The sequence below is a fragment of the Nicotiana tomentosiformis genome, chromosome 11 (assembly GCF_000390325.3).
Source record: "Nicotiana tomentosiformis chromosome 11, ASM39032v3, whole genome shotgun sequence".
In the NCBI taxonomy this organism is placed as follows: Eukaryota; Viridiplantae; Streptophyta; class Magnoliopsida; order Solanales; family Solanaceae; genus Nicotiana; species Nicotiana tomentosiformis.
This window is the reverse complement of record NC_090822.1, coordinates 109,306,351-109,378,439: the sequence shown is the minus strand read 5'-3', so window position 1 is coordinate 109,378,439 and position 72,089 is coordinate 109,306,351. Positions and strand designations below refer to the sequence as shown.

At 37.9% G+C, this 72,089-nt stretch overlaps 2 protein-coding genes across 2 annotated transcripts; one reads left to right on the top strand and one right to left on the bottom strand.

Annotated features, from left to right (window-relative positions):
* Positions 1–1,668: 1,668 nt before the first annotated feature.
* Positions 1,669–4,809, bottom strand: LOC138900841 (syntaxin-71-like). The gene is made up of 9 exons (XM_070188475.1): positions 4,536–4,809; positions 4,325–4,450; positions 3,089–3,248; positions 2,918–3,003; positions 2,751–2,819; positions 2,612–2,656; positions 2,457–2,519; positions 2,265–2,341; positions 1,669–1,899 (listed from the first exon to the last, which is right to left on the bottom strand). Exons 1-9 carry the CDS (start codon positions 4,689–4,691, stop codon positions 1,887–1,889), a joined length of 795 nt encoding a protein of 264 aa, XP_070044576.1. The 5' UTR covers positions 4,692–4,809; the 3' UTR covers positions 1,669–1,886.
* A 28,561-nt stretch (positions 4,810–33,370) lies between these two features.
* LOC104100420 (syntaxin-71-like) lies at positions 33,371–36,510 on the top strand. The gene is made up of 9 exons (XM_070188488.1): positions 33,371–33,643; positions 33,729–33,854; positions 34,931–35,090; positions 35,176–35,261; positions 35,360–35,428; positions 35,523–35,567; positions 35,660–35,722; positions 35,838–35,914; positions 36,280–36,510. The coding sequence occupies exons 1-9, from the start codon at positions 33,488–33,490 to the stop codon at positions 36,290–36,292; spliced, it is 795 nt and encodes a 264-aa protein (XP_070044589.1). The 5' UTR covers positions 33,371–33,487; the 3' UTR covers positions 36,293–36,510.
* Positions 36,511–72,089: the final 35,579 nt, after the last annotated feature.

Below are 72,089 nucleotides of genomic sequence, written 5' to 3'. Positions count from 1 at the left end.
TTAAAACGCGTCATTTAGAGTCTAAGACTTGTCTACTTGTATACTCAACATCTCTCCCGTGTTTTGTCGATGTGAGATTTTCACCTAGGATGTCACATACACTCCCTTAGGGATTTTCCCCCACCACCGTTCAAGGTTGCACGCGGAGTGACTCTAATACCATATGTAACAGCCCAGCTCACTAATGATATTGTCCACTTTGGGCCTAGGCCCGTACGGCTTTAAAAAACATCACTAGAGTCTAAGATATATTTACATATATACCCAACATTTCTTCCGTATTTTGTCGATATTGGATTCGCCTAGGGTGTCACAAGACAACAGCACAATGAAAGCCAAAGAAATTTTTGTAAGTGATACCAACAAATTAGGGTTAAAGAGTCTTTCAACAGTTCTTTATGTTGATTATATACTTGTATGCATGTGTAGGAACAAATGAAAGATACGAATAACTGACTATGATAAGAATTTTGTTTTTAGTATTGTTCATGAGCATATGGACAGTAGAACTTCTCATAGAGAAAAAACTATAACATGCTTACAGCTGGACGATTGGGTACTATGCCGGATTCGACAAAAAGGCAACATATCAAAGAATACATGGAAGGTGCAGCCATGTCCTTCTAGTGATCACCTTTCAAATATTGAGGAGCTCCCGTCAGTTTACAGTGAACATACAATTCAAGAGATCTACTCTAACTATTTTCCTCCTAAGGATTGTCTGACCTTCAATTGAGGACATTCTTAAAGCAATTTCTCAAATCAGAAATGGAGGCAATACTTGTTTCTGCTCAGCTAAGGGAATACCTAATGAGGGGCACGAGAATCTTCATCAAGCAACCAAGATCACTGATGAGAAGGAGACCAACAATGTTTTACAAGGAAACATGGTAATGGAAAATGGAACTGGTTTCTATAATACGTCGTGATGGTGCCTATCTCGATACGCAAGCCGACACTCTCGATAAACTCCTGTATCTTTTAAGTTTAAAAACATAATGATTAAATTCAGAAGAAGAAAATTCTTATATAAAAAACTCCCAAAATCCGGTGTCACTGAGTACATGAACATCTAATATGAATACAAGTATGAAAAATACGATTATGAACGCTCAAGGTCTTAATGACTTAATGTAGCTACACTATCAGAGAAATTTCTGCAGTAACTGATGACATGTTCACAGCAGACAAACAAAGTCTTCAAGTAATGTGGTTAATAAGAAGCAAAAGGCACGTCATTCTCGGTACTGACTAGGCCATTTCAGTCTATTAGTTTTGAGGTATACATTGGTATGTTTGTTATGATTCTTATTTGTATTTCTTTTTTCTTGGTAACATAAACTCATGCATGCATGAGAAACTTCACATAGTACCAATTTCAAAATTTTCTTTCTATAATTTTTCAGTTCGGTTTAGTCAATCACGCTACGTAACAAACATCTGTAGTACGCTCCCCTCCCCTCCACCAGAAAAACAAAAACTCTCTTTGTTAATTTTATGGATTGGATTCTGTTCAATGGAGTATCTTTCTTTCACTTAAGTTTGCGGTAGGAAAAGTTTGACTGCTTGATAAAATTGGTTCTTTTCTATACAATCTTCTTAGCTCCTCAAGACACAGATATTGGATAATAGTATTATTGAAGGGAAGGGTTGGGGGGAAAAAGAATATGGAATACAATTACTAGTTAGATTTCTATACACAGGTGATTACAATTTAGAGCATCTCTAATCGTAAAAAGAAAGACAAAAGGTGAAGTAGCAAATTATACATCCTTAATTATAAATTCAGGATTTCCTGAGGCTAGTACAATAACAAGTGCTGGAGTAGATGAATCTTACATCAGACAGTGGGAGATTAATCAAGGTCAAATGAAGCTCCCATTACTTTACTTCAGTAAACTGCACCAATAATAAGTTTTTGTTTAGATATACATATTAGGTATGATAAATAAGCAAAAAGCTCGTTTACTCAGGCTCACTCCCCTATCCGAGGTCAGGGTAAAATGCTACTTAATATGTTCAACGTTCATTGATAAGCAGGTCTAGTTTATATATTTCAAACGAAATCAATCTAATGCCTTAGCCAGTTTGAACACTGAGTCCATTAGAATCTCTCGTGGTCTCATTTTTCTTTTTGGCAGGCTTAAGATGCCTGATGACTTTCTAAGCACAGAAAAGAGGTATCATAAAGTCTAAAATTAAGCATAAGTATCAGCTGAAAAAGAAGAAACAATGTAAAGTAATCTCCGAAGATAGATACTCACTTGTAAAGGTAGGCCACAATTCCTAGAAGAATACAAATAAGTATTATATCGATAAAGAAGTTACTGCTGGACCGTATCTGGAGAAAAAATTACAAATGCACATAGACCTCATAAATATTTGAGTTGGAAAAAAAACGTTCTGCATTTTAAACTGGGCAGAGGAGGAGGAATTCTAATAAACTTCAGGATTACCTTGTTAATATTTTCCTTGAGTCTGAGATTATTGCTTTTGATGTCCATGGTTGCCTTATCTACCTGTAAGACAACCGAATTAATTAAGTTGATTCATGAATAGTTGTTTGTGTTATAGTAATCCAATAAAAGGAGATTTAAGAAACCAATCTAACCTTTGTGTCAATTTCGTCAAGCAAAGGAACTTGCCTATCCAATTCCTGAAACAAAGTGGAATTAAATGATGATCAAGAAACAATTTTATTCCAGAGAACAAAATCATATTTGAGAGGCAAGTCGGGGGATGAGGGAAACCTCATTCATATCCCGAGCCAAATTTTTCAGTGTGTCCAGGCCTTCTGAAATAATATCTAACCCTTCATCCTGTGGAATTCAACATTCGGTTATATGATGGTTCCATGTAAACCAACAGAGCAAAAGGAATTAAGGAACTAAAGAATAAGAATTGGCAAGTTACAAGCCTGTTTCATTTTCCGCATCTCGTACTCTTCTCTAAAATGAGTGACCTCTGCAGTTTGCTGGTAGAAACTATCGTCGAACTGTCCATCTAATATGGGTTTTTGACATCATGAGAAACCCAAGAACCGATTGTAACGAAAGCTAAAACACATGATTTATGAATTGATTATTACCTGAGTCAAATTTTATATTTTTGTTGAATGATGAAGTCCCAAAACCTCCTGTTCTTTTGGTTGCATCAGTACTCCCATCAGGTATTGCCTGAATTCTATCTGACAGCATAAGTACCAAATCACCGCGAGTCTCTAGTTCCTCTTGCGATAGTCCTTTAACCTGTTGGTAATCTAGTTATAACTAACGTTTTCCAAATAGGAAAATTTTCAAACCTTGACCTAAAAGTCCAGTTATGGACCTAGCATCTTGAAATAATTTGACAATAAAATTCTGCAGTTAAACATTCTTTATACTAAATATGCCTATAAATTATAATATCACAAACAACTTGATACTCGGGAGTGTTGGAAGTAAGTATGTTCCTTTTTGACGAACTTCATTCCTGCAACCATTTTGCTCAACATACTACCTTGCAACTGAAGAAAAACATAGTTAACTACATTACTCGGGAAGTTTTAAAATCATCTCAAATGGTATTTTATGTTTTTGAAAATTATATATTTTAGAACCCCTAATTCCGGAATAAAATCTATTTTACGTCCTTTTCTTTTAATTAATATATATATATATATATATGAAAAGTTACAAAAAAGATTACAAAAAAGTTCCTAAGGAACGGTTCCTTAGGAACTTCATTCCTAAGGAACCATTTTGCTCAACATACTACCTTGCAACTGGAGAACCTATCAACCAATTTCGACCTTATTAAACATAAGAAGAAATGATGGATTAAAGTCCTCTCCAATTCAACCCATATGGCTCAAGATCACATATGGTATATATATTTCCTTCGATGGTTGCTCAGAGCTTGCTTTGACACAGGCTTTCTAAGGGATTATCCAAGAAACCTAGCACATGACTTGAAATAAAGCTCAAAGAACATTTAAAATTGCCCACATGTTCACATGTTCGAACCGTGTTACTGATCACATGTTCGAACCGTGTTACTGAACCCTGATATTCAAGTGGAGAAACGTATAGGGGCCAACCATTATCCACCGAGTTTCGAACTGTGCCTCATTGGCCTTCAAGAATTTCTTGGTTATCAAAAAAAGATATTTAAATTACTCAAATGATTAAATCTGCTAGCGATGCACATTTTGAAATTTAGATACATCAAAAAAAATTAATCGATATTTACAACTTAAGCACGAAAAACTCACAAAGAAAAAGATAATCCAATTATACATACATTTAAGCACGAAATGCACTAAATATGTAAAAAAAAAAAGTACCTTTTTCTGAGCAAGCTTTTGCAATTTTTGTATTTCATCCATTAAACGAGCCTTGGTTCGTCGTACCTCCGCTTTCATAGCCACCGCTTTAGCTCTATTTGTTTCTATAGAAACCATCTCTGCTTTCTGTAAAACCAAACAATAAAAAGAAATCAAACTACAAAATACTATTCAATTCAATTTAAGTCTAATATCGAGACACGAGAATTACCTGAGAAGTAGCATCAATTTGAGATTCAAAAGACGAATAAAGGCGAGCGAAGGCATCGCTTGAGGAATCATTAGTTGAACGCTGCTTATCGATGTCGTACTTTTCGTACTTCTTGCATATTGAATCTACTCGGAAGATAATGTCGATGACGCTCATTTTTGGTTCCGATTAACCTTTCCGATGACGGAGAATTTCGGAGAAGTAGAAAATGATGGTGGAAAGAGGGGGAGAGAGAATTGTTGATTGCTTTCTCTCTCTGTTTTCTCGGAAAAAAACAGATTTTACCGTTGAAATCGGCTCTACTTGTAAGAAGAATGAATGAACAGAGAGCTGCCATGCAGTTTCGCGGGAGTAATTAATTAGTAGTAATCCTTGGCGCTTAAATTTGATCCTATAGCTTATATCTCGGCTCCTCAAATGTAATTTCAGGATTAATTAAGAAAATTACAAATATGTAATTTTGGGCTGCCTTGATGTTAGTATTTATATTAAATTAAAATTATAATATATAGTTTATAAAGAATTATCTAATTTTTGTGATAAATCCATATTTTTATTAGAATTTATTTTACCTGTCAATAGCATATACTCTAGATTTGTATTTAGCGTCTATGACTTTTCTCAATCTCTCTTGGTTTGCTTAGGTTGGCAGTGGAATTTGAAGTTTTGTTCTTTTCTCCACCTTATGTTACTATCAAGGCTTAGATATAAGGCTATGCAAATAAATGGCCTTGTCTTTTTTTTGTTTCCATGAAATTTGAAACAAAAATTTACCCTTTTATCCAAAAATCATATGTTTATTTTTTTTGTTAGTCAATCGAAAATAACATCTTGAAGAGATAACGTCTACGTACACACTAGTCTTCCCATACCTTACTTGTGAAATTTTACTGGATTTGTAGTTGTTTTTTGAAACCGCAGAAAAATCCGCAGTCGCTACAGCCTCTGCCACAATCTCTACCCTTCGGGTGAGCACTCTCTGCGCACTGAGTAAACCCTCGCTGTATAGTAGCCTGCAAACCATACGAGGGATGTAAACTGCACTAGACAACCCCTGTGCGACAGGCTCGACCCAAAAGGCATTAAGGCTAAACCCCTCACGTTGTTGTTATTTACTCCAAAAATCATATGTTTGTTTTCTTTTGTTGGTCAACTCGTTTTTATTCTTTTAAACTTTCTTTTCTTTCCCATCCATCATTTCAACAGTGTAACGCCTCTGGCCTGAAGACTCAAAACTAGCTTTTTCATGATACATCATCAGTAGACAATTGTAGTGTATGAAAGTTCTCTTAAAGAGGAAAATGACGTAACCATAAAGCAGTGAAAATTTCCATAAATACAATTCAAAGAAATCATGTACAAAAATGAATTGATCTAACACTCTTCCTAGAACATATTCAAGATTTCATTCTGAACCTCATAATAGATTTGGATGGACAGAGGCTAGAATAGTTCGGCAATCATAAGCTAAATATCACTTGTCCTGCAAAAAGAAAAACGATACATTCATCTTAAACGGAAGAACGGATGAATTTTCTGATGATTATGGCATACATTGCTTATCATCCACCTTCACTTTCAATATAGTAATTTTTACATGTTTTCTTCTTCATTTCACTTAATTGATACATGAATAATTTTAACAACAGCACCCACAACATAATCATGTTATATTCCATAATTTTCTGCCATCAGAAATCATATTTATCACCTCAAAATATCCCAACTAAACAGTAGTTATATCTTAGGCTGTTTCACGGCTTCTTGTAGTGCTAGATAGCTTTTGCCCGTGCAAAGCACGGGCCAACATTTCATACTTTTAGGTAGTAGACTCTTTTTTTAAATCCTTGATTTGGTTTTAGTACTAATACATATTATTCAAAATATTGATGATTTTGTAAATGCATATTTTGATATGATTGGTCATTATTGCTTTCAACCGGTATACTCTCATAACATGGAAGTCAAGTAAACGTAACATGAGGTGATAACTAAGTATGAACCTTAGAATTTGAACTATAAAATTACTTCAAACATCTCAAACATCATTTATTTACAAGGTAATGTATCTTAAAAAATCTCAAACATAAAGATAAACAATTTAAACGTCTAATGCAGGCCATGTAAATCAAACGTCTCAAACTTTAAGATGCAAAAACTGAGAAAATGTAATGCTTAGGGAAACAACAAAAAAATTGAAGCATTATGCTACGCAATCATAGAAACGACGCAAAATTTAAAGAAGTCTAATGCTTATGAAAACAAAGAATGAATCATTTTACTTTTCAATCATAGACGTCAACCACCAAGCTATGTCACATACGCTTGAACTTAAGGAATCAATATGAATGAGTGAATAATGACATATCATATTTAGCTGAGACAATAAAGGTGTCACGATCCAAAATCTAACCATCCGTGATGACACCTAACCCAACGCGCTAGGTAAGCCATATATCAATAAAATAATTCAAATGAGATTCATTAAGAGAAAAAATGATAATACAACTGAACTTTATACCAAGAATTCCCAAGGACTGGTAGTACAAATCATGAGCTTCTAAGATTTAGAATTTACAAAGCTGGTATGAAATAAAATACATCATCTGTTTGAAATATACATGAATATATTAATAATTCTAAAGCTACCCAGAACAAGAGGCAGCTATGACCGGAACGCATGTATATCTTCAAATCCAGCTCCCGCCATACACATCAATATCAATATCCAACATCTGCACATAAGGTATAGAAGTGTAGTATGAGTACAATCGAGCCCATATACTCAATAAGTAACAAACTTAACCTTAGGTTGAAAGTAGTGACGAGTTGGGACAAAGGTCAGAGTCCAATACCAGTAGCCAACAACATCTCGTAACAATATAGTAAAAGTGGTACAAGAAATAACTCAGAGATATGATGCTCAACTAGTTCACAGTTGCGAAAAATAGTCATGCTTTTCAAGTATAATAGTAAAATCCAAAACTTTTACCAAAATTATCAAAATATGAGTAAGTTTGAAAAACTGTGATTTTTTCCAAAACTTTCAACAAGTAAATATTCCATTCTTAGATGGCATGATAAAAGTACATCTATATGCCTACATGTCAATGTGTATGAGAAGTCATGAATGACGTAATACCGTACAACATGAGGAAATGTGTCTCTTTGCCTGCATGTCAGGTGTGCATGTCAAATGCAATGCAACACAATGATAAAACCATATGCATACTCTCAGAGTATCAATTCACTCAGTCCTCACAGTACTCACAGTCACTCATTCCTCACAGTCACTCAGTCCTTACAGACACTCAGTCCTCCCAATCACTTGGTACTCGCACTCGGCACTTGCACTCTACAGGGCAGATCCAGCCCAAAGAACCAATAGCAACTGCGCCACTCTGGGTGTGCAGAATCCAGAGGGGAAGATCCATCCCAAGCGCTAATATAAGCCAATCATGGCATGAATCAATAATACGTGCTACGATGTGCAACCCGATACCATCATGAATCAATAATACCTGTTACGGTGTGTAGCCCGATCCCATCAATATCACTCACAAACAGGCCCTCGACCTCACTCACAATGTCATAAAAATTAGCCCAAAAATGATGATATGATGTATCAATAAATGGCAACAAAGACTGAGATATGATATGCAAATGAATGAGTATGACTGAGTATGTATTTGCAATTTAAACAAATAACTCAACATCAAATATGACCTCAATGGGTTCCAACAGAATAAGCATATAACCTAAATATGATTTCAATGGATCACAACTCAATCACTCTAGCACGTAGAGACCTCATGGATAAAACAAGATCAAGTAACTACACCGAACCACAGAAATAATCAGGTCAAAATTCAAATGGTGCACGCCTCACACGCCCGTCACCTAGCATATTCGTCACCTCACACCAAACATATAACATGTATGTTCATGGATTCCTACCTTCAGCACCAAGTTTAGAAGTATTACTTAACTCGAACAAGCCAAATTCAATACCGAGCAAGCCAAACGATGCTCCAAAAATACCATCTCACGCATACCAACTTCTGATTTGCGCAAAACTAGCCTAAAGAAACTCAAGAACATCAAATAATGCCAAACAAAACAAACCCAATCGATAAAGCTCGAATCTTTAATCAAAAGCCCAAAGTCAACCAAAAAGTCAAACTCGAGCCCCTACCTCGAAACTCGACAAAACTCAGAAAATCCGATAATCCATTCGATTACGAGTCCAACCATACAAGTTTCACTCAAATTCGACTCCGAATCGATGTTCAAAACGCAAAAATTCATTATATGAAACTTTAGACAAAACCCCCCAACTTCTCTTTTGAAATCATCAACCAATTGCCAAAATGAATATAGATTCATGAAATATAATCAACACCGAGTATATAATACTTACCCCAATCCATATGATGAAAATCGCCTAAAATATCGCCTCAATCCGAGCTCCAATGCTCTAAATATGCAAAAATGACCGAAACCCCCGAAATTAGAGTACTTATATTCACTGGACGAGTTATCGAAGTGCGATCGTGGAAATACCGTCGCGAACGCGAAGAAGAAAAATACATTGCCCCAGAAATCGCAACCGCGATTAAGAAACTGCACAACTCAAATCTTTGCTTTACACGATTGCATCTCCTAATCCGCGATTGCGAAGAACACTTTGGTGTACCACACTTCATCAGAAACCAACAATGCAATATGAGGAAGAAATGGTCCGAAATCGATCTGAAACCCGTCTGAGCTCCTCAGGACCATATCTGAACATTCCAATAAGTCCCATAACATAACACGAACCTACTCGAGACCTTAAATCACGCATAACAACATCAAAACCACAAATAGCGCCTCAAATCGAACTTAATGAACTTTGAATCTTTCAACTTCCAAAACGCATGCGGAAACATATCAAATCAACCCGAAATGAGCTCAAATTTTGCACACAAGTCCCAAATGACATAACGAAACTATTCAAATTCCCGAAACAACAATCCAAATCTGATATTCTTAGAGTCAAATCTTGGTCAAACTCATGAACTTTTCAAACTTTTAAATTTCTAACTTTTCGCCAATTAATGCCGAAACTTTATAGAAATATCCAAATGCAAATGCGAGCATATGCCCGAGTCCAAAATCACAATCCGAACCTAACAGAGCCATCAAAACACCAATCCAATGTCAAATATTAAAAAGTTAAACTTGATCAACTCTTCCAACTTAAAGCTTCAATCATGAAATTCATTCTTCCAGATCAATTCTAAATAATCTAAAAACCAAAACTGATGATTTACACCAGTCGTAATACATTATACGATGTTGCTCATGACTTCAAATATCTAAACAAAATGCAAATTTTCAAAACGACCGATCAGATCATTATATTTTCCCCCACTTAAATATGTGTTCGTCCTCGAACGTGCCCAAGGTCGTTCTAAAGCCATCAAACCACTATGTAACCTTACCATGTATATACCTGGGGGTGATCCCAGGTCACCCTGACAACACATTATAACCGAAGATCAGTACTTCAACCTTAGTCCATAAGCCTTAGATCCCAATTTCCAACATCCAAAATCCCGTACAAGACCCGAATCTCGCATTTACACACTGTATAAGTATGAACAAGATGCATCAAGCCATAACCATAACCCAAGACACAATCACATGATATACCACACAACTCAAATACAATAGCACTAAGTTTCAGACCACAATAACTGCTCAAAACAAACCCTGCCGATAATAAACCTCATATCAAACAAAACCTCATTCTAAAACCTTTGCACACTGCCGATGATGAAAGAAACATGCAAAAACTCATAACCACTTTATCATATCAACAAGTCATGGAGCCCCCTCTTGTCTGATAAGAACTTAAGCCAAATCCTAAGCCGACTTAATTATTCTCCCATACATACTATAATCACATACGATAGTAGCCATCCTAGGTCCAATGACCTCATCTCATTACACAACCACTCTAGTGACTCTCCACATCAATACAACCTAAAGCCACAACCCGTGCAATCCGTGCACCAATAAGCAACAACCCAAATGTACTCAATCATGGAAAATGACTCAAACGAAAGAACCATCCCGCAAGTTCAACAAGTACCACCACAATCGCAATGCTATGAACCTATCATACATACTAGAACCAAGACACATGAGTCTAACACAAAGGATCATATCCCGACATAACCCAGCTACAATGCGTGACCCCGTCCAAATACTGGTCCATATAAAATACCTCAAGCCACAATGCTCAAAATCAACAAACACACGCAATTCGACATCAAGTGCCCAAGGTGCATGACCGTAACCACGGAGAAGCAAATAACAAAATACCACAACCAAGGCGCAATCAACCATTGCACACCCCAATCACCAAATCACACGAAGTCCGCTATAAGGCCCAAACAGAACCACACCATGTGTACATATAACCAATAATTCACAATCCCTCGGAGCATAGATGAGTATTACATAGAACATATCAGATATGCATAAGATCAATTCCATCCGAATAATACACCTCTCTACAATAACGGTGCCGAGTCAACAAATCTGACCCGATATAGGATACACTTCCTAATTAGGTCGACCAATGAGCCCCCAAATCAACACTGGTTATCAACAAATAAATAAATAACCCTCCTAAAGTCCACAATGATCTAACCATAACATATACCATCATCTGGCTAGCTTTGGCCACATCTTCATAGCACACAACCACGAAACAATCTGCTTATGAGAACTCCAGTCTCAAAATTCATAGAGCACATGAATCACCATAGCTTATCCCAACTGAAGCACTTGAATGTCTAACACGTCTCTCATACACGATCATCCCATAAGGAATACTTCTATAATTCTTCTGTACCACATAGCAAAATCTGAACATCGACAGTCGATCAACCAGGCATGTACCGCAATACCAACGAAGCATCCGTAAGTCAAAACTTGGTGTGCCTTCTGAATGTACACTCTCCTCAGGCAATACCAAGTAGTAATATCATTCATCTAGTCATCTGAAACCGTCCATGTTGCCTAAGAATTCTTGACCTTCACTTCAAAACTAAACCGTGACCTTGAACATGCAAATCTCAATCCCACATAACACACCGCATCTATCATGCCATTATATGAAAAGTACGAGAATATCATAATCAACTCTGAGTCATAAGCATAATACATACTCGTTCAGTCAGAAACCTTTCATTTGATTTCACCCGGGAGAAAATCACAATACACAACGTGTTCCTCTTGCCAGTACGAAATATCCATCTCAAGCCATGGTAGAAATCATCGAGTACTCTCCAAAACCCGTTTGCACATAACCTAACCATCAGAACTGAATTTCTCTAACTCAATCAAGCCACGCAGGTCGCGAAACCCAAGAGTATTGCCATACAACACCTGTAGAGACTCACTACATCGTAAGTACCCAAAGAATCGATCATATCCATTACCGTGCTGATCCAACCTACTGCCAAGTTATCCTTTTTCTCCGAGTTCTTTTTGAATTACCCTTAAGTTGCCACTTACCCTTTCCATAACCCCACGATCCTTACTCGATGCTCACGACAGAAGATCCTGGCATAAAACCACACTGCTTTATGGCCCATAAGTCGTTGTGCTCCCTCTTAGCACCCCCAAAGTACCACAATCGAGACACTCACTCTGAAGAGACCTCATGTGAACCTAAATCTGTTTCCTTTACCTTTCTGATATTGAAATATAGAATCCATAGTGATACAGAAATACCGCGAGTCTCGACACCATCTAATGCAGATCCCAGATCTTGCCATATATACAGATTCGAATAAATTCTCATTGTTACCTATAAATCTTGAATCCATTAAAACCTTCTCGAGAGTCATCTACTCTGCTAAAATATTAATTGCACCACCCAAATGGGTCGAACAACTCGTGCCCCATTAGTATGACAACACCCAAAGAAGTAATCCACGTCATTAAGCAACTGGACAATAAAAGGCAATTTCTGGTCGACTCTATGATGCTGATCTGAAATATTATGATATCTTTTTCATGAGTAATTTCACAATGAAAAGGTTACATTACTTGTTATGTGTTAAATGTCGAATAGAGTGATCCCTGCCGGTTGTCGGCAATAAATTAAAGTAATACTTTTTTTGGTTATTTGTCTTCAAAATAAGAGTCCAATGGTGGGGCGCTGTGAATCTGTGATTATGTTATTGGCTAATGTAGCATCTGGATATAATGCCGACTGCACGTTAAGACTATTTTGGTAAACTATTGACTTCAATTTAAGATTCTTAAAGCTCAAAGCAAAAATAACTCATCACTTTATTGACTTACCAAATTAGAATGTCTTTGACTTAGATTCTTATGATAGACTTGGAAGCTTTGCTTTATGGTGCAAGAGTTGTCGTCATAAAAACTTGAAGAAGGTGTATTCCACTTATGTAATTTTTATACTTTCTGTATATTTATTTGATTATTAATCTTTTTCAATGGAATTCAATTTATTTGATATATTTTGGAACATATCAGTAGAACCTCTAATTTCCATTTCTATTTTCCCTTTTACAGTAACATTTATGATGCTTCTTAAATGGATTTTCTTTCAATACTTGCACCAAATCTCTTCTTTGAAGAAATTATAAGCTATTTCCCAATGAAGGATTAAAGTATTTAGCTTTTACCATTAGAAAATTTTCAAGATTTTAATTTTACTATGCCTTTAATATGCAGGACTTTGAATAAGTATACAAGTGATGGTACAAAATACTAAAGGAGATTAGATTTTATGAAAACAAAAGATTTTCGACTTCGATGCTAACCGATTTAAAGGACACAATTCCTCCCAAGCTTGGCAATTCTCCACCCATTGTGAAAATAAAGTGTACTTTAAGTGTCTCTTACTGTTATTGTCAATGTATGTGGATGTCCCTTTTGTAACGATCCGACTGGTCATTTTGAGCATTTGTAATCTGTTCATCCATTTGAAGTCTTGAGCAGTATCGTATGATGTCCCTTTAGTATTTGACCTTGGATTGGTATTTTGATGGCTCTGTTAGGTCTTGATGGTGATTTTGGACTCGGGCATATGCCTGGATTTGTATTTGAATATTTCTAGAAGGTTTCAGTACTAATTGGCGAAAAGTTGAAAATTTGAAGGTTTGGAAAGTTCATAAGTTTGACCGAAAGTAATCTTTGAGGATACCGGATTCGGATTGTGGTTATGGGAATTTTTATAGCTTTGTTATGTCATTCGGGACTTGTGTGTAAAATTTGAGCTCATTCCGAGTTGATTTGATATGTTTCGGCACACGTTTTGGAAGTTGAAAGATTCAAAATTCATTAAGTTCGATTTGAGGTGCGATTCGTGGTTTGGATGTTGTTATGCGTAATTTGAGGCCTCGAGTAGGTTCGTGTATGTTATGGGACTTGTTGGAATGTTCGGACATGGTCTCGAGGGGTTAGGACGTGTTTCAGATCGATTTCGGACCATTTCATCCTCATATTTCATTGTTGTTTTCTGCTGAAGTTTGGTAAACCAAAGTGTTCTTCGCGATCGCGGATTAGGGGATACGATCGCGTAAAGGAAATATTTGAGCTGGGCAGTTTCTTAATCGCGATCATGATTCGATGGTTGTGATTGCATAGATTGGTGTGGTTACTGTACGCGTTCGCAGAATGGAGGCCACGTTCACATAGTGTTGAGACTGGACAACTGGGAGCAGGAGAAACCTTCAACGCGATCGTGTTGTATAGGTCGCGTTCGCGGAGTTTTTATGTTTGTGGTCATCACGTTCGCGTGGCGAGTATCACAAATGCGTAGTGCATTTTTGGTGGCAGTAGCTTTTCTTCTTCGAGATCGCGAAGGTTTGTACGCGATCACATAGAGTATTTCTCGGGCAATGTATTTTTCTTCTTCGCGTTCGCGATGGTATTTTCGCAATCGCGCTTCGTTAATTCGTCTAGTGATTATAAGTACTCTAATTTCGGGGGTTTCAGTCATTTTTGCATATTTGGAGTTATGGAGCTCGGATTGAGGCGATTTTCACCATATGGATTAGGGTAAGTGTTCTCTACTCGATTTTGATTATATTTCATGAATCTATCTTATTTTTGGCAACTGGTTGATGATTTCAAAAGAGAAATTGGAAGTTTTTGTCTAAAGTTTCATAGAATGAATTTTTGAGTTTTGAACATAGATTCGGAGTCGGATTTGAGTTAAACTAGTATGGTTGTACTCGTAATCGAATGAGTTATCGGATTATGTTATATTTATCGAGTTCCGAGGTACGGGTCCGGGTTTGACTTTTTGGTTGACTTTGGGCTTTTGATTAAAGATTCGACCTTTATCGATTAGGTTTATTTTCTTTGGCATTATTCGATGTTCTTGAGTTTTTTTGGCTAGTTTCGAGCGTTCGGAGGTTGATACACGCGGGATGGAATTTTTGTAGCATTGTTGGCTTGCTCAGTATTGGATTTGGCTTGTTCGAGGTAGTAACACTTCTAAACTTGGTTCTTAGGGTATGGATCCCTGAACATACGTGTTATGTGTTTGGTGTGAGGTACACACATGCTAGGTGACGGGCGTGTGGGCGTGCACCGTGTGATTTTTTATTCGGTTATTTCTGTTGTACGGTGTAGTTACCTTATCTTGTTTTTATCCATGTGGTCTCTACGTGTTAGAGTGATTGAGTTGTGATCCATGTTAGAAATTGCAGAGTTATTTACTTAAATTATAGATACATACTCAGTCACACTCATTTATTTGCATATCATATCTCAGTCTTTGTTGCCATTTATTGATACATCATATCATCATTTTGGGGCTGATTTTCATGACATTGTGAGCCCGAGAGATTGGAGAGATTGATGACTGAGTGAGGCCGAGGGCCTGTTTTTGAGTGATATTGATGGGATCGGGCTGCACGCCGCAATAGGTATTATTTATTCATTAAGGGATCAGACAGCACGCCGCAACAAGTATTATTGATTCATGTCATGATTGGCTTATATTAGCGTTTGGGCTGGATCTGCCCCTCCGGAGTCTGCACACCCACAGTGAGTGTAGTTGTTATTGCTTATTTGGGTTGGATCTGTCCTATACAGTGCCGAGCGATTGGGAGGACTAAGTGACTGTGAGGAATGAGTGACTGTGAGGACTAAATGACTGGGAGGACTGAGTGAATTAATAATCTGAGAGTATGCATATGGTTTTATCACTGTATTCCTTTGCATTTGACATGTACACATGACATTCATGCATAGAAATGTATTTTACTCATGATGCATGGTAATACGTCATTCATGACTTCTCATACACATTGACATATAGGCATAAAGATATACTTTCCTCATGCCATCTGATAATGAAACATTTACCTGCTGAAAGTTTTGGGAAAAATCACAGTTTTTCAAATTTACTCATATTTTGGTGATTTCGGTAAAAGATTTGGGTTTTACTGTTATACTTGAAAAACATGACTATTTTCCGCAACTGTGAACTAGTTGAGCATCATATCTCTGAGTTATTTCTTGTACCACTTTTATTATATTGTTACGAGCTATTGTTGGCTACTGGTATTGGACTTTGACATTTGTCCCAGCTCATCACTATTTTTCAACCTAAGGTTAGGTTTGTTACTTATTGAGTACATGAGGTCAGTTGTACTCATACTACATTTCTACACCTTGCGTGCAGATATTTGATGCTGATGTTGTTGTGTATGGCGAGAGCTGGATTTGAAGATGTACTTGCGTTTTGGTCATAGATGCCTCTTGTTCTTGGTAGCTTTAGAAATATTAATCTGTTCATGTATATTTCAAACAGATGATGTATTTTATTTCATACCAGCTTTGTAAATTCTAAATCTTAAAAGTTCATGATTCGTACTACCAGTTCTTGGAAAATCTTGGTATAAAGTTCAGTTGTATTGTAATTTCTTCTCTTAATGAATCTCATTTGAATTATGTTATTGATATCTGGCTTACCTAGCGGGTTGGGTTAGGTGCCATCATGGCTGGTTGGATTTTGGGTCGTGACAAGTTGGTATCGGAGCTCAAGGTTCATAGGTTCTACAAGTCATGAGCAAATGTCTAGTAGAGTCTTGTGGATCGATATGATGACGTCCATACCTATCTTCGAGAGGCTACAGGGCATTTAGGATAAACTTTCCATCTTTCTTTACTTATCGTGAGATAGTGATTCAGCTTGAAGCGTATATCTTTGGATTTTCCTCCACTCACTCGTATGCGTATGTGAGCGCTCGGCGTCAATTGTGTATTGACGACTTATGATTCCAGGGATTATGTGCAAATATGGTCTCTCTGTGCTGATGATGGGCCAGCCTGGAGGACTCGAGGTCGGGTTTTGAATGTAGTTTGAGCACAGTGGTTTCAGTTGTGTGAGCACGTGCTTTTGGACTTATATGTCTAGTAGTGTCCCTATGATTGGAATTTGTGGCTCGATGAGTGGTTGGATGGCTATAAGATGAGTATAACGTGACTACGAGATGTGTTCAGATAGTTTTGAATGTGACGAAAAGAGTTTGCTTGGGATGTAAAAAGGACTACTAGGTGCTTGATTTTTGTCTTGATTTGACGTATAGTCTCGAGTTATGAGTGTGTTGAAGGATCTTTCACATTGTTTGATTGTAGGACGAATCAGATTCTCATGTCTTGTTGATGGGTTCATACTCAAAAAGGAATACGTGATTACGTAGTAATTGTCACCACAAAAAGGGTATATGAAGAAGTAATTTGAGGCTAAGCATGCGGGTTATCTCCTGCGGGGTGGTCTACAGATATGTGATCCTTATGATGTTGTATGGAGAGTTTCTATTCTACTAGTGGGTTATAGGTGTTGCGATTTGAGTTTGGATTGGTTGAGAGAGTTGACGTGACCATCACGAAGATGAATGCCAGCTTAGCGGATGATTTGAGGTATGTTATGGTTAGGGTTACATGAGCTTATGAAGGATTTAGTTGAATCTCATGGTGGTATTGTGGTAGTAATAGAGTATTGGCATTGTGAGTTATCGAGTATTTTGATCTATGGCTTTGAGCCAAGTGGGGAAGTCTACTATTGACGATTTGATTGCATGGTTACGTGTTGTATTAGTTTCGATCTGAGGCATACTTAAGGATCAGTTATGACTTGCAGAGACTGGTTTTGAGGATGATATAAGCAAGGAAATTCTGGATGCATGGTATACTACACACTATGGATATGTAGTAATCTTGGAATGATTCAGGTTTGTTGTTTGTGGTAGATGTGATGTACTAAGAAAAGGGATCCAATCGGTTGCTTAGAGGTGTGGATTGCTTCTTTGGGTGTTGTCATACTAATGGGGCACATGTCGTTCGGCCCATTTGGGTGGTGCAATTAAGATTTGAGCATAGTAGATGACTCTCGAGAAGGTTCAAATGGATTCAAGATTTATATGTAACAATTGAGAATTTATTCGGATTTGTATATGGTAAGATCTAGGATCTGCATTGGTTGGGGTCGAGACTCGCGGTATTTCTCTATAATTATGGATTCTAAATTTCAATATCAGGAAGGTAAAGGAAATAGTTTTAGGTTCACATGAGGTCTCTTTAGAGTAGGTGTCTCGATTGTGATACTTTGGGGGTGCTAAGAGGGAATAGAGTGCCTTATGGGCTTTAAGGTGGTGTGATTTTATTCCAGGATCTTTTGTGGTGAGCATCGACTAAGGATCGTGGTGTTCTCGTAAGAGAAAGTGGCAACTTGAGGGTAATTCGGAAAGAACTCGGAGAAATAGGACAACTTGGTAGTAGGTTAAATCAACACGGTAATTGATATGATCGGTTCTTCGGGTACTTACGATGTAGTGAGTCTCTACAGGTATTTTGTGGCAATACTCTTAGGTTTGGCGACCTGCGTGGCTTGATTGAGTTAGAGAGATTCAATTCTGATGGTTTGGTTATATGCAAACGGGTTTCAGAGAGTACTCGATGGTTTCTACCACGGTTTGAGATGGATATTTCCTACTGGCGAGGGGAGCATGTTGCGTATTGTGATTTTCTCCCGGGTGAAATCAAATGAAAGGTTTCTGACTGACCGGGTATGTATTCTGCTTGTGACTCAGAGTTGATTATGAGATTCTCGTACTTTTCATATAAAGGCATGATAGATGCGGTGTGTTGTGTGGAATTGAGATTTGAATGTTCAAGGTCACGGTTAAGTTTTGAAGGGAAGGTCAAGAATTCTTAGGCAACATGGACAATTTCAGATAACTAGATGAATGATATTACCACTTGGTATTGCCTGAGGAGAGTGTACATTTCGAAGGCGCACTGAGTTTTGACTTACGGATGCTTCTTTGGTATCACGGTGCACGCCTGGTTGATCGACCACCGATGTTCAGATTTTGCTATGTAGTACGGAAGAATTATAGAAGTATTCCTCATGGAATGATCATGTATGAGAGATGTGTTAGACATTCGAGTTCTTGAATTGGGATCAACTATGGTGATTCATGTGCTCTATGGATTTTGAGACTAGGAGTTCTCAGAAGCAGATTGTTTTGTGGTTGTGTGCTATGAAGATGTGACCAAAGCTAGCCAGATGATAGTATGTGTTATGGTTAGATCATTGTGGACTTTTGGAGGGTTATTTATCTATTTATGGATGACCAGGTTTGATTTGGGGACTCATTGGTAGGCCTAATGAGGATGTGTATCCTACATCGGATTTGATTTGTTGACTCGGCACCGTTATTGCAGAAAGGTGTGTTATTCGGTTAGAATTGATATTATGCTTATCTGATGTGTTCTATGTAATACTCTTCTTTGCTCTGAGGGATTGTGATTTGTTGGTTATATGCACACATAGTGCGGTTCTGTTTGGGCCTTAAAGCGGACTTCATGTGATTGGTGATTGGGGTGTGGAATGGTTGATTGTGACTTAGTAATGGTCCTTTTGGGTTATGGTATTGTGTTATTTGCTTCTCCGTGGTTACGGCCATGCACCTTGGGTACTTGATGTTGAATTGTGCATGGTTGTTGACTTTGAGCATTATGGCTTGAGGTATTTCATATGGACCAGTGTTTGGATGGGGTCACGCATTGCAGCTGGGTTATGTCGGGATATGATCCTTTGTGTTAGACTCGTGCGTCTTGGTTTTACTATGTATGATAGGTTCGTAGCACTACGGTTGTGGTGTTACTTGTTGAACTTGTGGGATGGTTCTATCGTTTGAGTCATTTTCCATGATTGAGTACATTAGGGTTGTTGCTTATTGGTGCACGGATTGCACGGGTTATAGCTTTAGGTTGTATTAATGTGGCATGCCACTAGAGTGGTTGTGTGATGAGATGAGGTCATTGGATATAGTATGGATACTATCGTATGTGATTACAACGTGTATGGAGGAATAATATCGGAAGTCGCCTTAAGATTTGGCTTAAGTTCTTGTCAGACGAGAGGTGTCTCCATGACTTGTTGATCTGATAAAGTGGTTATGAGTTTCTGTATGTTTCTTTCATCATCGGCAGTGTATGAAGGTTTTAGAACGAGGTTTTATTTGATATGAGGTTTATTATCGGTACCAGGTTTATTTTGAGTAGTTATTATGGTTGGAAATTTATCGCTATGGTATTTGAGTTGTATGGTATATCATGTGATTGTCTTGGGTTTATGGTTATGCTTGATGCAGCCTGTTCGGACTTATACAGTGTGTAGATGCGAGATTCAAGTCTTGTAGGGAATTTCGGATGTTGGAAATTGGGGTCTAAGGCTTACAAACTAAGGTTAAAGTAATGATCTTTGGTTATAATGTGTTGTTAGGCTTATATGGAGTAGGGTGATGTGGGATCACCCCTGGGTATGTACATGGTAAGGTTACACGGCGGTTTGATGGCTTTGGAATGACTCTAGGCACGTTCGAGGACGAACATATGTTTAAATGGGGGAGAATGTAATGACTCGACCGGTCGTTTTGAGCATTTGTATTCCGATCAGATATTTGAAGTTATGAGCACCATCGTGTGATATATTATGACTGGTGTGAATTGTCGTCGCTTTTGGTTTTCAGGTTATTCGAAATTGATTTGGAAGAATGAATTTCATGATTGAAGCTTTAAGTTGGAAGAGTTTGCCAAGTTTGACTTTTTAGTATTTGACCTCTGGTTGGAGTTTTGATGGCTACGTTAGGTTCGTATGGTAATTTTAGACTAGAACGTATGCCCGGATTTGCATTTGGATATTTCTAGAAGGTTTCGGTGCTAATTGGCGAAAAGTTAGAAATTTGAAGGTTTGGAAAGTTCATATGTTTGACTGAGAGTTGACTTTGAGGATATTGGATTTGGATTGTGGTTTCGGGAATTTGAATAGCTTCGTTATATCATTTGGGACTTGTGTGCAAAATTTAAGCTTATTCCGGGTTAATTTGATATGTTTCGGCATGCGTTTTGGAAGTTCATTAAGTTCGATTTGAGGTGCGATTCGTGGTTTTGATATTGTTATGCGTGTTCTCAGGCCTCGAGTAGGTTCGTATTATGTTATGAGACTTGTTGGAATGTTCGGATGTGGTCCCGAGGGGATCGGGCGGGTTTCGGATCGATTTCAGACCATTTCTTCCTCATATTGCATTGTTGGTTTCTGCAGAAGTCTGGTACACCAAAGTGTTCTTTGCGATCGCGGATTAGGAGATGCGATCCCTAAAAGGAAAGATTTGAGCTGGCCAGTTTCTTAATCGCGGTCGTGATTTGATGGTTATGATCACATAGATTGGTGTGGTTACTATACGCGTTCGCACAATGGAGGTCGCATTCGCATAGTGCTGAGACTGGCAGCTGGGAGCTGGAGAATCCTTCAATGCGATCGCGTTGTATAGGTGGCATTTGCGGAGCTTTGATGTCTGTGGTCATCGCGTTAACGTGGCGAGTATCACGAACACGTAGTGCATTTTTTGTGGCAGTGGCTTTTCTTCTTCGAGATTGCGAAAGTTTGTACGCGATCGCATAGAGTATTTCTAGGATAGTGTATTTTTCTTCTTCGTGTTCGTGATGGTATTTCCACGATCGCGCTTCGTTAATTCGTCTAGTGATTATAAGTACTCTAATTTTGGGGGTTTTGGCCATTTTTGCATATTTAGAGTTATGGAGCTCGGATTGAGACGCTTTGTGAGGCAATTTTTACCATATGGATTAGGGTAAGTGTTCTCTACTCAATTTTGATTATATTTCATGAATCTATCTTCATTTTTGGCAATTGGTTGATGATTTCAAAAGACAAATTAGGGGGTTTTGTCTAAAGTTTCATAGAGTGAAGTTTTGAGTTTTGAACATCGATTCGCAGCCGGATTTGAGTGAAACTAGTATGGTTGGACTCGTAATCGAATGGATGGTCGGATTTTATGAGTTTTGCCGGGTTTCAAGGTGCGGGCTCGGGTTTGATATTTTTGTTGACTTTGGGCTTTTAATTAAAGACTCGACCTTTATCGATTGGGTTTGTTTCTTTGGCATTATTTGACGTTCTTGAGTTACTTTTGGCTAGTTTCGAGCCGTTCGGAGGTCCGTACGAGCGGGGTGGCATTTTTTTAGCATCGTTTGGCTTGCTCAGTATTGAATTTAGCTTGTTTGAAGTAAGTAACACTTCTAAACTTGGTGATGAGGGTATGAATTCCTGAACATACGTGTTATGTGTTTGGTGTGAGGTGACACATATGTTTGGTGACAGGCGTGTGGCGTGCACCGTGTGAATTTTGACTCGGTTGTTTATGTGGTACGATGTAGATACCTGATCTTGTTTTTATCCATGAGGTCTCTACGTGCTAGAGTGATTGAGCTGTGATCCATATTAGAAATCATGTTTAGACTATATGCTTATTCTGTTGGGACCCATAGAGGTCACATCTACTATTGAATTATTTGCTTAAATTGCAGATACGTACGTTGTCATACTCATTCATTTGAATAATCGTATCTTAGTATCTGTTGCCATTTATTGATACATCATATCATCATTTTTGGGCTGATTTTCATGACATTGTAAGCCCGAGAGACAGGAGAGATTGATGGCTGAGTGAGGTTGAGAGCCTATTTGTGAGAGATATTGATGGGATCGGGATGCACGCCGCAACATGTATTATTGATTCATGCCATGATTGGTTTATATTAGTGCTTGGACTGGATCTGCCCCTCCGGAGTCTGCACACCCAGAGAGTCACAGTTGTTATTGATTCTTTGGGCTGGATCTGCCTTGTACAGTGCCGAGAGCGAGTGTCGAGTGATTGGGAGGACTGAGTGACTGTGGGGACTAAGTGATTGTGAGGAATGAGTGACTGTGAGGACTGAGTGAATTGATACTATGAGAGTATGCATATGATTTTATTATTCTGTTGCATTGCATTTGAAAGGCACACCTGACATGCATGCATAGAGATGCATTTTCCTTATGCCGTACGGTATTATGTCATTTATGACTTCTCATACACATTGACATGTAGGATCGAGATGTACTTTCCTCATGCCATAATGAAACATTTACGTGTTGAAAGTTTTGGGAAAAATCATAATTTTTCAAACTTACTCATATTTTGGTGATTTTGGTAAAAGTTTTGGGTTTTACTGTTATACTTGAAAGCATGACTATTTTCCGCAACTGTGAACTAGTTGAGCATCATATCTCTGAGTTATTTCTTATATCACTTTTACTATATTGTTACGAGCTGTTGTTAGCTACTGGTATTAGACTCTGACCTTTGTCCTAGCTCGTCACTACTTTCAACCTAAGGTTCGATTTGTTACTTATTGAGTACATGGGATCGGGTATACACATACTATACTTCTGCACCTTGCGTGCAGATGTTAGATGTTGATGTTGTTGTGTATAGTGAGAGCTGGATTTGAAAATGTACCTGCGTTTCGGTCATAACTTTGTAAATTTTAAATCTTAGAAGCTCATGATTTGTACTACTAGCCCTTGAAAATTCTTGGTATAAAATTCATTTGTATTATCATTTTTTATCTTAATTAATCTCATTTGAATTATTTTATTGATATCTGGCTTACCTAGCGGGTTGGGTTAGGTGCCATCACGGTTGGTTGAATTTTGGATCGTGACACCTTTATTGTCCCAGTTAAATATGATTTGTCATTATTCACTAATTCAGATTGATTCCTTAAGTTCAAGTGTATGTGACATAGCTTGGTGGTTAACTTCTATGATTGAGAAGTAAAATGATTAATTCTTTGTTTTTATAAGCATTAGACTTCTTCAAATTTTGCGTCGTTTCTATGATTGTGTAGCATAATGCTTCAATTATTTTGTTGTTTCCCTAAGCATTACATTTTCTCAGTTTTTACATCTTGAAGTTTGAGACGTTTGATTTACATGGCCTGCATTAGACGTTTTAAGTTTTTTATCTTCGTGTTTGAAACTTTTTAAAAATACATTACCTTGTAAATAAATGATGTTTGAGACATTTGAAGTCATTTTACGGTCCAAGTTCTAAGGTACATGCTTACTTACATTATCACCTCAGGTTACGTTTACTTGACTTCCATGTTATGGGAGTATACTGGTTGAAAGCAATGGCCAATCATATCAAAATATGTATTTACAAAATCATCAATATTTTGAATAATATGTATTAGTACTTTAACCAAATCAGGGATTTAAAAAAAGAGTCTACTACCTAAAAGTATGAAAAGTTATCTAGCACAACATGAAGCAGTGAAACAGCCTAAGATATAACTACTGTTTAGTTGGGCTATTTTGAGGTGATAAATATGGTTTGTGATGGCTGGAAATTATTGAATATAACATGATTATGTTGTGGGTGTTGTTGTTAAAATTATTCATGTATCAATTAAGTGAAATGAAGAAGAAAACATATAAAAATTACTATATTGAAAGTGAAGGTGGATGATAAGCAGTTTATGCCATAATCATCAGAAAATTCATCTTTGTACATGATTTCTTTGAATTGTATTTATGGCAATATTCACTGCTTTATGGTTATGTCCTTTTCCTCTTTAAGAGAACTTTCATACACTACAATTGTCTACTGATGATATATCATGAGAAAGCTAGTTTTGAGTCTTCGGGCCAGAGGCGTTAGACTGTTGAAATAATGGATGGGAAAGATAAGAAAGTTTAAAAGAATAAAAACGAGTTGACCAACAAAAGAAAACAAACATATGATTTTTGGAGTAGATAACAACAACGTGGGGGTTTAGCCTATATGTCGTCTGGGTCGAGCCTGTCGCACAGAGATTGTCTAGTGCAGTTTACATCCCTTGTATGGTTTGCAGGCTACTATACAGTGGGGGTTTACTCAGTGCGCACAGATTCCTCACCCGAAGGATAGAGATTGTGGCAAAGGCTATAGTGGTTGCGGGTTTTCCTGGGGTTTCAAAAACAATGACTACAAATCCAGTAGAATTTTACAAGTAAGGTATGGGGAGACTAGTATATACGCAGACGTTATCTCTTCAAGATTATTTCCGATTGACTAACAAAACAATAAACATATGATTTTTGGATAAAAAGGTAAATTTTTGTTTCAAATTTCATGGAAACAAAAAAAAGACAAGGCCATTTATTTGCATAGACTTATATATAAGCCTTGATAGTAACATAAGATGGAGAAAAGAACAAAACTCCAAATTCCACTGCCAACCTAAGCAAACCAAGAGAGATTGAGAAAAGTCACAGACGCTAAGTACAAATCTAGAGTATATGACATTGACAGGTAAAATAATTTCCAATAAAAATATGCCTTCGCTCAAGTAGATTCAATATACAAGAAGTACGAAAAGTACGACATCGATAAGCAGCGTTCAACTAATGATTCCTCAAGCGATGCCTTCGCTCGCCTTTATTCGTCTTTTGAATCTCAAATTGATGCTACTTCTCAGGTAATTCTAGTGTATCGATATTACTTTAATTTATTGCCGACAACCGGCAGGGATCACTCTATTCGACATTTAACACATAACAAGTAATGTAACCTTTTCATTGTGAAATTACTCATGAAAAAGATATCATAATATTTCAGATCAGCATCATAGAGTCGACCAGAAATTGCCTTTTATTGTCCAGTTGCTTAATGACGTGGATTACTTCTTTGGGTGTTGTCATACTAATGGGGCACGAGTTGTTCGACCCATTTGGGTGGTGCAATTAATATTTTAGCAGAGTAGATGACTCTCGAGAAGGTTTTAATGGATTCAAGATTTATAGGTAACAATGAGAATTTATTCGAATCTGTATATATGGCAAGATCTGGGATCTGCATTGGATGGTGTCGAGACTCGCGGTATTTCTGTATCACTATGGATTCTACATTTCAATATCAGAAAGGTAAAGGAAACAGATTTAGGTTCACATGAGGTCTCTTCAGAGTGAGTGTCTCGATTGTGGTACTTTGGGGGTGCTAAGAGGGAGCACAACGACTTATGGGCCATAAAGCAGTGTGGTTTTATGCCAGGATCTTCTGTCGTGAGCATCGAGTAAGGATCATGGGGTTATGGAAAGGGTAAGTGGCAACTTGAGGGTAATTCAAAAAGAACTCGGAGAAAAAGGATAACTTGGCAGTAGGTTGGATCAGCACGGTAATGGATATGATCGATTCTTTGGGTACTTACGATGTAGTGAGTCTCTACAGGTGTTGTATGGCAATACTCTTGGGTTTCGCGACCTGCGTGGCTTGATTGAGTTAGAGAAATTCAGTTCTGATGGTTAGGTTATGTGCAAACGGGTTTTGGAGAGTACTCGATGGTTTCTACCATGGCTTGAGATGGATATTTCGTACTGGCAAGAGGAACACGTTGTGTATTGTGATTTTCTCCCGGGTGAAATCAAATGAAAGGTTTCTGACTGAATGAGTATGTATTATGCTTATGACTCAGAGTTGATTATGATATTCTCGTACTTTTCATATAATGGCATGATAGATGCAGTGTGTTATGTGGGATTGAGATTTGCATGTTCAAGGTCACGGTTTAGTTTTGAAGTGAAGGTCAAGAATTCTTAGGCAACATGGACGGTTTCAGATGACTAGATGAATGATATTACTACTTGGTATTGCCTGAGGAGAGTGTACATTCAGAAGGCACACCAAGTTTTGACTTACGGATGCTTCGTTGGTATTGCGGTACACGCCTGGTTGATCGACTGTCGATGTTCAGATTTTGCTATGTGGTACAGAAGAATTATAGAAGTATTCCTTATGGGATGATCGTGTATGAGAGACGTGTTAGACATTCAAGTGCTTCAGTTGGGATAAGCTATGGTGATTCATGTGCTCTATGAATTTTGAGACTGGAGTTCTCATAAGCAGATTGTTTCGTGGTTGTGTGCTATGAAGATGTGGCCAAAGCTAGCCAGATGATAGTATATGTTATGGTTAGATCATTGTGGACTTTAGGAGGGTTATTTATTTATTTGTTGATGACCAGTGTTGATTTGGGGGCTCATTGGTCGACCTAATTAGGAAGTGTATCCTATATCGGGTCAGATTTGTTGACTCGGCACCGTTATTGTAGAGAGGTGTATTATTCGGATGGAATTGATCTTATGCATATCTGATGTGTTCTATGTAATACTCATCTATGCTCCGAGGGATTGTGAATTGTTGGTTATATGTACACATGGTGTGGTTCTGTTTGGGCCTTATAGCGGACTTCGTGTGATTTGGTGATTGGGGTGTGCAATGGTTGATTGCGCCTTGGTTGTGGTATTTTGTTATTTGCTTCTCCGTGGTTACGGTCATGCACCTTGGGCACTTGATGTCGAATTGCGTGTGTTTGTTGATTTTGAGCATTGTGGCTTGAGGTATTTTATATGGACCAGTATTTGGACGGGGTCACGCATTGTAGCTGGGTTATGTCGGGATATGATCCTTTGTGTTAGACTCATGTGTCTTGGTTCTACTATGTATGATAGGTTCATAGCATTGCGATTGTGGTGGTACTTGTTGAACTTGCGGGATGGTTCTTTCGTTTGAGTCATTTTCCATGATTGAGTACATTTGGGTTGTTGCTTATTGGTGCACGGATTGCACGGGTTGTGGCTTTAGGTTGTATTGATGTGGAGAGTCACTAGAGTGGTTGTGTAATGAGATGAGGTCATTGGACCTAGGATGGCTACTATTGTATGTGATTATAGTATGTATGGGAGAATAATTAAGTCGGCTTAGGATTTGGCTTAAGTTCTTATCAGACAAGAGGGGGCTCCATGACTTGTTGATCTGATAAAGTGGTTATGAGTTTTTGCATGTTTCTTTCATCATCGGCAGTGTGCAAAGGTTTTAGAATGAGGTTTTGTTTGATATGAGGTTTATTATCGGCAGGGTTTGTTTTGAGCAGTTATTGTGGTCTGAAACTTAGTGCTATTGTATTTGAGTTGTGTGGTATATCATGTGATTGTGTCTTGGGTTATGGTTATGGCTTGATGCATCTTGTTCATACTTATACAGTGTGTAAATGCGAGATTCGGGTCTTGTACGGGATTTTGGATGTTGGAAATTGGGATCTAAGGCTTATGGACTAAGGTTGAAGTACTGATCTTCGGTTATAATGTGTTGTCAGGGTGACCTGGGATCACCCCCAGGTATATACATGGTAAGGTTACATAGTGGTTTGATGGCTTTAGAACGACCTTGGGCACGTTCGAGGACGAACACATGTTTAAGTGGGGGAAAATATAATGATCTGATCGGTCGTTTTGAAAATTTGCATTTTGTTTAGATATTTGAAGTCATGAGCAACATCGTATAATGTATTACGACTGGTGTAAATCATCAGTTTTGGTTTTTAGATTATTTAGAATTGATCTGGAAGAATGAATTTCATGATTGAAGCTTTAAGTTGGAAGAGTTGATCAAGTTTAACTTTTTAATATTTGACATTGGATTGGTGTTTTGATGGCTTTGTTAGGTTCGGATTGTGATTTTGGACTCGGGCATATGCTCGCATTTGCATTTGGATATTTCTATAAAGTTTCGGCATTAATTGGCGAAAAGTTAGAAATTTAAAAGTTTGAAAAGTTCATGAGTTTGACCAAGATTTGACTCTAAGAATATCAGATTTGGATTGTTGTTTCGGGAATTTGAATAGTTTCGTTATGTCATTTGGGACTTGTGTGCAAAATTTGAGCTCATTTCGGGTTGATTTGATATGTTTCCGCATGCGTTTTGGAAGTTGAAAGATTCAAAGTTCATTAAGTTCGATTTGAGGCGCTATTTGTGGTTTTGATGTTGTTATGCGTGATTTAAGGTCTCGAGTAGGTTCGTGTTATGTTATGGGACTTATTGGAATGTTCAGATATGGTCCTGAGGAGCTCAGACGGGTTTCAGATCGATTTCGGACCATTTCTTCCTCATATTGCATTGTTGGTTTCTGATGAAGTGTGGTACACCAAAGTGTTCTTCGCAATCGCGGATTAGGAGATGCAATCGTGTAAAGCAAAGATTTGAGTTGTGCAGTTTCTTAATCGCGGTTGCGATTTCTGGGGCAATGTATTTTTCTTCTTCGCGTTCGCGACGGTATTTCCGCGATCGCACTTCGATAACTCGTCCAGTGAATATAAGTACTCTAATTTCGGGGGTTTCGGTCATTTTTGCATATTTAGAGCATTGGAGCTCGGATTGAGGCGATATTTTAGGCGATTTTCATCATATGGATTGGGGTAAGTATTATATACTCGGTGTTGATTATATTTCATGAATCTATATTCATTTTGGCAATTGGTTGATGATTTCAAAAGAGAAGTTGGGGGGTTTTGTCTAAAGTTTCATATAATGAATTTTTGCGTTTTGAACATCGATTCGGAGTCGAATTTGAGTGAAACTTGTATGGTTGGACTCGTAATCGAATGGATTATCGGATTTTCTGAGTTTTGTCGAGTTTTGAGGTAGGGGCTCGAGTTTGACTTTTTGGTTGACTTTGGGCTTTTGATTAAAGATTCGAGCTTTATCGATTGGGTTTGTTTTGTTTGGCATTATTTGATGTTCTTGAGTTTCTTTAGGCTAGTTTTGCGCAAATCAGAAGTTGGTATGCGTGAGATGGTATTTTTGGAGCATCGTTTGGCTTGCTCGGTATTGAATTTGGCTTGTTCGAGTTAAGTAATACTTCTAAACTTGGTGCTGAAGGTAGGAATCCATGAACATACATGTTATATGTTTGGTGTGAGGTGACGAATATGCTAGGTGACGGGCGTGTGAGGCGTGCACCATTTGAATTTTGACCTGATTATTTCTGTGGTTCGGTGTAGTTACTTGATCTTGTTTTATCCATGAGGTCTCTACGTGCTAGAGTGATTGAGTTGTGATCCATTGAAATCATATTTAGGTTATATGCTTATTCTGTTGGAACCCATTGAGGTCATATCTGATGTTGAGTTATTTGTTTAAATTGCAAATACATACTCAGTCATACTCATTCATTTGCATATCATATCTCAGTCTTTGTTGCCATTTATTGATACATCATATCATCATTTTTGGGCTGATTTTTATGACATTGTGAGTGAGGTCGAGGGCCTGTTTGTGAGTGATATTGATGGGATCGGGCTACACACCGTAACAGGTATTATTGATTCATGATGGTATCGGGTTGCACATCGTAGCACGTATTATTGATTCATGCCATGATTGGCTTATATTAGCGCTTGGGATGGATCTTCCCCTCTGGATTCTGCACACCCAGAGTGGCGCAGTTGCTATTGGTTCTTTGGGCTGGATCTGCCCTGTAGAGTGCAAGTGCCGAGTGCGAGTACCAAGTGATTGGGAGGACTGAGTGTCTGTAAGGACTGAGTGACTGTGAGGAATGAGTGACTGTGAGTACTGTGAGGACTGAGTGAATTGATACTCTGAGAGTATGCATATGGTTTTATCATTGTGTTGCATTGCATTTGACATGCACACCTGACATGCAGGCAAAGAGACACATTTCCTCATGTTGTACGGTATTACGTCATTCATGACTTCTCATACACATTGACATGTAGGCATATAGATGTACTTTTATCATGCCATCTAAGAATGGAATATTTACTTGTTGAAAGTTTTGGAAAAAATCACAGTTTTTCAAACTTACTCATATTTTGATAATTTTGGTAAAAGTTTTGGATTTTACTATTATACTTGAAAAGCATGACTATTTTTCGCAACTGTGAACTAGTTGAGCATCATATCTCTGAGTTATTTCTTGTACCACTTTTACTATATTGTTACGAGATGTTGTTGGCTACTGGTATTGGACTCTGACCTTTGTCCCAACTCGTCACTACTTTCAACCTAAGGTTAAGTTTGTTACTTATTGAGTATATGGGCTCGATTGTACTCATACTACACTTCTACACCTTATGTGCAGATGTTGGATATTGATATTGATGTGTATGGCGGGAGCTGGATTTGAAGATATACATGCGTTCCGGTCATAGCTGCCTCTTGTTCTGGGTAGCTTTAGAATTATTAATATATTCATGTATATTTCAAACAGATGATGTATTTTATTTCATACCAGCTTTGTAAATTCTAAATCTTAGAAGCTCATGATTTGTACTACCAGTCCTTGGGAATTCTTGGTATAAAGTTCAGTTGTATTATCATTTTTTCTCTTAATGAATCTCATTTGAATTATTTTATTGATATATGGCTTACCTAGCGCGTTGGGTTAGGTGTCATCACGGCTGGTTAGATTTTGGATCGTGACACCTTTATTGTCTCAGCTAAATATGATATGTCATTATTCACTCATTCATATTGATTCCTTAAGTTCAAGCATATGTGACATAGCTTGGTGGTTGACGTCTATGATTGAAAAGTAAAATGATTCATTCTTTGTTTTCATAAGCATTAGACTTCTTCAAATTTTGCGTCGTTTCTATGATTGCGTAGCATAATGCTTCAATTTTTTTGTTGTTTTCCTAAGCATTACATTTTCTCAGTTTTTGCATCTTAAAGTTTGAGACGTTTGATTTACATGGCCTGCATTAGACGTTTAAATTGTTTATCTTTATGTTTGAGATTTTTTAAGATACATTACCTTGTAAATAAATGATGTTTGAGATGTTTGAAGTAATTTTATAGTTCAAATTCTAAGGTTCATACTTAGTTATCACCTCATGTTACGTTTACTTGACTTCCATGTTATGAGAGTATACCGGTTGAAAGCAATAATGGCCAATCATATCAAAATATGCATTTACAAAATCATCAATATTTTGAATAATATGTATTAGTACTAAAACCAAATCAAGGATTTAAAAAAAGAGTCTATTACTTAAAAGTATGAAATGTTGGCCCGTGCTTTGCACGGGCAAAAGCTATCTAGCACTACAAGAAGCCGTGAAACAGCCTAAGATATAACTACTGTTTAGTTGGGATATTTTGAGGTGATAAATATGATTTGTGATGGTAGAAAATTATGGAATATAACATGATTATGTTGTGGGTGCTGTTGTTAAAATTATTCATGTATCAATTAAGTGAAATGAAGAAGAAAACATGTAAAAATTACTATATTGAAAGTGAAGGTGGATGATAAGCAATGTATGCCATAATCATCAGAAAATTCATCCGTTCTTCCGTTTAAGATGAATGTATCGTTTTTCTTTTTGCAGGACAAGTGATATTTAGCTTATGATTGCCGAACTATTCTAGCCTCTGTCCATCCAAATCTATTATGAGGTTCAGAATGAAATCTTGAATATGTTCTAGGAAGAGTGTTAGATCAATTCATTTTTGTACATGATTTCTTTGAATTGTATTTATGGAAATTTTCACTGCTTTATGGTTACGTCATTTTCCTCTTTAAGAGAACTTTCATACACTACAATTGTCTACTGATGATGTATCATGAAAAAGCTAGTTTTGAGTCTTCAGGCCAGAGGCGTTACACTGTTGAAATGATGGATGGGAAAGAAAAGAAAGTTTAAAAGAATAAAAACGAGTTGACCAACAAAAGAAAACAAACATATGATTTTTGGAGTAAATAACAACAACGTGAGGGGTTTAGCCTTAATGCCTTTTGGGTCGAGCCTGTCGCACAGGGGTTGTCTAGTGCAGTTTACATCCCTCGTATGGTTTGCAGGCTACTATACAGCGAGGGTTTACTCAGTGCGCAGAGAGTGCTCACCCGAAGGGTAGAGATTGTGGCAGAGGCTGTAGCGACTGCGGATTTTTCTGCGGTTTCAAAAAACAACTACAAATCCAGTAAAATTTCACAAGTAAGGTATGGGAAGACTAGTGTGTACGTAGACGTTATCTCTTCAAGATGTTATTTTCGATTGACTAACAAAAAAAATAAACATATGATTTTTGGATAAAAGGGTAAATTTTTGTTTCAAATTTCATGGAAACAAAAAAAAGACAAGGCCATTTATTTGCATAGCCTTATATCTAAGCCTTGATAGTAACATAAGGTGGAGAAAAGAACAAAACTTCAAATTCCACTGCCAACCTAAGCAAACCAAGAGAGATTGAGAAAAGTCATAGACGCTAAATACAAATCTAGAGTATATGCTATTGACAGGTAAAATAAATTCTAATAAAAATATGGATTTATCACAAAAATTAGATAATTCTTTATAAACTATATATTATAATTTTAATTTAATATAAATACTAACATCAAGGCAGCCCAAAATTACATATTTGTAATTTTCTTAATTAATCCTGAAATTACATTTGAGGAGCCGAGATATAAGCTATAGGATCAAATTTAAGCGCCAAGGATTACTACTAATTAATTACTCCCGCGAAACTGCATGGCAGCTCTCTGTTCATTCATTCTTCTTACAAGTAGAGCCGATTTCAACGGTAAAATCTGTGTTTTTCCGAGAAAACAGAGAGAGAAAGCAATCAACAATTCTCTCTCCCCCTCTTTCCACCATCATTTTCTACTTCTCCGAAATTCTCCGTCATCGGAAAGGTTAATCGGAACCAAAAATGAGCGTCATCGACATTATCTTCCGAGTAGATTCAATATGCAAGAAGTACGAAAAGTACGACATCGATAAGCAGCGTTCAACTAATGATTCCTCAAGCGATGCCTTCGCTCGCCTTTATTCGTCTTTTGAATCTCAAATTGATGCTACTTCTCAGGTAATTCTCGTGTCTCGATATTAGACTTAAATTGAATTGAATAGTATTTTGTAGTTTGATTTCTTTTTATTGTTTGGTTTTACAGAAAGCAGAGATGGTTTCTATAGAAACAAATAGAGCTAAAGCGGTGGCTATGAAAGCGGAGGTACGACGAACCAAGGCTCGTTTAATGGATGAAATACAAAAATTGCAAAAGCTTGCTCAGAAAAAGGTACTTTTTTTTTTTACATATTTAGTGCATTTCGTGCTTAAATGTATGTATAATTGGATTATCTTTTTCTTTGTGAGTTTTTCGTGCTTAAGTTGTAAATATCGATTAATTTTTTTTGATGTATCTAAATTTCAAAATGTGCATCGCTAGCAGATTTAATCATTTGAGTAATTTAAATATCTTTTTTTGATAACCAAGAAATTCTTGAAGGCCAATGAGGCACAGTTCGAAACTCGGTGGATAATGGTTGGCCCCTATACGTTTCTCCACTTGAATATCAGGGTTCAGTAACACGGTTCGAACATGTGATCAGTAACACGGTTCGAACATGTGAACATGTGGGCAATTTTAAATGTTCTTTGAGCTTTATTTCAAGTCATGTGCTAGGTTTCTTGGATAATCCCTTAGAAAGCCTGTGTCAAAGCAAGCTCTGAGCAACCATCGAAGGAAATATATATACCATATGTGATCTTGAGCCATATGGGTTGAATTGGAGAGGACTTTAATCCATCATTTCTTCTTATGTTTAATAAGGTCGAAATTGGTTGATAGGTTCTCCAGTTGCAAGGTAGTATGTTGAGCAAAATGGTTCCTTAGGAATGAAGTTCCTAAGGAACCGTTCCTTAGGAACTTTTTTGTAATCTTTTTTGTAACTTTTCATATATATATATATATATATTAATTAAAAGAAAAGGACGTAAAATAGATTTTATTCCGGAATTAGGGGTTCTAAAATATATAATTTTCAAAAACATAAAATACCATTTGAGATGATTTTAAAACTTCCCGAGTAATGTAGTTAACTATGTTTTTCTTCAGTTGCAAGGTAGTATGTTGAGCAAAATGGTTGCAGGAATGAAGTTCGTCAAAAAGGAACATACTTACTTCCAACACTCCCGAGTATCAAGTTGTTTGTGATATTATAATTTATAGGCATATTTAGTATAAAGAATGTTTAACTGCAGAATTTTATTGTCAAATTATTTCAAGATGCTAGGTCCATAACTGGACTTTTAGGTCAAGGTTTGAAAATTTTCCTATTTGGAAAACGTTAGTTATAACTAGATTACCAACAGGTTAAAGGACTATCGCAAGAGGAACTAGAGACTCGCGGTGATTTGGTACTTATGCTGTCAGATAGAATTCAGGCAATACCTGATGGGAGTACTGATGCAACCAAAAGAACAGGAGGTTTTGGGACTTCATCATTCAACAAAAATATAAAATTTGACTCAGGTAATAATCAATTCATAAATCATGTGTTTTAGCTTTCGTTACAATCGGTTCTTGGGTTTCTCATGATGTCAAAAACCCATATTAGATGGACAGTTCGACGATAGTTTCTACCAGCAAACTGCAGAGGTCACTCATTTTAGAGAAGAGTACGAGATGCGGAAAATGAAACAGGCTTGTAACTTGCCAATTCTTATTCTTTAGTTCCTTAATTCCTTTTGCTCTGTTGGTTTACATGGAACCATCATATAACCGAATGTTGAATTCCACAGGATGAAGGGTTAGATATTATTTCAGAAGGCCTGGACACACTGAAAAATTTGGCTCGGGATATGAATGAGGTTTCCCTCATCCCCCGACTTGCCTCTCAAATATGATTTTGTTCTCTGGAATAAAATTGTTTCTTGATCATCATTTAATTCCACTTTGTTTCAGGAATTGGATAGGCAAGTTCCTTTGCTTGACGAAATTGACACAAAGGTTAGATTGGTTTCTTAAATCTCCTTTTATTGGATTACTATAACACAAACAACTATTCATGAATCAACTTAATTAATTCGGTTGTCTTACAGGTAGATAAGGCAACCATGGACATCAAAAGCAATAATCTCAGACTCAAGGAAAATATTAACAAGGTAATCCTGAAGTTTATTAGAATTCCTCCTCCTCTGCCCAGTTTAAAATGCAGAACGTTTTTTTTCCAACTCAAATATTTATGAGGTCTATGTGCATTTGTAATTTTTTCTCCAGATACGGTCCAGCAGTAACTTCTTTATCGATATAATACTTATTTGTATTCTTCTAGGAATTGTGGCCTACCTTTACAAGTGAGTATCTATCTTCGGAGATTACTTTACATTGTTTCTTCTTTTTCAGCTGATACTTATGCTTAATTTTAGACTTTATGATACCTCTTTTCTGTGCTTAGAAAGTCATCAGGCATCTTAAGCCTGCCAAAAAGAAAAATGAGACCACGAGAGATTCTAATGGACTCAGTGTTCAAACTGGCTAAGGCATTAGATTGATTTCGTTTGAAATATATAAACTAGACCTGCTTATCAATGAACGTTGAACATATTAAGTAGCATTTTACCCTGACCTCGGATAGGGGAGTGAGCCTGAGTAAACGAGCTTTTTGCTTATTTATCATACCTAATATGTATATCTAAACAAAAACTTATTATTGGTGCAGTTTACTGAAGTAAAGTAATGGGAGCTTCATTTGACCTTGATTAATCTCCCACTGTCTGATGTAAGATTCATCTACTCCAGCACTTGTTATTGTACTAGCCTCAGGAAATCCTGAATTTATAATTAAGGATGTATAATTTGCTACTTCACCTTTTGTCTTTCTTTTTACGATTAGAGATGCTCTAAATTGTAATCACCTGTGTATAGAAATCTAACTAGTAATTGTATTCCATATTCTTTTTCCCCCCAACCCTTCCCTTCAATAATACTATTATCCAATATCTGTGTCTTGAGGAGCTAAGAAGATTGTATAGAAAAGAACCAATTTTATCAAGCAGTCAAACTTTTCCTACCGCAAACTTAAGTGAAAGAAAGATACTCCATTGAACAGAATCCAATCCATAAAATTAACAAAGAGAGTTTTTGTTTTTCTGGTGGAGGGGAGGGGAGCGTACTACAGATGTTTGTTACGTAGCGTGATTGACTAAACCGAACTGAAAAATTATAGAAAGAAAATTTTGAAATTGGTACTATGTGAAGTTTCTCATGCATGCATGAGTTTATGTTACCAAGAAAAAAGAAATACAAATAAGAATCATAACAAACATACCAATGTATACCTCAAAACTAATAGACTGAAATGGCCTAGTCAGTACCGAGAATGACGTGCCTTTTGCTTCTTATTAACCACATTACTTGAAGACTTTGTTTGTCTGCTGTGAACATGTCATCAGTTACTGCAGAAATTTCTCTGATAGTGTAGCTACATTAAGTCATTAAGACCTTGAGCGTTCATAATCGTATTTTCCATACTTGTATTCATATTAGATGTTCATGTACTCAGTGACACCGGATTTTGGGAGTTTTTTATATAAGAATTTTCTTCTTCTGAATTTAATCATTATGTTTTTAAACTTAAAAGATACAGGAGTTTATCGAGAGTGTCGGCTTGCGTATCGAGATAGGCACCATCACGACGTATTATAGAAACCAGTTCCATTTTCCATTACCATGTTTCCTTGTAAAACATTGTTGGTCTCCTTCTCATCAGTGATCTTGGTTGCTTGATGAAGATTCTCGTGCCCCTCATTAGGTATTCCCTTAGCTGAGCAGAAACAAGTATTGCCTCCATTTCTGATTTGAGAAATTGCTTTAAGAATGTCCTCAATTGAAGGTCAGACAATCCTTAGGAGGAAAATAGTTAGAGTAGATCTCTTGAATTGTATGTTCACTGTAAACTGACGGGAGCTCCTCAATATTTGAAAGGTGATCACTAGAAGGACATGGCTGCACCTTCCATGTATTCTTTGATATGTTGCCTTTTTGTCGAATCCGGCATAGTACCCAATCGTCCAGCTGTAAGCATGTTATAGTTTTTTCTCTATGAGAAGTTCTACTGTCCATATGCTCATGAACAATACTAAAAACAAAATTCTTATCATAGTCAGTTATTCGTATCTTTCATTTGTTCCTACACATGCATACAAGTATATAATCAACATAAAGAACTGTTGAAAGACTCTTTAACCCTAATTTGTTGGTATCACTTACAAAAATTTCTTTGGCTTTCATTGTGCTGTTGTCTTGTGACACCCTAGGCGAATCCAATATCGACAAAATACGGAAGAAATGTTGGGTATATATGTAAATATATCTTAGACTCTAGTGATGTTTTTTAAAGCCGTACGGGCCTAGGCCCAAAGTGGACAATATCATTAGTGAGCTGGGCTGTTACATATGGTATTAGAGTCACTCCGCGTGCAACCTTGAACGGTGGTGGGGGAAAATCCCTAAGGGAGTGTATGTGACATCCTAGGTGAAAATCTCACATCGACAAAACACGGGAGAGATGTTGAGTATACAAGTAGACAAGTCTTAGACTCTAAATGACGCGTTTTAAAGCCGTGCGGGTCTAGGCCCAAAGCGGATAACATCATTAGTGGATTGGGCAGTTACATATAAGGTTAAAGCCCATATCAGGGAGGCCGCTCATATAATTATGATCTTACATATCTATTTGATCTTCGTGGGTCAACAAGTCTTCATCCCATTATGGTGGTTAATCCACTACATTGAATTGCAAAGAATGGGTTAGACCTCTTGGTTTAATCGAGGCACAAGATTGGAGAGCACCTAATTATGTGGAGTAAATACTTGCACTAGATTAGTCTTTTCTTTATATCCTTTAGTCGAAGACTACAACAACAACCGTCCAGTATAATCTCACAAGTGGGGTCTAGGTATGGTAGTGTGTACGTAGACCTTATCCCTACCCTGGGGTAGGGAGGCTGTCTCCGATAGACCTTCGGCACAAGAAGATGAAATGAGACAATATAATAATGACAACAACATAACCAGAAAGATAGTACCAGCGAGCTAAGAATCAGAAAATATACTTGGGAAAGCAATATCAATAATCACTGCAGTGACGAGGTCCTAGAAAATAGTACGAGCATGCCATGTACCACTAGCATACTAAAACACGACACTAACCGACTAGACTTACACACAGAACGGAGTAGAAAAACGCTCAGTTATCTACTAACCTTCAACCTTAATGCTCTCCCTCCATACCTTCCTATCAAATGCCATATCCTCGGTGAGCTGGAGTCGCGCCATGTCCTGCCTGATCACCTCTCCTCAATACTTCTTTGGCCGCCCTCTACCTTTTCTCATACCCGTATGAGCCAACCGCTCGCACCTCCTAACCGGAGCATCTAGGCTTCTCCTCTGCACGTGCCCGAACCATCTAAGCCTAAGTTCCCACATTTTGTCTTCTATGGGAGCCACGCCCACCCTGGCTCGAATATCTTCATTCTTAATCATATCCAACCTTGTGTGCCCGCACATCCATCTTAATATCATCATTTCTTCTACTTTCATCTTTTGAATATGGGCAATCTTAACTGGCCAACATTCTGCCACATACAACATGGCCGGTCTAACCACCGCTCTGTAAAAAATGCCTTTAAGTTTCGGGGGCACCTTTTTGTAACACAAAACGCCAGATGCTAACCTCCATTTCATCCAACCTTCCCCTATACAGTGCGTGACATCCTCGTCGATCTCCCCGTTCCCTTGGATAATCGACCCAGGGTAATTAAAACTGTCGTTCTTGGGGATGACTTGTGAATCAAGTCTCACGTCGATGTCCACTCCCCCCGTGACATCGCTGAACTTGCACTCCAAGTACTCAATCTTAGTCATGCTCAACTTGAAACCTTTAGATACGAGTTTTTATCTCCAAACCTCCAGTATCTCGTCAACACCTCCTCGCATCTCTTCAATCGGAACTATATCATCAGCAAATAACATACACTATGGCACCTCCCCTTGAATATAGTGCGTCAGTGCGTCTATCGACAGTGCAAATAAGAAAGGGTTGAGCATAGATCATTGGTGAAGCCCCATAACCACTGAAAAATGCTCCGAGTCTTTTCCTACTGTCCTAACTCGAGTCTTGGCTTTATCATACATGTCCTTAATCACACTAATGTATGATACCGGAATACCTTTTACCTCCAAATATCTCCAAAGAACGTCCCTCGGGACCTTGTTGTACGCTTTCTCTAGGTCAATAAACACCATGTGCAAATCCTTCCTCATATCCCTGTACTATTCCACCAACCTCCGGATAAGATGGATAGCTTCCGTAGTTGAACGACCCGGCATGAATCAAAATTGGTTCTCAGATATAGACAGCGACCTCATCACCCTCGCTTCCACCACCCTCTCCTACACTTTCATAGTATGACTAATCAACTTGATACCCCTATAGTTGTTACAATTCTGGATATCGCCTTTATTCTTGTACAACGGGATCATCAAACTCTATCTTCATTCCTCTGGCATCTTCTTCGTCTTAAAAATAACATTGAACAGCCCAGTCAGCCACTCCAGACCCTCTCTACTGACATACCTCCAAAATTCAACTGGGATCTCGTTCGGCCCAGTCGCTCTGCCTCTGTTCATCTTATGCATAGCGCCCACGATCTCCTCAACCTTAATGCGCCTACAGTACCTAAAATCATGGCTTCTCTCAGAGTGCTCCAAATCACCCAACACAATGTCTCTGTCCCCCTCTTCATTAAGAAATTTATGAAAGTAAGTCTGCCATCTCCTCTTAATCATAGCCTCACCCATTAAAACTCTGCCTTCCTCGTCTTTGATGCACCTCACTTGATCTAGATCACGAGCTTTTCTCTCTCTCGCCTTGGCCAACCGAAATAACTTCTTGTCACCACCTTTGTCCCCTAACTCTTCATACAAACGACTAAATGCTGCATTGTTACCGCCTTTGTCCCCCAACTATATATTAGTCGAAGTATATATATATATATATATATATATATATATATATATATATATATATATATATATATATATGTTTTAACTTGGAATTAGTGCTATTAATGCAAGTATATTTATGTTTTAATCTAACGACGGCTCTAAGCTCAAATCTTGGTTAGTTTCCTTAGCCGTGAAGCCTATTGGTTTCATATGAAAGAATTTAAATATATTGTAGCATTAATAACAGAGCTCTATCTTTGAACGCCCCTAATCGTCTGCGCAAGTCTTGATAGATAAGTTATTTGATATTTGTTGCAGATGAGAGGTAGCAGATAACCCGTGAAATTAACCGACGTATGTGCAAGCTAGCCCGGACACCACGGTTCTAAAAAAAATATCTCATTTCAAATGAACATTTGAGATTTTATTTTAAGTCTTAACACTAGAAATTGTAAGGATGTAGGTGGAAATTTGTTTTGGTCAAAAGAGTAAGTGTTCTCATCACTCATCTTATGAGTAATAAGTCGCACGTGAGACGATCTTGATATTTGGAAATTCTTTCTTCAATTTCTTTACCAAACACGAGTACCAAACAAAGATACCAAATGATCTGAAACCTAGCCAACATGTTTCAATTTTATAATCGAAGTGTGAGAGGGAATGTTTTGGTATTCTTTGTGAAGGAATGTCAAGTTTGCCGTGCTTTCCGGGAATATTGTAAGACATTAATTCTTAATAGTAAGGTTTGAAGGAAAAAAATCTTAATTCCTCGTACTATTTGTTTTTGCTTTTCCAAGAGAATTAGGGTTAATAAAAGAAGTATTCAAAGAGTAGGAGATTAGTTGAAGTTGTTGGGTTTCTCCCCATCATTTTCTTCAAGAATCCATAGAGAATTAAATAAAAACAATCTCTGTCTTTCAAATAGTAAACTCCGAGAGCTTAATTCCAAAAGTGGTTGAGTAAAATATGTTCCCCCTTCTTTTCCAGCATATTTAATTGAGCAAGAGAGATAGAGACACCTTACAGTTTTTACATTATATTTATTTTCTTTATTAAGTTTTTTACACCCCTTAAGATAGATTTATTGAATAGCTTTAATCATAAAACTGTTTGTCTAAACTATTAGTATTTATCGCTTTTTAAATGTCTTTACTTAATTATCACTTCACTAATTAGAACAATAAAGACAAAATGTGATTCAAAATCAGAACTCAGTAAGCAAAAACAATTATGATGTAGAACTCATAAATTAAAAAACAAAAGGAATGTAGATATTGAAAGTTCCAATTTAGGCAGATATCATATGGAAGTAAAGAAAATAGTGACATTTATATCTCCTTAGGGTTTTAGCATGAATAAGTATTATGTAAAATCTTCTACAAAATGATCCACCAAAGAGTTATGCGTATAAGTAATTATATATGCTGTCTGTTAAATCCATCTGCTGGCAAAAGCCAAGATCCATCGCTCAACCATTAATCTCACACATGCATTGCCTCTAGGATCTTTAATATATATATATATTGTAAAAATACTTATGCGATATGATTGGTAATAGAAAATTATTATTACTTCATTTATCAGGTACCTTATTAGGCTTGTTATTGTGACAACACATTTTATTGTAAGTCAACTAAAATTGGTGGTTAAAAATCTATCCAAATAAGAAAGCAACAATACAAACATCACACGGGAGATTAGATTTTATAGTCCATTATAAATTTTATTTTTATTATATGATTTTTTTTTCACCGACGATATTAGTGACAACAACATAGAAGATCTTAGTAAGGACATTTTATTCTATTTAAATTGTAAGTGAGTATGAAAGATAGTATTGTGCATATCCATTACAGGAGCAGAGCAAACTATCCTCTTTCCCCAGCCTAATCCAGTTGCAAAAGTTGGTCAGATACGAAATTTAAAGGTTTAAAGCAATAACAATCCAATATAATCTCAATAGTAGAGTATGGGGAGTGTAGTTTGTACGCAGACCTTACCCCTACCATAGGGTAGGGAGACTGTTTCCGATAGACTCTCGGCTCCCTCACTCCAAGAACTTTCCACCTTGCTCTTGAGGTGACTCGAACTCACAACTTCTTGGTTGAAAGTGGAGGGTGCTCACTACTAAAGCAACCCAGTTTTGTCGAAGGTTTAAAGCAAACAATGGAAAGGAATGAGTAGAAAATAAAAAGAGGAACAGAAAGAAATGAGAATACAGGAAATTAATTAGAGTACATTTTTTTTTTTGGGGGGGGGGGATAAATGTTATCCATTACGACAATAATAAACAGCAGTCACTCCTAGTAGGGGACCTTTAATTAACGAAAGCGAAAGAGAGAGCAAAAAAGGTGACTGAGTCAGCTCAGAAAAAGATTCTCATTTATTAGGACTAAAATTTTCAAAGGGAAATCCTATTAGCTCGACATCACCATCACAATCTGTTCAATCAATCTCTGTTTGTAGAAGAAAAACTTGGGTGTGTTTGAGGGAGACTCTGCATTATTAATGGGGATTAGAGGGGAGAACGAATTTCTGGAAAAACGTGTTTATTGTAGTTGGATACTCGTCTGCCTCGTTAGCTACTCCACAACCTTGTAACAACTGTAAAGTTATCTCTATACGACTTATATTACAGTTACAGGTTTGAGCCGTGGGATCAGTCATTGATGTTTGCGTCCAGATAGACTGCCTACATTATATCCCTTCGGATACGATCCTTCCCCGAACCCTGCATGAATACAGAATACTTTGTGCACCGAACTATCCTTTATTAGCTACTTGATATTCTCATAACTGGATTTGTATTATTATTCCCTCTTGTTTTATTTATGCGAACATATTTCATATTTAGTTCATTTCAAAAAGAATTATTTTAAAATTATAAATAACTTAAATTAAATTTTCATCTCATGTATATATAGTAAGAAACTTTTATAAACATATTATTTTCTAAAAAAAATTGAAAACTGCTTTAAATTTTGTAACACTAAAAGTTTCTGGTATTACAATATACTCTCACACTTGTTATCTAGCCCTAATAGATCCACAATGAAAAATAGGAAGAGTGCCTCTAGGAATCTCTTCTTTTGGATTTCATCATTGGACTGAATTGTTCAAAGATTTATGTTCAGCTAATAAATAGTCAGTCAGAACTTAAGATTGAGTAGTTCAACACTATATTTAAGTAATGCACTTTGAAAATAAAATTTAAATATTCCAGAAGTTGTCAATTTTTAAGACGACGAGACGATTTTAACCATTGGAATCTACTTATCAAAATAATTTGTCCCAATTCGAATTTGAGAGTCAAAAATTGCTTTTTATGTCTCCTACATTGGAACTAAAAATATACACGTGTTTAGTAGTTAGTAATAGTATTTAGATTATGTAACTAAAACTTCTCTCTAAAATTCAAGTTCATAACTAAAGACATATGCATTTAATTTGAGACCAATAGAATTGTATAGATTAGGCATATCTAAGATTTAATTACACGGCCCTATACATACATGAGATTGCAGATTTGAGCTATATATTATAATGAAAGTGAATATTTATTTCTAATATTAGTATGTAAATTATTCAATTGTAATAGGCTATTACTTTTTTTATGAGTTACCAACTCACGCTTGTTACAAATATTGCTCACAGTTAACTCTTAAATAACTTAATAGTCTATAATAATTCATATTGCAGTGCAAATATTATCACTGCAGTGAGCTATTACATTCAATTAAAGAAATAATTTAATTTTTACATAGAGATACCTATATCATCCCTTTAAGAAAAATTGGAAAATAAATTAGAGGACCTTTACACAAAGGGAAAAGGGCCAAATATACCCCTCTACTTTTCAGTTTTTACCCCTCTAAGAAAAATTTAAAAATTTATTCGAATTTGTATATGGCAAGATCTGGGATCTGCATTAGATGGTGTCGAGACTCGCGGTATATCTGTATCACTATGGATCTACATTTCAATATCAGAAAGGTAAAGGAAACAGATTTAGGTTCACATGAGGTCTCTTCAGAGTGGGTGTCTCGATTGTGGTACTTTGGGGTGCTAAGAGGGAACACAACGACTTATGGGCCATAGAGCGGTGTGGTTTTATGCCAGGATCTTCTATGGTGAGCATCGAGTAAGGATCGTGGGGTTATGGCAAGGGGAAGTGGCAACTTGAGGGTAATTCGGAAAGAACTCGGAGAAAAAAGATAACTTGGTAGTATGTTGGATCAGCACGGTAATGGATATGATCGATTCTTTGGGTACTTACAATGTAGTGAGTCTCTACAGGTGTTTTGTGGCAATATTCTTGGGTTTCGCGACCTGCGTGGCTTGATTGAGTTAGAGAGATTCAGTTCTGATGGTTAGGTTATGTGCAAACGGGTTTTGGAGAGTACTCGATGGTTTCTACCCTGGCTTGAGATAGATATTTCGTACTGGCAAGAGGAACACATTGTGTATTGTGATTTTCTCCCGGGTGAAATCAAATGAAAGGTTTCTGACAGAATGAGTATGTATTCTGCTTATGACTCAGAGTTGATTATGAGATTCTCGTACTTTTCATATAAAGGCATGATATATGCGATGTGTTATGTGGGATTGAGATTTGCATGTTCAAGGTCACGGTTCAGTTTTGAAGGGAAGGTCAAGAATTCTTAGGCAACATGGACGGTTTCAGATGACTAGATGAATGATATTACTACTTGGTATTGCCTGAGGAGAGTGTACATTCAGAAGGCACACCAAGTTTTGACTTACGGATGCTTCGTTGGTATTGCGGTACACGCTTGATTGATCGACTGTCGATGTTCAGATTTTGCTATGTGGTACAGAAGAATTATAAAAGTATTCCTCATGGGATGATCGTGTATGAGAGACGTGTTAGACATTCAAGTGCTTCAGTTGGGATCCGCTATGGTGATTCATGTGCTCTATGGATTTTGAGACTGGAGTTCTCATAAGCAGATTGTTTCGTGGCTGTGTGCTATGAAGATTTGGCCAAAGCTAGCCAGATGATAGTATATGTTATGGTTAGATCATTGTGGACTTTAGGAGGGTTATTTATTTATTTGTTGATGACCAATGTTGATTTGGGGGATCATTGGTCGACCTAATGAGGAAGTGTATCCTACATCGGGTCAGATTTGTTGACTCGACACCGTTATTGTAGAGAGGTGTATTATTCGGATGGAATTGATCTTATGCATATCTGATTTGTTCTATGTAATACTCTTTATGCTCCGAGGGATTGTGAATTGTTGGTTATATTCAGACATGGTGTGGTTCTGTTTGGGCCTTATAGCGGACTTCGTGTGATTTGGTGATTGGGGTGTGGAATGGTTGATTGCGCCTTGGTTGTGGTATTTTGTTATTTGCTTCTCCGTGGTTACGGTCATGCACCTTGGGTACTTGATGTCGAATTGTGTGTGGTTGTTGATTTTGAGCATTGTGGCTTGAGGTATTTTATATGGACCAGTGTTTGGACGGGGTCATACATTGCAGCTGGGTTATGTCGGGATATGATCCTTTGTGTTAGACTCATGTGTCTTGGTTCTACTATGTATGGTAGGTTCGTAGCATTGCGGTTGTGGTGGTACTTGTTGAACTTGCGGGATGGTTCTCTCGTTTGAGTCATTTTCTATGATTGAGTACATTTAGGTTGTTGCTTAATGGTGCACGGATTGCACGGCTTGTGGCTTTAGGTAGTATTGATGTGGAGAGTCACTAGAGTGGTTGTGTGATGAGATGAGGTCATTGGACCTAGGATGGATACTATCGGATGTGATTACAGTATGTATGGAGGAATAATGAAGTTGGCTTAGGATTTGGCTAAAGTTCTTGTCAGACGAGAGGGGGCTCCATGACTTGTTGATCTGATAAAGTGGTTATGAGTTTCTGCATATTTCTTTCATCACCGGCAGTGTGCAAAGGTTTTAGAACGAGGTTTTATTTGATATGAGGTTTATTACCGGCCGGGTTTGTTTTGAGCAGTTATTGTGATCGGAAATTTATTGCTATGGTATTTGAGTTGTGTGGTATATCATGTGATTGTGTCTTGGGTTATGGTTATGGCTTGATGCAGCTTGTTCATACTTATACAGTGTGTAAATGCGAGATTCGGCTCTTGTACGGAATTTCGGATGTTGGAAATTGGGGTCTAAGTCTTACGGACTACGGTTGAAGTACCGATCTTTGGTTATAATGTGTTGTCGGGCTTATATTGAATAGAGGGACGTGGGATCACCCCCAAGTATATACATGGTAAGGTTACACGGTGGTTTGATGGCTTCGGAACGGTCCTGGGCACGTTCGAGGACGACGCATGTTTAAGTGGGGGAGAATGTAATGATCCGACCGGTTGTTTTGAGCATTTGCATTCCGTTCAGATATTTGAAGTCATGAGCAGCATCGTATGATGTATTATGACTGGTGTAAATCGTCGGTTTTGGTTTTTAGGTTATTCAGAATTGATCTAGAAGAATGAATTTCTTGATTGAAGCTTTAAGTTGGAAGAGTTGAACAAGTTTAACTTTTTAGTATTTGACCTTGGATTGGTATTTTGATGGCTCTGTTAGGTTCGGATGGTGATTTTGGACTCGAGCGTATGCTCGGATTTGCATTTGGATATTTCTATAAGGTTTCGGCGTTAATTGGCGAAAAGTTAAAAATTTAAAAGTTTGGAAAGTTCATGAGTTTGACCAAGAGTTGACTCTGAGGATATCGGATTCGGATTGTTTGTCCGGGAATTTGAATAGCTTCGTTATATCATTTGGGACTTGTGTGCAAAATTTAAGCTCATTTCGGGTTGATTTGATATGTTTCGGCACGCGTTTTGGAAGCTGAAAGATTCAAAGTTCATTAAGTTCGATTTGAGGTGCTATTCGTGGTTTTGATATTGTTATGCGTGATTTGAGGTCTCGAGTAGGTTTGTGTTATGTTATGGGAGTTGTTGGAATGTTTGTATGTGGTCCCGAGGGGCTCAGACGGGTTTCAGATCGATTTCGGACCATTTCTTCCTCATATTAGCATTGCTGGTTTTTGATGAAGTCTGGTACACCAAAGTGTTCTTCACGATCGCGGATTAGGAGATGCGATCGTGTAAAGGAAAGATTTGAGTTGTGCAGTTTCTTAAACGCGGTCGCGATTTGATGGTTGTGATCGCATAGATTGTTGTGGTTACTGTATGCGTCCGCACTATGGAGGCCACATTCGCATAGTGTTGAGACTGGGCAACTGGGAGCTGGAGAATCCTTCAACGTGATCGTGTTGTATAGGTCGCGTTCGCGAAGCTTTGATGTTTGTGGTCATCGCGTTCGCGTGGCGAGTATCCTGAACGTGTAGTGCATTTTTTGTGGCAGTGGCTTTTCTTCTTGGGGCAATGTATTTTTATTCTTCGCCTTCGCGACAGTATTTCTGCGATCGCACTTCGTTAATTCGTCCAGTGAATATAATTACTCTAATTTCGGGGGTTTCAGTCATTTTTGCATATTTAGAGCATTGGAGCTCGGATTGAGTCGATATTTTAGGAGATTTTCACCATATGGATTGGGATAAGTGTTCTCTACTCGGTTTTGATTATATTTCATGAATCTATGTTCATTTTAGCAATTGGTTGATGATTTCAAAAGAGAAATTGGGGGATTTTGTCTAAAGTTTCATATAATGAATTTTTGAGTTTTGAACATCGATTCAGAGTCGGATTTGAGTGAAACTAGTATGGTTGGACTCGTAATCGAATGAATTATCGAATTTTGTGAGTTGTGCGGAGTTTCGAGGTGCGAGCTCGAGTTTGACTTTTTGGTTGACTTTGGGCTTTTTGATTAAAGATTCTATCTTTATCGATTGGGTTTGTTTACTTTGGCATTATTTGATGTTCTTGAGTTTCTTTAGGCTAGTTTAACGCAAATCAAAGGTCGGTACACGCGGGATGGCATTTTTGGAGCATCGTTTGACTTGCTCGGTATTAGATTTGGCTTGATCGAGTTAAGTAACACTTCTAAACTTGGTGCTGAGGGTATGAATCCATGAACATATGTGTTATGTGTTTGGTGTGAGGTGACGCATATGCTAGGTGACGGTCGTGTGGGGCGTGCACCATTTGAATTTTGACTCGGTTGTTTCTGTGGTTTGGTATAGTTACTTGATCTTGTTTTAACCATGAGGTCTCTATGTACTAGAGTGATTGAGTTGTGATCCATTGAAATCATGTTTAGGTTATATGCTTATTTTGTGAGGACTCATTGAGGTCATATCTGCTGTTGAGTTATTTGTTTAAATTGCAGATACATACTTAGTCATACTCATTCATTTGCATATCATATCTCAGTCTCTGTTGCCATTTATTGATACATCATATCATCATTTTTTGGTTTATTTTCATGACATTGTGAGTGAGGTCGAGGGCCTGTTTGTGAGTGATATTGATGGGATCGGGTTGCATGCTGCAACCGGTATTATTGATTCATGATGGCATTGGGTTGCACGCCATAGCAGGTATTATTGATTCATGCAATGATTGGCTTATATCAGCGCTTGGGCTGGATCTGCCCCTCTGGATTCTGCACACCGAGAGTGGCGCAGTTGCTATTGGTTCTTTGGGCTGGATCTGTCCTGTAGAGTGCGAGTGCCGAACGCGAGTACCGAGAGCGAGTACCGAGTGATTGGGAGGATTGAGTGACTGTGATGAATGAGTGACTGTGAGGCAAAGAGATACATTTCCTCATATTGTACGGTATTATGTCATTCAGGACTTCTCATACACATTAACATGCAGGCATATCGATGTACTTTTCTCATGCCATCTGAGAATTAAATATTTACCTGTTGAAAGTTTTGGAAAAAATCACAGTTTTTCAAACTTACTCATATTTTGGTTATTTCGGTAAAAATTTTGGGTTTTACTATTATACTTGAAAAGCATGACTATTTTTCGCAACTGTGAACTAGTTGAGCATCATATCTCTGAGTTATTTCTTGTACAACTTTTACTATATTGTTACGAGCTGTTGTTGGCTACTGGTATTTGACTTTGACCTTTGTCCCAACTCGTCACTACTTTCAACCTAAGGTTAGGTTTGTTACTTATTAAGTATATGGGCTCGGTTATACTCATACTAAACTTCTGCACCTTGCATGCAGATGTTGGATGTTGATGTTGATGTGTATGGCGGGAGCTGGATTTAAAGATATACCTGTGTTCCGGTCATAACTGCTTCTTGTTCTGGGTAGCTTTAGAATTATTAATATGTTCGTGTATATTTCAAACAGATGATGTATTTTATTTCATAGCAGCTTTGTAAATTCTAAATCTTAGAAGCTCATGATTTATACTACTAGTCCTTGGGAATTCTTAGTATAAAGTTCAGTTGTATTATCATTTCTTCTCTTAATGAATTTCATTTGAATTATTTTATTGATATATGGCTTACCTAGCGCATTGGGTTAGGTGTCATCGCGGCTGGTTAGATTTTGGGTCGTGACACCTTTATTGTCTCAACTAAATATGATTTTTTATAATCATTGATTCAGATTGATTCCTTAAGTTCAAGCGTATGTGACATAGCTTGGTGGTTGACTTTTATGATTGAGAAGTAAAATGATTCGTTCTTTGTTTTCAAAAGCATTAAACTTCTTCAAATTTTGCGTCGTTTCTATGATTGCATACCATAATGCTTCAATTTTTTTGTTGTTTTCCTAAGCATTACATTTCCTCAGTTTTTGCATCTTAAAGTTTGAGACGTTTGATTTACATGGCCTGCATTAGACATTTAAATTTTTATCTTCGTGTTTGAGACTTTTTAAGATGCATTACCTTATAAATAAATGATGTTTGAGACGTTTAAAGTCATTTTACAGTTTAAGTTCTAAGGTTCATACTTAGTTGTCACCTCAAGTTACGTTTACTTGACTTTCATGTTATGGGAGTATACCGGTTGAAAGCAATAATGGCCAATCATATCAAAATATGTATTTATAAAATCATCAATATTTTGAATAACATGTATTAGTACTAAAACAAAATCAAGGATTTAAAAAAAGAGTCTACTACCTAAAAGTATGAAATATTGGCCCGTGCTTTGCACGGGCAAAAGCTATCTAACACTACAAGAAGCCGTGAAACAACCTAAGATATAACTACTGTTTAGTTGGGATATTTTGAGGTGATAAATATGATTTGTGATGGCAGGAAATTATGGAATATAACATGATTATGTTGTGGGTGCTGTTGTTAAAATTATTCATGTATCAGTTAAGTGAAATGAAGAAGAAAACATGTAAAAATTACTATATTGAAAGTGAAGGTTGATGATAAGCAGTGTATGCATTAATCATCAGAAAATTCATCCATTCTTCCGTTTAAGATGGATGTATCATTTTTCTTTTTGCAGGACACATGCTCTTTAGCTTATGATTGCTGAACTATTCTAGCCTCTGTCCATCCAAAGTCTATTAGGAGGTTCAGAATGAAATCCTGTGTATGTTCTAGGAAGAGTGTTAGATCAATTTATTTTTGTACATGATTTCTTTGAATGCTTACAATTGGTGTGTTTCAGAGTGTTTCAAGTTGAGACTTCTTTAAACTATTCAGAAAGCATCTATATTTCTATATCTCACTGATCTCAAACTGATGGATAAATCAAATGTTAAGATCAAAATGATGCAATGAATGCAATCATCTTGAAAAATCTCCGTCAAGTAATAATAATAGAAGGACTCAACAACATAATAAGTAACGAAAAGATAAACAGATAAATTTTCTCAATTAACAAAACCAAACTTTTTGTATCTAGTGTTTTTGGTGAATCTTGCTTTAAAGATGAAGTTGTAACTATACTATTTCCCTCTCGTTGCTACCATATTGAAAGCAACAAGAATTTTTAAGAAGAAACTAAAAATAGGGAAGAGTGCCCATTTAAACTTACTTTCAAGTAGACATATAACTGAAACATTACTTTGCAAAAAACTATTTGCTAGCTCTTTATATCTCCATTACTTGAACACATTAATGGTGGCCATATTGTCCCATTTTCTTCCTTATATCATATTGCTGAACACTTAAATATCATGTCAAAGATAACCAAACAACAAAAAAGCTAATTTTCAATTAAGTGACGAATTAGTATAGAATATCAACTCTGTATATAATAGAACGTAAGAGATGAATGTGATGGACAAAGTATAATAATTAGCATAGAAAAAAAAATAAAAATAAAAATAAAACCATGATACGGCTATTGGCGAAATCATAACCTGTTCTGAGAGTAGCAAGTTTAAGCCAACATCAACTCTTAACATGCACAGGCTAAGATGGGAAAATGTTCAGAGTTGGCGGTGTTATTACAAATTTCTTTGCAACTTCTCAAGAACGAAAGCTTCCATATTTCTGACAGGTCAGGTATTTTAGCTCTTTGGAAAAAAGCTGCAGCGAAAAGATGGGAAAAATAAATATATGTCCCCAATGCTACATCCATCAACTTAAATAAAAAAAGGAAACAACCTCATATCGATTACTATACACTGTATAACAATCTAATACCCGACAACACAATTGTACACTATGACTATAACGGTTATGCCAATCAATCTTTGGTAACTCTAGCATTCTAGAGGACCTTATATTGTTTCCTCTATGCTTGTCAAGTTTAGCACTTGCGAAATTCAACTTGAGCTCTAAAGGTGTACCTGCTAGTTTTGTTTGATACTAACAATTTAATCTATAATCTCGTTGTTCTAATCTCAGCTTTGAGATCTATGATAGCATACATATGTTGATACATCCGATTTCTTGTAATAACCCAGCAAATTCAATTTCAAGGAAGTATTTCGACTTTCCTAGATCTTTTATCTTGAATTTTTGGTGTAGTACCTCTTAGCTTCTTCAACCATCCAGTCATCGTTCGTGTGATCAATAAGTTATTGACATATAATAGGATCACAAGTTCACAACCATATTATTGCCATGCCTAGTGAACAAAAAGCAATATAAGAAATAAATCTCTAAAAAATTACAAAAGTGGCAATACTATATTATTTCCATAACTTAGATGACCATTTAATTAAATCAATTCAAAGAGTATAACTTTATTTATTTATTAACAAAGGATTAATTAAACTTTGGCATATTAAAATTGAGCAAAAAATAAACTTCCACTTGAAATTCACATCATAAAGCAGTACAGTGAAAAGTGCCAATCACTGCTTACGAAAATAAAGAATGTTATGTCACCGTAGAATAACAACAACCAAGGAAATTCACCCATGAAGTAGAAAATTATTAAGAGATATGAAACGAAAAAAAGAAGAAGAAGAGAGAAGACAGAGAAAGAAAGAAGAAGATTTGAGCAAAAACTGAGAGAGAATCATACCTGAAATGATATTCTTCAAATTCTGAAGAAGAAGAAGAAGAAGAAGAACTCAAAGGGCGCACCTAAGTTATGATGGAATAGAGGAGAGTTATTTCTAGACCCTCATTTTATCGAAATAGCGAGCATCGTTAAAATTAAAAGTAGGGAAAAAATAAAATGGCAAGGTAAAATGGTAATTTTGTCCTTGGTCGACCAACTTCTCTTTTCTATATAATAGAAATTTTATTTCAAACAACCTCACCAACACTTGTAAAAACTAAAGCACAAGAAAGGAGCTAATATACTTACCTTATACAACAACAAAAACTCGAAATTCTAGTCCTCTTAGCTCACAACAACTCTTAGTGTCATCATAACATCATAGAAGCGCTTTCCGCTACCTTTACGGGGTTCTTGATGTTAGATATAGGTGGTTTACCTTAGAAATCACCCTTAAACATTTGAGAGCTCTTAGAGAGCCTTTTGAGAGATATGGGTCATGCTCTGGTCGGAAAATGAGAGAGATAAGGGCTTCCTCAATTTTTATAACAAAAAGATAAACTTCCACTGCTTAGGTGGGTCCCATTGGGATTGCCTGCGCAGTTCTGCGAAAACGCGAATATCTCTCTATTCTGATATCGTATCGACGAACGGTTTAATGCGTTGGAAACTAGACTCACAGTGTCACGACCCAAAATCTACTATAGGCCGGGATGGCGCCCAACATCGCCGTTAGGCAAGCCAATACTTAATTATTTATTTTATCATTTTTAAAATCATGAATCTTTCTTAGATAATGAGGTTAGTGCATTAAAATAAGTCGTAGTTACGTACAGTTTCGTTAACAATAATAAGTGAAAGTGAATCAGTGTAAAACAATCCATAACAAATTCTAGAACACCCCCAAAACCCGGTATCACAAGTGCATGAACATTTACTATGGAGTACAATAATAACACAATCTCTGTACGGAATGTAAATAAGACATGATAAAGCAAATGATTTGATGGAGACTCTGTAGGTTGCGATACGTAGCCTGGAATACAACTCACCATAAAGTCTCCTCAGCAGCTGCGCCTACGCGCCAAAATGACCACCAATTGAACCTCTGAGATCCTGCACATTTAGTGCAGAAGTGTAGCATGAGTACGTAAATCAACGCGTACCAGTAAGTATCTAGCCTAACCCCGTAGAAAATAGTGACGAGGGGTCGACATCGATACTTACTAGTGGTCCAACAAAGCAATATAATAAATCATAAGCAGATGTGGAACACACAACAATAATGGGGTAAATCTGTAAGTTACCTAATCTTCCAAATATTTCTTTTAAAGTATGAATTTTTCAGTCTTGTATTTTACCTCAACAGCTTAGGTGTATCAAGTACAGTAAGAAACAGATAAGAAGTACCATATAAAATGCCGGGCATCAGTGGGAAGATAATCTCGTGAATGTTCAGACTGTCAGCGATATGACGCACGATTATGCCGAGGTCGTTTGATCAAATCTAGAATAATGTGTACACTACCGAGGGTCGAGCAACCCAAACCATAGATGCATCTATTATACTGCCAATGTGTTCGGCCCGCTCCACAAGAAAGGAAGGAACTTATCGAATTACGAGACATATGCTTACAATACAGTACATGAGCATAAAATGAATATAACCTTTATCGTTTTTCAAATAACTTGCCAACAACTCAAGGTGATAAGGCTCGGCCCAATATATATATATATATATATATATAAATCAATTTCAATTATAAATTCAATTAATTAAGCCAGGAGAATGAGTTCAAATAATTCAAATATTACATGATAAAGTCCTAAGTCTACGTGGACATAAACATGCTTTAGCTACGTACGGACTCTCGTCACCTCGTGCGTACGTAGCACTCGCAACACATAACAATTACATCACCTAGAGGTAGTTTCCGCCCCTCACAAGGATAGGCAAGAGACTTATCTCGCTCTGAAGTTCTATAACCGACTCCAATGCCTCTTTAACTTCTCGACTCAAAGCCAAACGATATGAAACTAGTCAAACAATGTGCAATTCAATCAAAATATACTCCAAAGCTCATAATTAATCAATTTATAACAATTTCCAACTCAGCTCGAAAAGTCAATAAAGTCAACCCTCGGGTCCACGTGCCCGGATACTGAAATATTTTGAAGATAAACTTTACCCATAACATTACGAACTCAAATATATAATCTATTCCCAATTCAATGTCCAAAATTGTGGTAAAAATCCAAAATTATCAATTCTAGGTTTCTCCTTAAAGTTTTCCTAATTTCCATGAATTTCCATGTTAAAAACCATTATAAAATCCAAGTATTTAGGTTGTAATAGGGGGAAATCACTTACCTTGAGTTGCTTGATGAAAACCCCCTCAAAACAGCTCCCCAAATTCGGCCACCCAAGTGAGAAATGAGAGCTAAGTCTCGATTTAAAAGAACCCTTATGCCCATTGACTTTCGCACCAGCGGACATCCAGCCACACCTGCGGCGTCACTTTTGCGACAAAAACCTCGCTTTTGCGGAGCAGCACTGGAGGCCATCTCTCGAACCTGCGGGAAACTCCCACTTCTGCGCAAACGCAGGTGCGATCCAAATCTTTCGCTTCGGTACTGCCTTTCGCTTCTGCGATCGAAGATTCCGCTTTTGCGGACGCATAGACGCGCCCAGCATTTCGCTCCTGCGGATCCCCTCCTTCCAGTCCAATTTTGCTCCTGCGACCAAAGTTCCACTTCTCCGCTTGCGCAGATGCGACCAAAACTTCGCGTATGCGATCCTTTGCTCCCAGCTCATGTTGCACTTCTTCTGCCGCTTCAGCGGCTCCGCACCTGCGCCCAAATTTCCACAGGTGCGGTTGCATTAGAACTTGGCCCAAACCAGCATGTCCTAAATTCCAAGTTTCAATCCGTTTTGAATCCGTTTCAAACCCGAGGCCCCCGGGACCCCATCCAAATATATCAACCAGTCCAAAAATATAACACGAACCTACTCGGGGTCTCAATTCGCACCAAACAACATCAAAATTGCGAATCGACGATCAAAACCTTTCTTTAAACTTCGACGAATGCATCCAAATCATATCAAAACATTTCGCAATGACGCCAAACATTCCACACAAGTCATAAATCACAATACGAACATATCCCAAGGCTCAGAACCCTGAACGGACATCAATAACATCAAAATTCACTTCAAGTCAAACTTAAAAAATTCTTAAACTTTCAAAATGCCAACCTTTCACAATAGGCGCCGAAACGCTCCCGGAACACCCGATACTCAACCCGAACATACGCCCAAGTCCGAAGTCATCATACAAACCTATTGGAATGTTCAAATCCCAATTCCGAGGTCATTTACTCAAAAGTCAACCCTTGGTCAACTCTTCCAACTTAAAGCTTCCAAACTGAGAATTTTCCTTCCGAAACCACTCTGAACTTCCCGAAATTCAATTCTGACCACGCGTACAAGTCATAAAATATAATGTGAAGCTACTCGAGGCCCCAAACTGCCGAACGATGCGCTAGATCTCAAAATGACCGATTGGGTCATTACATTCTCCACCACTTAAACATACGTTTGTCCTCGAACGTGCTAAGAACTGCTCCGGAGCTGCCCCAAAATCACTGTTCAACATCTTGTGCACCTACCCATTCCACCATAACCCAGTTGAGCACATTAGTTCGAGCCAAACTGAAGATCCTCCCTTTTATTTAGTCTATAAGCCTTAGAACCAAATTCCAACCTCTGAATTTCTCTACAAGACCTGATTCTAACACACAAACGCCGTATCAATCACTACACACTGTACCAAAAAGTGATCATGCACCTATGCTGAAATCACACCATGAACCACATAAGTCATTTGCCCTTAATAATATCCTACGACCACAATAGTTGAAATTTCATGAATATGATGCCCGTAATACACCTCATAATGCATATAAGCTCTGTTCCAACTCTCGCAACACTGCCGTGGATAAAGAGATGTGTAGAAACTCATAACCACATGCCGAATCAAGAAATCACGGAGTCTCCTCAGGACAAGAACCATTACCTCATTCTGAACTGAATAAAGTTATTTACTCTTTAACATACCCTACATAATTTCGATCGCACTGATCTCAGGTCCAATAATCTCGTCTCACCCAGTACAAGATGCTCGGGCAATAAGCCACCTCAAACACCGTCTAAAATATCATACGGCGCCATCAAAGCGCCAACAAGCTATAACTCAAATACCCACAAGGAAGAACGAACTCTTACAATGAACCATCCAGCCCGCGTAGCGAATAAAATGGCCAAACCGATGTCATGGCTCTATCTTAGATATGGGAAACAAGGTACATAAAATAAGTATAAGGAACCGTACTTAGCACCTCACTGTTGCGGCGTGCAAGACGATCCAATTATGACGTTGTTGCGGCGTGCAACCCGATCCAAATATGATACTGTTGCGGCGTGCAACCCGATTCGAATATGTCATCGTTGCAGTGCACAACCCGATCCATATAACATACCCATGGAGGTGTACCACCCGATCCAAACAATATACCCATGGCGGCGTGCCACCCGATTCACACATAACAATCAATAAGGAAATACACATCAAGCTAAAATTCTTATACTTACAAAATGCCCGAATATCGACCATAAGCACCTGAAGTGCATAATACAATTCTGGGGAGACGGACAGCGCCATATGCTACAAAAAAACCCGAGCACAACTTAGGTGCGATAATTGACCTGCATCTCGAGAACCATCTGTCTCATATAACACCATAAGGCCCACTTGGAATAATAGAGTATTATACAGAATAGCTGACGACGGGAATAACATCCAACGCCCGAAGACTCCTCCATAACAGTACTATGATGAATCAACACATCCGCTCTGATTTAAATCTACCAGCGGACCTCAAGCTGATTCCGCTTATCCCATACTGGGCTAATAGCCTTTCAAGGATCCACAATAACCATATTCATGACACATAAGGACAATCATTAATCCGGAACAAACCACACGATCCACAACCAAAGGAATAGAGCGCCTTCCAATCATAACCTCTCCCATTGGCGACAATACCAAAATCTCCATACCTGATTTAAATCTCTAACAATCAAATGCCTAACATGTCACCTTTATACGATCTTCTCATGGGATATACCCCCACAACATTCCACACCAGGTAGTAAAATCTAAACATCGACGACCATCGACCATGCTACACCCATAGTGCTAGTCCAGTATCCGCATTTCAATACCCAACACTTCTTCTCCAAACAAACCATTCTCAGATAGCCCGAAAATAATTCTAGCATTCTCTGAACCTCTTAAATCTTCCTCCCCCCGCTCCTCCGAGATCGTAACATTCTCATCAACACCAAATCTCGACCTTGGTCCTCAACCTCTAAATTTCCACACCGCCCGTTGCACTTACCATGCCGCTACACGAGAGTACAAGAATTCATCGTAACTCAACCACAAATAGAATAAACACTTAATTATCTAGAAACATTTCACTTAACTCATTTCAGAAGAACCATTACAACATGCAACTGAATTCCCATAACCGCTGAAAATACAAATCTCAAAATGTGGTCTAAACCGCCATTACCCTTCCGGAAATCCATTTACACAACAAGGCCATTTGAATCAAATACCTCCCAAATCAAGCAACTTATGGTGGCTGTCGATTCCGTACGTACAAGCACAACCCACCTGTATACCTTAACACGCTGAAGGAATTGATCATTGCCACAATGATGTTGATTTCAACCATTACTAACAGACCCCACTTCTTTCAATTAACTCTTGACTTGCCTTAAAAATAATAATAGCTCCATTCAAGAACATAATGAAACTTAACAACACTCCTCCCGAGTGACCCAATTCACGAGGCCACATCGTCTCAATACCCATGAACCATCTCATACGTACGATAACATCTCAAACAGGTACACCCATTCTGAAAGACCTTCCGTGATTTTGAATTTGTTTCTCCCATTTTTCAAATACTGCCCCGTAGATCCAACGATAACATAGAAAATTCTCCAAGTATTCTTCACACTCTGCTGCAAAATCCCGGTCTTCAGCCATATAACGAACCCATTAGAACCACTGTTGAGACTTGAGAGTCACCCACTCTGACTTGGTCCACAATATAAGCCAAACTCTAGTGCGCTGCCAGCACATGAACACTCCCAAAGAAGCAACTAGTTGAATTATTTTCCTTGTACATCACATCCATAAGAAGCATAAACTCTGAGTCATCCTAAAACCTGCGTATGAATCGATAAAGAGAAATATAGCACACATTCATCAAGTCATTTGCTCGAATTACCCATGATGTTTTTCTTTTCTTAGTCATAAATAATTCACCAATGCACCGATAACTAGAAGCTGCATAAACAGACAACCACGCGATCCAATCGTAGACGGTGGGCTCCCCCACTTAGTTTTAAGCTACCATCAAATAATATAGAACCCATAAAGATTCCTCCTTCTCAATTACCATGATCTCGCACCGTCAACTTGCCAAATTTCTGGTAGTCCCTTGTTAAACTCTTCATGAACATTCCGAATTATCAGCCACAATCGCATATTCGACCTTCTGCCGGGTAGTGAGTTGAACTCCTCGTAGAAACTTCATCAAAATCATACAACCGCTAACCTGTCTACAGGAGATAGCCCACCTGTGGAATTCCATACCGACATCTTCCAAAGACGCTGCACAGAGTACAACTACCGTGAAATTAGTAAACCCTCCTTAGCCTATGCTCGCCTGCCAACTGTAAGAGTCTGTTAATTCCCCATAGACATCAACTGAAAGTCCGACAATATATTCCAAACTCAAAGTCATGTTGAATCCCAAAAACGATAAGCAAGTTTTTTCACACCCCTCTCCATTTCGAGCAAACCCTATAGTGGACTTTGCCATACTCAATCTTCCTCAGTACAGTAGCCACCACCCCAAATAAAATCCGTAGACCTAGTCACAGTCTACCATGATTTCCCAAATCGCTCTAAACGTTTCTCAAGGCATGTGTCTATCCTACCACAGAATCCATATGCTACTCCGTCACTCCCACTTTGCTTAAACCATCTCCTTTAAGAAACTTCTCGACCTCTGCTTTTCATACTTGTCCTGCTAGCAATTCAACCACCGCGAGACACCTCCCGCCATGTCCTTCCTTATCATTCGCTACCCAAATGTTACATCAAATAAAAATCCTCCTCGAAGATCATCTTTCTTGAGCCATCAACATTCGAAACCCCGATTTGATTATAAAACCGCTACACACCGCCATATCTGACAATCGTTTATTAGACATTATTTCACCACACCCTGCCCAGAAGGCAAATCAAAGAAGACCATAAGACCGACGATACCACATCACAAATGAAAATTTCACCACGCTCGAAAATATCAGGTCTCGTTACTCTATCAACCAAAGCCTGAACATCTATAATCCGATTGCCTTTCCTCCGATGGAATTAAATGTCGAACCTCTAAACCATAAACTGAGAAATCCTCCTTTCGATTCATTCACTGCCGCGATCCATAAATAAGCACCCTACCATTTACATTAACACTACGTGATAACCACTCATTAACATCACAACAATATGTGCATAGCCTCAAAACCATAGGCAATACTAGTGTAGGGCTGAAACGACAGAACACCCTTCCACAGGATGACGACAATAGCTCGCTCGAATACGTAAAGAGATACATCATACGCTACATCTGTAGTACCACTGCAACTTTTTGATGCCCCACTGATAACAAGCACTCAACATCGTGCAAGAGTGAGTAGGAAGGAAATGAAGGCAAAAGCCTCGATGGAATCAAATCACACGACGAGGAATCAAGATGGGAAGTGCTCCTAATAGACCTGTAGCCTCTCGAAGATAAGTACATACGTCTCTGTACCAATCCGTAAGACTCTACTAGACTTGCTCATGACTCGAGAAATCCAACTAAACCTAGAGCTCTGATACCAAGCTGTCACACCCAAAATCCACTATAGGCCGTGATGGCGCCCAACATCACTGTTAGGCAAGCCAACACTTAATTATTCATTTTTTTATTTTTAAAATCATGAATCTTTCTTAGATAAAGAGGTTAGTGCATTAAAATAAGTCGTAGTTACGTATAGTTTCATTAAGAATAATAAGTGAAAGTGAATCAGTGTAAAACAATCCATAACAAATTCTAGAACACCCCAAAAACCCGATATCACAAGTGCATGAGCATTTAATAAGGAGTGCAATAATAACACAACCTTTGTCCGGAATGTATGACAGGATAAAGTAAATGGTACGACGGAGACTCTATGGGCTGCGATACGTAGCCTGGAATGCAGCTCACCATAAAGTCTCCTTAGCAAATATGCCTACGCGCCAAAATTACCACTAATTGAACCTCTCAGATCCTACACATTTAGTGCAGAAGTGTAGCTTGAGTACGTAAATCAACTCGTACCCAGTAAGTATCTAGCCTAACCCCGGAGAAAGTAGTGATGAAGGGTCGACATCGACACTTACTAGAGGTCCAATAAAGAATTATAATAAATCATAAGCAGATGTGGAGCACACAACAATAATGGGGTAAATCTGTAAGTTACCTAATCTTCCAAACATTTCTTTTAAAGTATGAATTTTCCAGTCTTGTATTCTACCTCAACAGCTCAGATGTATCAAGTGCCAGTAACAAACCGATAAGAAGTACCATATAAAATGTCGGGCATCAGTGGAAAGATAATCTCGTGAATGTTCGGATTGTCAGTGATATAACGAACGATTATGCCGATGTCGTTTGGCCCCATCCAGAATAATGTGTACACTACCGAGGGTCGAGTGGCACGAACCATAGATGCATCTATTAGACTGCCGAGACGTTCGGCCCTCTCCACAAGAAAGGAACTTATCTAATTACGAGACACGTGCTTACAATATAGCACGAGCATAAAGTGAATATAATCTTTACCGTTTCTCAAATAACTTGCCAACAACTCAAGGTGATAAGACTCGGCCCATATATGTGTGTGTGTGTGTGTGTGTGTATTTCTAAATCAATTACAATTATTAATTCAATTAATTAAGCCTGCAGAATGAGTTCAAATAATTCAAATATTACATGATAAAGTCCTAAATCTACCCGGACATAAATATACTTTAGCTATGTAAGGAATCTCATCACCTCATGCGTACGTAGCACCCGCAACAAGTAGCACATAATAATTACATCACCTAGGGGTAGTTTCCTCCCTCACAAAGCCAAACAATCTGAAACTAGTCAAACGATGTGCAATTCAATCAAAATATACTTCAAAGCTCATAATTAATCAATTTATAACAATTTCCAACTCCTCTCAAAAAGTCAATAAAGTCAATCCTCGGGCTCACATGTCCAAATTCTGAAATTGTTTGAAGATAAACTTTACCCATAACATTACGAAATCAAATATATAATCTATTCCCAATTCCATGTCCAACATCGTGGTAAAAATCCAAAATTATCAAGTCTGGGTTTCTCCTTAAATTTCCCCTAATTTCCATGTTAAAAACCTTTACAAAATCCAAGTATTTAGCTTGTAATTGGGTAAAATCACTTACCTCGAGTTACTTGATGAAAACCCCCTCAAAACAGCTCCCCAAATTCGGCCATCCAAGTGAGAAATGAGAGCTAAGTCTCGATTTAAAAGAACCCTTCTACCCAGCAACTTTCGCACCAGCGGACATCCAGCCGCACCTGCGGCGTCGCTTTTGCGGCAAAAACCTAGCTTCTGCAGAGAAGAATTGGAGGCCATCTCTTACACCTACAGAAAAATTCCGCTTCTGTGCAAACGCAGGTGCGATCCAAATCTTTTGCTTTTGTGCCACCTTTCACTTCTGCGATCGAGGATTCTGCTTCTACGGACGTGCAGATGCACCCAACATTCCTCTCCTGCGGATCCCCCTCATTCGAGTCCAATTTCGCTCCTGCGACCAAAGTGCCGCTTCTGTGCTTGCGCAGATGCGACCAAAAACTTCGCGCCTGCGATCCTCTACTCCCAACTCATGTTGCACTCCTGCGCTTTGTCTACCACTTCAGCAGCTCCGCACCTGCGCCCAAATTTTCGCAGGTGCGGTTGCACCAGAACTTGGCTAAAACCAGCATGTCCTAAATTCCAAGTTTCAATCCGTTTTGAATCCGTTTCAAACCCGAGGCCCTCGGGACCACATCCAAATGTACCAACCAGTCCCAAAACATAACACGAACCTACTCGGGGTCTCAATTCACACTAAACAACATCAAAATTTCGAATCGATGATTGAAACCTTTCTTTAAACTTTGAACTTTGACGAACGCGTCTAAATCATATCTAAATATTCTGAAATGAACCTAAACTTTGCGCACAAGTCATAAATCACAATACGAACCCATCCCAAGGCTTAGAACCCTGAAAGGATATCGATAATACCAAAATTCACTTCAAGTCAAACTTAAGAAATTCTTAAACTTTCAAAATGACAACCTTCCACAATAGGTGTCGAAATACCCCCCGGACCACCCGATACTCTACCCGAACATACGCCCAAGTCTGAAATCATCATACGAACCTATTGAAACCTTCAAATCCCGATTCTGAGGTTGTTTACTCAAGTCAACCCTTGGTCAACTCTTCTAACTTTAAGCTTCCGAATTGAGAACTTTCCTTCTGAAACCACTCCGAATTTCCCGAAATTCAATTTTGACCACGCGTACAAGTCATAAAATATGAAGTGAAGCTACCCGAGGCCTCAAGCTACCGAACGATGCACTAGAGCTCAAAAAGATCGGTCAGATTGTTACACGCAGACCATCAATTTGGTGGGTGTATCACCCCGTAAATCTAAGTACATTGAGAGAAAAGCTGAGTAATATTAAACTCAAATTTTCATAACTCGCTTAACTTCAAAAATTAACACACGTCTATCATACGACTAAAATACCTCATAAGATCACCTTCTTATCATGTTAAGCACCCTAGTCTCACCCCAAAAGTACGGGTTATAACATTCCCAACTTGCCGACTTTCGACGAAACTTATTTTCTTTGATTCGTTTAACTTCTAAACCTTACAACATGTGCTATGCATGGTTTTATACACTGATAAACTTGAGAATAGTCTTGTTCTCCGAGTTTTTGTCGACTAAATCAAGACACAGTTTAACATATAAAAATATGGGATGTAACAATATAATTATAAATTACAGATTTAATGACTTGCCCTGCAGCTCCCTGTCCAGTTATAAATGTGAATAATTAAATACTTTCTTTTGAAACTTACTTGGAGCAAGATATCATCTGGGTGTGACGACTGAGTTGATGTACTGTATGGGGGAAACTAAATTTTTGAGACACTTGAAAATTTAAATTAATTTTTAAGAAAAAAGTATTAAGAATGAGGTAGCAGGGACACTTTTATGATTAATACATAATTTTTAAAACTCTCAAAGTTTTCTTATTTACATAAAGTCCCCCTTCTCCTCCCGCCACTCCTCCTACCCTTATTCCTCCATCTCGCAATGCTCCTCTCTATTCTCTCACCACTCATTATCCTCAAACATTTAGGGAGATATTTCAATATCTGTGGAGATATCTGAAACATACAAGGACATGTTTCACCAAATTTTATCATTGTTTTATTTTTCTCTCACATTTCAAACCACTAAACAAAGGAAGAAGCATAAGAAATATCCCGAGAGATATTTCAAACATCCTGGGGATGTTTCAAAATATCTCGAGGGGTGTTTTGCAAAATATTCACTCTATAAAATTTCATATTTTTCTCTTTCTCTCGCATATTTTAAACCACTAGAATATATTTGATGAAGAGGTAGAAAAAGAAGATAAAAATGAGATGAAGAGGGAGAAGAAGAAAGAGACAAAGAAGAAGAAGAAGAAGAAGAAGAAGAAGAAGAAGAAGAAGAAGAAGAAGAACAAGACGACGACAGAGACGAAGAAGCAACAACAACAGCAACAACAGATGTTGAAGAAAAAGAAGAAAATAAAGAAGAAGAATAAGAGAATGAGGAAGAGAAAGAAGAAAGAAGGAGAAGAAGAAAAAGTAGAAAGGAGAAGGAAGAGGGAAATGAAAATTTAAATAATTTGAATAGGTATGGGTCTTTTAAGAAGGAGAAGAAGAAAAAGTAGAGAGGAAAAGGAAGAGGGAGATCAAAAATTTTAATAATTTGAATGGGTGTGGGTCTTTTTAAAATTTTGAAAATTTTAATATTTACTCACAACTTTTCCTATTTTTAATCTAACCCCTGACCCCCATTAATCACCTTTCTTTTATTAACCAAAAAATGTGTCCCAAATTCTTATACAAGACTTCAAAAATCTTTTAAAACTTATTCTTTCTATTGTACGCTTGATAAAGAATCAAAAGATTCTTTAGAATCAAATGATCTTTTAGAATCAAAAGAAATAATGCAGTTTTATATACTTTTTGATGAAAGAAACACGATTTTCAACATAAGCTTGGGTCAGGGGCTATGCTCCTAGTATATTCTTCACAAAGATGGACTCATGAAGGAAAACAGTTATATTATTTTTTGGGTAGTTTTCTATAATTACTTTTGCATCGCACCTTTATCCAATGTTCCCAATCTCTTCATATTTTTTCAAAACACAAAAACTCCAATATTTTTAAAGTATGCAGCGCCATTATGTGACATAATCTAGATGAATACACCATTTGTTTTCCTTAAGATAATGATTGATAATTAGTCATGCCAAGAGGAAATTAAAGTAATTCAAAAAAAATAATTGTAACAATTAACACAAGAAAAGTGAAACTAGTTAAGGAAATACCAGTAACAATTGTAACAACTAACACAAGAAAACTAACACAGTAATGTTTCTGCAACCACCTCCGAACTCTCCGAACTACCAACTTGAGGTACAAAAAAATAGTGGCGCGGCAAGCTCCCATGACAAGCCATGTCGTCAACCACATGAGGCACTTGCAAACATTACTGTAGTAAACTTACCCAATTACCTGGCATATAACTTCCTTCTACCTTTGGGGTGTCACAGATTAATCCATTTGGAAAATGGCTCCCCGGAGGAAATATGAATCTCAACAAATCATAGTTTACAAGCCCTTTCCTTTTGAACTTAGCATTTATTTTTGTTGAACTTAGAATATTTATATTAGTGAAACTGTGAAAGAAAAGAAACCAAATTAACGAAAATTAATAGAGTAAAGAGATTAAGCCAAAAAATATAGTACCGACTTACAATCATCATTCTGTCTCATATCTCATCTCTGCATATGACATAGTTAGTTTATTATACCAAATATAGCCTTCAAATGTTATGAGGTTTGTGAAGAACATTGAGGTTTCTGAAGACATTGGTATCTTCTCTAAATTTATAAAAATACTCCATGAGTTTACTAATTTCAACGTCTCTCTGTAAGGGAGATAAATGTTCATCCTGCAAATCTTCCAAATTTATTCTCGTAAGGCCCTTATATGTCACGATCCAAAATCTACTATAGGTCGTGATGACGCCTAATGCCGTCGTCAGGCAAGCCAATGGTGATCGATCAACTTAATTACTCATATGAAATAACATTTATAGGATAAAATAATAATAATTATGTGAACTACCATACCAATCATCCAGTAGAAGCCCCCAAAATCCGATGTCACAAGTGCATGAGCATCAACTAGGAAATATAATAAAAAATACAACATCTGTCTGGAATACAAGTTAGACAGGAAAATATAAATAACTCTGATGGAGACTATGTATGTTGAGGATCATAACATAGAATGCAACTCACGGTAAAGTCCCCGCAATAGCCGCGCCTTTGCGCCCAAAAGACCACCAGACATATATGTACATACACAATAAGTGCAGTAAGTGCAGCATGAGTACGTAAATCAAAGCGTACCCAGTAAGTATCTAGCCTAATCCCGGAGTAGTGACGAGGGATCGACATCGACACTTACTAGTGGTCCAATAAATCAAATACAATAGGAAGCTAACAGATGTGAGGCAGAATACATAAGCGAAATAACAAGTATAAATGCGTGGTACAATCCTCCTCTCAACAATAAACACACGCTCTCAGTTAGTAGTTACCTCTTCAATCGGAGTATATATATGATGGACCTCACCAGATAGGTCGTCACAGTTCAAATCAGGAAAACTCACAGATACACTGGGTTTTTGTCATATAATAGGCACAATTCCGTAAGAGTATTCTATAGAAATATCGCGGCGTACGGCCCGATCCCATCATAATATGTGCACCGCCGAGGGTCAAACGAGACGAACCATAGATACATGTATTATATTGCCGAGGTGAACGACCCGCTCCCATGAGAGTGTGATACATAATCATGCCGAGGCGAACAACCCGATCCCATCATAATGTGCGCACTGCGAGTGTTGAACGGCACGAACCATGGATGTATCTATTATACTGCCGAGGTGAACGACCTGATCCCATTAGAATAAGAAGCTTTAACGATTCCTTGACCCCGTTCACGAATAAACGTGAGAGTTATGAACTTTAAGGAAACTTTTCGATGAAAAAGCACAATGCAGGAGAAATTCATAAGGGGAGCACAATTATTCTACGGCTAAATCAAGTAGCTCGTCACATCTATACAATAGCGAGTCTATCACCCTATGCAAGTCTAGTCTCAAGTGGTAACATGAAATAAAGGAATTTAAACGAGCAAAGATAACTCAAATAGTACAATTATAGCATGGCGTGAGCCTAAGTCTACCCAGACATAATCAGGAATTATAGCATACGCATGGACACTCGTCACCTCATACGTGCCTAGATCCAACAACATGTAGCACATAAGAATATAACACCTACGGGGTAATTTTCCCCTCACAAGGTTAGACAGGAGACATACCTCACTCCAAAATTCCATAATTGTCTCCAACGTCACTCAAATACCTTAAACCGATGTCCATCTCTCCAAAACTAGTAAAACAATATGCAAACAAATCAAAATATACCCAAATACATATAATTTAAATATTTATAATGATTCCCAACTTCGCTCAAAAGCCAACAAAGTCAACCCTCAAGCCCACACGCCCGAATTCTGAAAATATTCGAAGATAAATCTTATCCATAACATTACAAACTCAAATATATAATTTATTCCAAATTTTATTTCCAAAATCGTGGTCAAAATCTTACATTTAGCTCACAACAAGTGGAAAATTACTTACCTTGTGTTGCATGATGAAAACTCCTCAAAATCGCCCAAGAACCGAGCTCCAAAAATCCAAAATAAAAATGACGAAATGACCAAGTTCGATTCCTTATGTTGTGCCCAGTTTTCGCTTCTGCGAACAGAATCTTTGCATCTGCGAAGTCTCTTCTGCGACCACAAATGCGTATCTGCGAAGTCCACTGGTCAGTAGTCCCATCGCACCTGCGGACTCCTTCCCATTTCTGCGCAAGCACAAGTGTGAAGCCATAGCCGTCTCTGCACTCCAGCTCGCTTATGCGACCACTCTGTCTCTTCTGCGAAGCCGCATAAGCGTTCTAGTTTTCGCTTATGCGAAGCCTTCCCCAACCAGCCTTCCTCGCTTCCCCGATGTAGCTTTTGCGACCCAACTTCCGCAGAAGCGATCGCACCAGTAACAAGAAAAATCCCAGCATTTTCTTAGCCAAAAATCAATCCGTTAACCATCTGGAATCCACCCGAGGCCCTCGGGACCTTAACCAAATATACCAACATGTCCCAAAATGTATTACGAACTTAGTCGAGGCCTCAAATCATGCCAAACAACGTTGAAATTACGAATCGCGCCTCGAATCAACTTATAAATTTTAAAATTTTCAAATTCTATATCTTGTGCCGAAACGTACTATATCAATCCGGAATGACTTAAAATTTTACGCACAAGCCACAAATCACAATACGAACCTATTCCAAGGCTCGGAACCTCAAACGAACATCGATAACATCAAAATCCACTTCAAACCAAACTTATAAAATTTTTAAACCTTCAAAATGACAACCTTCCATAACAAGCGCCGAAATGTTTCTGGACCACCCGATACTCAACCCGAACATACACTCAAGTCCGAAATCACCATACGAACCAATTAGGACCTTCAAATCCCGATTCCAAGATCATTTACTCAAAAGTCAAACCTTACTCAATTTTTCCAACTTAAAGCTTTCGAAATTAAAATTTTCTTTCCAAATCAACTCTGAACTTCCCAAAATTCAATTTCGACCACGCGTACAAGTCATTATACCTGAAATGAAGCTACTCAAGGCCTAAAACCTCTAGACAATGCTCTAGAGCTCAAAATGATCGGTCGGGTCGTTACATTCTCCCCTACTTAAACATACGTTCGTCCTCGAATGTGCCAAGAACTGCTCCGGAGTTGCCCCAAAATTATTGTTCAACACCTTGTGCACCTACCTGTGCCACCACAACCCAATTGAGCATATTAGCTCGAGCCATATTGAAGATCCTCCCTTTTTATTTAGTCAATAAGCCTTAGAACCAAACTCCAACCTTCGAATTTCTCTAAAAGACCTGATTCTAACATACGAACACCGTATCAGTCACTACACACTATACCAAAACATGAACATGCACCCATGCTGACATCACACAATGCGCCGCATAACTCATTTGCCCAAGGCAACCTCCTCCAAGCACAATAACTGAAATTTCACTGACCTGAAGCCCATAGTATGCCTCATAACACATATAAGCCCTGTTCCAACTCTCCCGATATTGCCACGACAGAAGAGATGTGTAGCAACTCAGAACCACCTAACCAAATCAATAAATCATGGAGTCTCTCCTCCTGACAAGAACCATTACCTCATTTTGAATCGAATAACGATATTTTCTCTTTAATATACCCTTCAAAACTCCGATCGCACTGATCCCAGGTCCAATAACCTCATCCCGCCCAGTACAAGCTGCTCAGGAAGTAAGCCATCTCAATCACTGTCAAAAATCTCATATGACACCATCAATGCACCAACAAGCTATAAACTCAAATAAAATGACCGAACAGATGCTATGAACCTTTATCAGAGAACGAGAAACAAAATACACAGGAATAGATATAGGTAACCGTACTCAACATCTCACTGTTGTGGCGTGCAACCTGATCCACACATGATACCGTTGTTGCGTGCAACTAGATCAAAACATGTACCGTTGCGGCGTACAACCCGATCCGAACAACGTACCCGTGGTGGCGTGCCACTCGATCCACACATAACAATAAATACCCATCAAGCCATAATGCTTATACCTACGAAATACTGAATATCAACCACAAGCACGCCAAGTGCGAAAATACCACCCTGGGGAGATGGATAGCGCCATACGTTACAAAACCCCAGCACGACTAAAGTGCAATAAATGACCTGCATCTTGAGAGCCATCCTGCTCATATAATACCACAAGCTACACGGGACCACAACACATGTGATAATAATCAAGCCGTCTCAATCCGTAACAAACCCCCACAGTTCACAACCAAAGGACTAGAGCGCCTTTCAGGCATAAACTCTCACATTAGTGACAGTACCAGAATCTCCATACTTGGTTTCAATCTCTAACAAATTTTTCCTGTAGGATACGCTCCCACGACCTTCCGCACCAGGTAGCAACTATACCTCCATACCACCAACAATACTAATTCAGTAAAGCCAACCAAGAGTCCGCAAATCAATACACATGACACTGTCCTCAGGTGACACTAAAGAAACTGCCAGCTTACTCTGAACATCTGAATTCTTCCCTGCTAATCCGAGCTCATGACATTCTTGTCAACACCGAACCGTAACCTTGATCCTCAACTTCCAACTCCCATGCCGCTCACAGCACCTACCACGCCACTATAAGAGAGTACCAGAATTCCTCATAACCCCTGAACTACTAGTAGAATAAATACTTCATTGGCTAGAATCCCTTTCACTCAACTCATTTCAGAAGAACCATTGCAACATGCAACTGAATTCCCGTAATCGCAGAGAATACAAGCCTCGAGTCGTGGTCTAAATCGTCATAACTCTTCCGGGATCCATTTACACATAATAAGGCCATTAGAATCAAATACCTTCCCAAATAATTCAAATTACAGTGGTTGTCAAGCCCGCACGTACCGCCACAAATCACCTGTATATCACTAACACGCCGAAGGAACTGATCATTACCTCAATCAAGTTGATTCAAACCATTACCAACCGACCCAACTTCCTCCGATTTACTCTTGACATGCCTTAGAAATAATAATAGTTCCATTCAAACACATAACAAAACTCGATCAACACTCATCTCAAGTGACCCAAATTATGAGATCACATTGTCTTAATACCAACTGCAAAAACTTGATCTTTAACCACACAACTGACCCAAAATTCTTAGACACCGCGCTTACATCTTTGAACCCATTAGAACCACTATTGGGAGTCACCCACTCTGACCTGGTCCAGAGTATAATCAAACTCCAACACTCTGTTAGCACAGGAATACTCCCAAAGAAGCAACCAGATGAATTCTTTTCCTTGTACATCACATCCACAAGAAGCATAAACTCTGAGTCTTCCCAAAACTTGCACCTGAATCGATAAGGCGAAATATAGCACATATTCATCAAGTTCTTTGCTCGAATTACCCCTGATATTTTTTATTTTTTTTCTTAGTCATAATAACCCAATAATGCACTGATAACCAGAAATCGCACAGGCAGACAACCACGCGATCCAATCATATACGGTGGGCTCCCCCTACTTAAACTTAAGCTACCATCACATAATGTAGAACCCACAAAGATTTCTCCTTCTCAATTACCATGATCTCGCACCGTCAACCTGCCAGATTTCTCGAAACCTCTTGTTAGACTCTTCATAAAACATTTCAAATTATCAGCCACAATCGCGTACTCGACCTCCTGCCGGCTAGTAAGTAGAATTCTTCGTAGAAAGTTTATCAACATCACGCAACCACCAACCTGTTCACAAGAGCTAACCCACCTGTGGAAATTCCATACCGACATATTCCAACGACGCTACATTGGGTACAACTACCACAAATTCAATAAACCCTCTGAAGCCCATACTCGTCCGCCAACTGTAAAAGTCGGTTCATT

Coding starts and splice junctions, on each gene's coding strand:
- LOC138900841 (XM_070188475.1), bottom strand. CDS start 4,691: ATGAGCGTCATCGACATTATCTTCCGAGTAGATTCAATATGCAAGAAG. Junction 4,451..4,535: donor AAATTGATGCTACTTCTCAG/GTAATTCTCGTG, acceptor TTGGTTTTACAG/AAAGCAGAGATGGTTTCTAT. Junction 2,657..2,750: donor TGGCTCGGGATATGAATGAG/GTTTCCCTCATC, acceptor ACTTTGTTTCAG/GAATTGGATAGGCAAGTTCC.
- LOC104100420 (XM_070188488.1), top strand. CDS start 33,488: ATGAGCGTCATCGACATTATCTTCCGAGTAGATTCAATATGCAAGAAG. Junction 33,644..33,728: donor AAATTGATGCTACTTCTCAG/GTAATTCTCGTG, acceptor TTGGTTTTACAG/AAAGCAGAGATGGTTTCTAT. Junction 35,723..35,837: donor TCAAGGAAAATATTAACAAG/GTAATCCTGAAG, acceptor TTTTTTCTCCAG/ATACGGTCCAGCAGTAACTT.